Source organism: Misgurnus anguillicaudatus, chromosome 12 (genome assembly GCF_027580225.2).
Source record: "Misgurnus anguillicaudatus chromosome 12, ASM2758022v2, whole genome shotgun sequence".
NCBI lineage: Eukaryota > Metazoa > Chordata > Actinopteri > Cypriniformes > Cobitidae > Misgurnus > Misgurnus anguillicaudatus.
Genome location: NC_073348.2, coordinates 20,521,927 through 20,583,622, shown reverse-complemented (window position 1 = coordinate 20,583,622; position 61,696 = coordinate 20,521,927). Strand labels below are relative to the sequence as shown.

At 37.7% G+C, this 61,696-nt stretch overlaps 2 protein-coding genes and 1 long non-coding RNA gene across 6 annotated transcripts; 2 read left to right on the top strand and 1 right to left on the bottom strand.

Annotated features, from left to right (window-relative positions):
* Positions 1–1,004: 1,004 nt before the first annotated feature.
* Positions 1,005–23,363, bottom strand: osbp2a (oxysterol binding protein 2a). Of its 2 annotated transcripts, none has more exons than XM_055208869.2 (14): positions 23,206–23,363; positions 20,897–21,102; positions 12,922–13,172; positions 11,943–12,111; positions 10,031–10,154; positions 9,853–9,910; positions 9,574–9,702; positions 9,246–9,491; positions 8,982–9,102; positions 6,509–6,612; positions 4,412–4,507; positions 4,091–4,275; positions 3,446–3,666; positions 1,005–2,097 (listed from the first exon to the last, which is right to left on the bottom strand). In XM_055208869.2, the coding sequence occupies exons 1-14, from the start codon at positions 23,361–23,363 to the stop codon at positions 1,955–1,957; spliced, it is 2,211 nt and encodes a 736-aa protein (XP_055064844.2). In that variant the 3' UTR covers positions 1,005–1,954. The 2 variants fall into 2 exon arrangements, with proteins under 2 accessions (XP_055064844.2, XP_055064845.2); XM_055208870.2 differs by having other exon boundaries at positions 10,031–10,151.
* Positions 23,364–23,436: 73 nt separating this feature from the next.
* LOC129447210 (heat shock protein 30) lies at positions 23,437–26,971 on the top strand. The gene is made up of 2 exons (XM_055208871.2): positions 23,437–23,575; positions 24,330–26,971. The coding sequence occupies exon 2, from the start codon at positions 24,373–24,375 to the stop codon at positions 25,156–25,158; it is 786 nt and encodes a 261-aa protein (XP_055064846.2). The 5' UTR covers positions 23,437–23,575; positions 24,330–24,372; the 3' UTR covers positions 25,159–26,971.
* An 843-nt stretch (positions 26,972–27,814) lies between these two features.
* On the top strand, positions 27,815–29,783 carry LOC141369194 (uncharacterized). 3 transcript variants are annotated; one of them, XR_012372772.1, is made up of 4 exons: positions 27,815–27,906; positions 29,040–29,265; positions 29,420–29,510; positions 29,632–29,783. It is a non-coding gene; the product is annotated as an uncharacterized lncRNA (long non-coding RNA). The 3 variants fall into 3 exon arrangements; XR_012372773.1 differs by lacking the exon at positions 27,815–27,906 and adding an exon at positions 28,021–28,436; XR_012372771.1 differs by lacking the exon at positions 27,815–27,906 and having other exon boundaries at positions 28,527–29,265; positions 29,632–29,782.
* Positions 29,784–61,696: the final 31,913 nt, after the last annotated feature.

Genomic DNA, 61,696 nt, shown 5'->3' with positions numbered 1-61,696 from the left:
CACGCTGCCCCTTCACTCCGATTGGCAGTCGCATTGCTCAGAATTTGCATAAAATTTGCATAAAATAGCCTGCTTGTCTATTTTGGCCACACCTTGCTCGCGCAGCGGCGAGCTTGTCGCTGGCAAATGGCCACTCCCATTGAAAATGAATGGTAGCCTGTGGCTTTGTCTTTTGTACTAACGTGACTGGGGGGTCATGCTGCGTTTACACCAGCCGCGGTAGAGGCGGCAAAACGCGATATTCATGCGTAGTTGGACTTTGAACATTTGAGTTTACTCGCTTCATTCGCATGTGAAAGCCTTCATGGAATTCTAGTCATTCAAGACATTCACGCGGAAATTTGTGTCATGGGAGGGGCTTCTGCGACTCTGCTGAGACTCTGCTCGCTTTCTGTAATCACACAAGGTCCTGATTGGTTAATGCGGCGCGGAAATCCGCCAAAGTTCAAATTTTTTCAACTTGCACGTTTTCTGCGGCAACGGTCAATTCAGGTGGAAAGCGCGGATTGCGCCGCACGTTCCGCGCCTCAGGATGCCTAATCGCGTCTTTGCATTGATTTAACATGTAAATCCCCCACGCTTGCCGCCTCTACCACGGCTGGTGTAAACGCAGCATTAGATGGCTTCTAAATTCATCCCTGTTTGGATCCTAAGGAAGGAATGGGGCTAGGCTAAATGCTAAACATTCATGACGCGCTGTACAAAGATTAAGTGCACGCATTGAAAAAAGATAGGGATGTATTCATTCATCTAAGTTGAAGTAAGACCATTTAATATTGAAAAACGTTGGTGTTTTCCTTTAAAACAAACCCAGCATAGGTTTATTTATAACCCAACATGTGTTCTGTCCAATATTTACCCAGCATTGGGTTAAAAATAACCCAGCCGTATTTAGATTGTATCATAAAAATAATCTAGCTATAATAATAAGCTTTTTGAAAGCTCTCATATCTGATCTGATGATGTTCATAATGTTCTTAATGCCCAAAAATGAGTCTGCATCCCTTCTCACTGTGTACAGTTTATGGTCAACATTTTACATTACTGTTTCTTGCAGCATAAATTCAGGAAATCTAACAGGTAAAAGTGAAAACTAGGAAGTATTGCTACCACAAAATGCTAGCTATTGACAATAAAGCAATTAGCAAAGGTTTGCAAACACACTAAATTTAGCTTGATTTGCATAATTGTTACAAAAACTATGCAATCATGTTTTTGTACTAATGTACTACCCTGCAGATGGGTCATTAAATTGTTCATCTGCTTAAATAAATAAATATGAAATTAAATTACTGGATGTTTTTAGTTTGTTTGCAAACATTTACTTAGGACTTTATATGGACACGTTTCATTATAATGTCCATTAAGTCATAATTTGTCCCACACCCACACAATAACAGAACATAACACTTATGTACTAAATGCCTAAATGGACTGCCATAAAATAGATTATTGGATAAAAATCTGACATCTAATGATTTAGCTTGTTATTTAGTAGAAGCAACATCGATTCACTGATCTAATTTCTATCTAGGTTGCATGTGGACGATGTCTGTACTAGTGTATGTGAACTACATATGCACTTTATCTATACTTTATGTCAATGGAACAACACAGTCTTAATAAGGGATTCAATCTGCATACTTCAGAAATTGTGTGTGCTCTGTAAGACTGCAACAACGTCATTAAACAGTGAAATAATTGAACATCATACATTTGTCCTGAAACAAATGCAAACTGAGATAAATCTTCCAGCAGTCTTATGTTACATTCCTCTAGTAATGCATGTGATTGCTGTCCATCAGTCTGATTGATGTGGAATAAAGTGCCTCCATCTATTGTGCTTAAAACATTTTTTTTCTATATTCCACATTTTTCACTTGGAAGCATTGGTATGCAGCATTCCTGATACAGATCATGGGTCAGTCAGTTGTTGGAAATAATAGGAGAGGCTTTAAAAGATGGCACGGCACTGACTCCAGTCCTGTCTGTCTTTGGCCTCCCAGTATCCTCCTCTGTACATGTAAGTGCTGTCTCCTGTCTCTGAATCAGTCCTTTTCTCAAACCACAAGGGCTGATAGCTCTCCACCTCCCTGCCTGCAGAACACAAAATAAAACGGCATTTTTGATGAGCAACTTTCGTGAGTGAATACCAATGAGAGTCATTCATCTCTCATCGTCAGTGATGCCACAGTCACACTAGATTTTAAGCATGCAAATATTTATCTGACGCTACTGTGAATATGGGTGGGGAGTGGTTCGTCTATTTGTGCTTTTAGGCAACACACAGCGAGAAAGGGAGTTAAGCAGCGTGCACACCCCCAGCAACTAGCAACGGAAGAGCAACGCGTTAATTTCGTTCATTTCAGATTTCCATTAACAGTAACAGTGACTGCTGGTGACAGGAAGTGGGTGCGTCCAGCTATGTGACAAAGTTGAGTTCAATTTTATGCAAAGATAAACTACTTTTAGGAGGTCATCCGGGTGATTCTCGCGAAATAAGACTTATGAGGTGTCATGAAACATTTTGATGAAGAATGTAAATGCAAAGTAAGAGTATCAAAATAAGAAGCATACACAGTTACAAACATCTCTTCATGTACTATTTTGCACATGATTTCAAATGACATCATACAAACCAATTTAGTTGTTTTTTCCGCATTTAAGTAGGAAAATTGCATTACCGCAACGTGTCCATGATTGGATTTGGGTTCTTTAACTTGGAAATATTTATAATTTAAAAAATATTAAAAATAAAAAGCTTCAGTGCATGTTATACTATAAACATTTACAGTAAAGAAACATGTGGTATTTGGTGATCATTGGTAAATGTAGAGACAATAATGAGTATAAATGTGTCCAAGACCAATTTTCTCATCCTCCGCAACAATTTTCAATCATTGTTTAAGCCCTTAAGGAACTAACATTTTCAAAAAAACATTTGTTGGAAGGGACATAATTGACTGTGACACTCAAGATGGCTACCAAGTAAGCAGTTTTTATTTTTTCTCTCCAGATAAAAGTTAAAATTTTGTTTGTCATAGTACCTAGACAACGTTTTAGTTCTCATTACCGAAACATGAGTTTGTAAATGCATATATTTAACGTAATATCATGTTGCGGTAATGATCATTTTTTATAATGATAATCTAAAAAATTTAAATGATTCTATAAGAAATATTTTTAAATCCATTGAAAATAATGGTTATAGTAAGTTCAGACCTTAATCTTATATATGCAAAAAAAAAAATTCTGATGCTGGACACCTTCTAAATCTGGATTTTCCTGAGAACCACCCATCCGTGTTTCATTATTTACTGAGAGGAAGGTTTTTTATTTGTTTATAATTGTTACTAGGTGAACCAAAATTAGAAACACCTCCAGACTACTTTCGAGACGAGTGACGCAAAGCGACAAAATGCACGCAGCTTTATGTAAAACTCACCCTCCTGTAGTGCGAGGTTGGCCTGTGCCTCTCTCTTCCTCCTCTCTATCCTCTGTCGCTCCTCCAGACGCTGTTTCTCAGCATTAGCTTCGTCCCACAGACCCGCCTCCATCAGGCGCTGGTCGGGCCGCAGTCGGCTGTCGGTCGGGGCCACACCGTCCTCTGGCTCATTCAGTGTCAGGGCCAGAGATGAGAAGTAATGCATGTTTTCGGCATTCTCGCTGTAATCAAATTTTGCGGGAAAAACTATTTCGTATTATTACGCAGATATACAGTACTGTGCAAAAGTTTTAGGCCGCCACCACCAGCTTTGTTGTTTCAGCAAAGTTTTGATGTCCATCCATATTTATTTTTCACTCTTTTTTTATTAAGAAAACACAGGAAATATGTACACAAAATTAAAACCAAAACTAAATGTCTTCTTCAGGCATCAGTCAGTATTTAGTGTGACCTCTCTTGGCACAAAACACATCTTGAGCTTTTTTAAGGAGACTGAAGTCATGAAGTCATTCGATTAGAATTAGAAATTAGGATTTAATTTCATTTAGGTTTAAGAGATCCTGCAGTTTTCTGCTATTGACAGACAGGCAGACAGACAGACAGACAGACAGACAGACAGACAAACAGACAGACAGTGTATCTTACGGCAGAGGATATTTCTTCCACAGTAGTTTTGATGGTAACGTTTGATAGACGGTTTTCTGCTTGCCCTCAGATCCTCCACATCCATGGCTGCTCTCGATGATCTTTGCACTTTCCATTTTATCATCCCACGTTCCTGATAGGATGTAGTGGGCGGTGCCTTCGCTGTCCGTCACTACGCCCGTTACCTGGAAACAGGACAAATAGGACATACTTAAATGCTTTTGCAATTACGATTATTGTCCTACAGAGGGCAGTAGAACACAGATTTGTATTTTACGTACTGGACCATTCCTGCGTAACTGAATACAGGGTCACACTGACCTTGCGGGGAACATCCCTGGAAAAATAGCTGTATGGGGAGAATTTGAGGTGGCATGCGTCCTTGGTCCTGTGGTTGGCTATTATAATGTCTCCGGACTGCGTAAAGACAAAAGCGTTATTTACATGTGGACACTAACAGTGTATTTATGTGTAGGCATAAATATTCTCTCTGGGAGTTAAACCCACGGATCAATCCTTTACCAGTTTAGCTTTAGTAAAGATAATGCCATAATAATGACAGAGAAATGAAAACCATTTATATTAATAAAAAAAAAATCTCCATATCCATGCAGCCTGGGTTGCATAAATTTGTTTGTAGATGCAGTAAAATATATTAAATTCTGATTTTAAAGTTCTTAAAGTGATTTCTTAGTACTTTTCTCTGCATATTAACATTCAGAAAAGCACATACTAATACCTTAGTCATAATGCATGTTCAATAATGCTCAGTTTATTTCTAAACATTATTTCTAAGCACTCGTCATCATCAGTAATGTAATCAGATCCTTTTAGATTAATTGCTTTCAGACTTCCGGTATCCTCCAGAGTGGAAATGAAAAGGGCAAAAAGAGTGAAATGGAGGAGGGTGGAGACAGATGGAGAAAACCAAGTCCCGATGGTGATTTTTCTCCAACAGATGGAGTGCAGAAGATGAGTCACATCACTGTACAGTATGTGGGAGGATAAAACTCAAAGCATGACGTTCAGTGCATTATTATACAGATAGTTCCAGTCCTGAATGCTGATTGGTTGATACAGCTGTGCTAAGAAAGCCAATATAGCAACATATATGACAGGAAGCACCTCCTGACCAGATACTGTATATATTATTGTGCAGTAATTTGAACTTTAGTTTATGTCAGGCAGGTGATTACTTATTTTTCAAAGTTTTGTTTTTGTGCCTTTATAACTTTTATTGGACAAGACAGTGGGAGAATATATTGTATCATATGGGAGGATCCAGAGGATCAACAATTGGTATAGGACCACGAGTCAAGACTCAAACTTGGGTCGATGGGCAGCTTACAGGGTTCCCACACCTTAGTTAAACTTCAAATTCAAGGACCTTTCAATGACTTTCCGGGTCTAATACCCTTAAATTCAAGGACTAAATGTGGGGACACATTTCAAGTGAGAGCAAGGTTACATTGTGTTACCTTTTAAGATACATTGTTACAGTTCCCTTTTGAGGGAACTTGCGCTGTGTCACTGCGGTGACACTTTGGGGACGCCTCCAGTGCTAAGTGCGTCTGAATGTGTATATCAAATTTAACCAATGGTGAGGCTTAACGACAAAGACAGGGTGACGCGGGAAGTATATCGCTATATGAAATATTGCCAAAGACGGCGTTACAGGGACGCAGGAAGTATGGCAAGGGAGACGCAGCGCCTCGTTCCCTTCTCAGGGAACAACAGTTACATCATACGTAACCCGAGACGTTTTCATGTGTCAAACACAATTATGCAAAATAGCATTTTGGTATGAATCAACATTCGCATACAGAAGATATAAGCATTTAAAGCGAACAGTTTAGCACGTGTGCTTAAAAAGTCTAGATTTTTTTATGATATTATCCTACACTACACAGGGAATAATATGGATTTTTTTTAAACTTCTTGCATAAAATAGATTCAAGCACTTTCAATGACCTATGTATGTATATGTTCAAAAACTTCCCAGGGCCTTGAATCCCCCCCCCCCAGATTCACAAACGTTCAAGGATTTCAAGGACCCGTGGGAACCCTGAGCTTACTTGGCAATTGGCACAGACATTGGCTGACTCTTACAAATTTCTGTATATATTTTTGTGTAGTAGCCATTTTATAAAGGCAATCGGGCACTTGGTGTGCTTATTATATTGAACAGTCTCTCAAACCTTATTGCAGATTCAAACTCCAGTGGAGTCACATAGATTACTTTAATGATAAATGTGTGCTGCTTGAGTTTTGGTGTTGGACAGCATTTTAATATAAAATAATTATTTTGTGTTAAAGAAAGGAGGCCATATATAGGTGTGGGATGGTATCAGGATGAGTAAATCTTAAAAGAATTTTCTATTTTTGTAAAATTCAGTATTTATAAAACAGAGCACTTACTTGGTCAATCCACAGCTTGCCCACTATTATATTGTGCACAGTGGAGGTCACTTTACTCCACACATAGTGATTTCCACTCGAGTGGAACTTCAGGTGAATACTGCCTGCCAAGAGCAAAGAAAGCCATTATCAACCGAAACTAGAGAAATGTATGTGGATAATGAAAGACTTGAAGATTGAATACCACTAAAAATAGCTGAAAGCTGAAGGGATTTCATACACAAACATCAGTTTCAGCCTGGATAGCAGGCTTTTATGAAACAGAGGCCTATTTTTTGCAAATAGATGACTACTGGTGTACAGTGCACAACCATTGCTCTAGTTAATCAGGACCATTTCAAAAATAAAAATAAAACATTTAAGTATTCAAATCCTAGATGTTTACTAAAATCGTTTTTTTATTATCTATAAAGTATTTACTGCTTTTGGATCCGTAGATGTGGCATTGTTTTATAAGGTGGGTAACAGAGCCACCTACTGCTTAATAGCGGAAACATGGATTGCTGTAAAAACTCGTCTTTTGCAGCGAAGCGTTGTCTCTTAATTGACAGGATAACTTGTTAATGACAAGAAAAGTTAATATACGGTATATATATAAAATCATCAAGTGCGTTTACATGGACAGAATAACCGCATAACTATCAAAAATCTGCGTATTATTTAATGCGTTTACATGCAAATCAATGAACCAGCTATACATGGGATTAAGAGATTTGTCAGGTTTCTCGCAGGCAGTGATATCACCGCATATAGTACACAATAGTCGTTCAAAAAGCCGGCGGGAAATCTGTCTTAAGCTATACTGTTGAATCTCTTCTCATGTCTGCAGAACCTGTAAAGGTAAAAAATCCCAAAGTAGGATTTACCCCCATCTAGTGGTGGAATTGTATTTTGCATTTAAATGAACAGTGCTTTCTAGCGCCTCCCCTTTCCAAATGCGTGTTGCAACTACGGTAGCCGTTATGTAATTGCTGATCTCCTTATCCGTTGCAGCTGGTTCACGTGTTCTGAATGAAAACGCGTTGTGGAAACGCGTTGGTAGGCTAGTGCTTTTTGTCCCTCTCTGCTATTATAGTTTATCAACACGGCGAAACGACATGGAAGCCTTCTTGGACTTATCCGTTCAATGTAAATATAGAGAAGAAATTCTAAGCTTACAAAGAAAAGTCAGATCACTGGCAGAGGTCATTTGACACCAACGAGGACATATTTATGAATAAAGACATTGATTTTGATGAATAAAACACCTAAAATCCTACTTATTGCCCCTTTAATTTTTGCAGTTGCCAACTGCTTTAGTCCAGCGGAGACTTTTATGCGCTATTTTGCGCTTACACGCGCAAATAAACAAAACTGCAAGAAAGCCGGTTAAGGTGTTTACATGTCACGCGAAATCGGGGTAATTTGAAAAAAACGACTGTGTTGATCGTTTTTGCTTACGCCATTTATGGACTTACCCCGATAAAAGAAAACAATTTTATACGTTTACATGACCCCACACATTATCAGTTCATTAAGCATAATCGACATAAGACTGTGCATGTAAACGCACTCATTTATTGGGTACTTTCAATTGGGAGGTGGCTGTCCGGAAACCTAACCCCTAAATGTCAACCTTTTGAAAATTATATTGAAAAGATTTTTGGATTTTATTTTATTGATGTTTTCCAAAATATCTTTTACTTTTTTCAAGTTCAAAAAATATTTATTTGATATTTAATTTTTAAATCATGAAACTTTATGGAAAAGTTTATGGAAAATTGCATTTTCTTGTCACTACCGAAACATTGTATGTTTTAGTCCATTGGCTGAGACTGATTTTAACCACACCCCTACATTTTTGATCATGAAATATTCCTGTGTCCTTCTCTCTCATGTACTGTATCTATATGACAATGTCCCATCAATGTGTTCAAAAGTCTGAAATCTGTGTGTAATTTTAAGGAAGGTCACTACCAATCACGGTTTTCAGTGATCAAGAACAATGTTGGGTCTTATTACATAAAATGTAGTTTTTATATGTGTACAACTGTTCAGATTTGTGTTTGCTAACCATGTGCTGATTAGCATCTTTGAGCTAGGCATGTATCTTAAATTGTCACTACCGAAACGTGCTAAAGTTTCGGTAGTGACATCATTGTTTTGGTAGTGACAAAAGGAAGTACTTAATCCATTATTTGGAGGAAATAAACAAAATTTTAGTACATTTATGCAAAACATTAGTTTTGTAGTATCTTTTAGTATTGTTTTAGCATACAAGTTAAAATTGTGTAATGTGATGTGGTTCGATTTACTAAGTTGTTCTCACGGTGAATGGAGATTGTTACTGCATAAACGTACCCTGAGTAGAGGTACGTGAAGCAAGGTTGTAGAGTTGCATTCAAGCTATTTTAAGGCATGAAGGGCATGACTTTTAAGGGATACAATTTTACTGCAGGGGGACTTTAATGTGTGAGATGCTCTGACACCTCACCTAGCGGCATTATAGAAATGTATTTGCCACGAAATTTGCTATCGATGGTGATCTCCTGCCACAGGGTCCAGCCATGCTGTGATGTCACATGATGGGCTGCCGCTGGGGGGTGGTGACTTATCTGTGAGGGAGACCAGGCAAAAGACGAAGAGAAACATTACTAACGCACCTGACTTGAGAATCGAACCATATGGTCTTGAAGATGCTAGTACATACTCTGCTACAAGAACAATGTTTATCCCAAAAGATTGAAATGTTTCAGACCTGCTCACAAATGGAGCGATAGCCGTACTCCTCCAAGCGGTCCAGCTCGTAGGTCTCTCCCAAGAGCGGGTTGAAGGGTTTTCCCGTGCGATAGATGGTGGTGGAGTAGGATGAGACAGAGAAGGCGGCCACCAAACACATCTGCTCCAGGGAGGAGTCACAGCGAGCCGCCCGGTCCAAGAGCTCACTGTACTCCAGATCCTCCGTCAAGCGCTGTAGCATCGACAGCGGCTCGTTGAAGTTCACCTGGAAGCGGGATTCATTTAAACGCTGGGAATTTAATGGAATTCTTTTACACAATACAGCACACAGATGAGATTTGTCTTACAGGCATGGGAATCTTGGAGAGCTCCTTGCCGATACAGTTCTTCATGATGCTCCAGAGGTTTAGGGAATAGTTGGGCTTGTCTGGGATGCGACAACGTCTGCCCCTACGCAAGTATGTGCTTGAATTATCCTGCAAACACGAAAAAGTCAAGAGTACAGTAATCGTGACACATTAATTTGTGAAAGGAGGTCATACATCTGGGATGGCATCAGGATGAGTATGGTTATAAAAAGTAACCGAACTTTCTGTGTGGAAATTTTGTCTAACCAAATGACTCACATTGTCCTCCTGGCTCCAGTTACTGGATAAACTTCCACTCGTCATGCTGCTCAAGTGTCTGATACACACAAACACATGTTTGCCGTTTACTGTAAATGCACTGTACCCATATGTATACAGTATGAAGAAGATGATTACTGAACTATTAGACTGTGTTTGATGATGTGTGTATATGGACCTGTGCTTTATCTGATCGTCCGCGGGCACTGTGATGAAAGCTGGAGAATCTTCCATTGCATCAAAAAACTCTATGTCGTCATTTTCTTCACTAGATTCTCCCTCGGCCGTTCTCTCTGAATCTTCTGAAGAACAAGCACATGGACAAACTAAATCAATGATGGGTCAACATATTTACAGATCTCAGAGTTGAAACAGTACATTTAAAGGGCCCATATTATGCAAAATCCACTTTTACAAGGTGTTTGGACATTACTCATGAATTTTACACAAATCCAGATTATTTTCCTTTACAAACAATTTTAACAATTGTCTCATTTGCCATTTAGGTCAGAAACATCTGAGACTTAGTTAACACTTTAATAAAACATACCTGGGAACTCCAGTTATGAAAGAGAAATCTGTTCATGATTCAGAATCTACAGCCTAAAGATATACAATAACATTTATCAATCTGATGACACTGTTTTGTTCTTTAACTCTTTCCCTGACATCATCAATTAAGAGAAAACGCCCTCCCGCCAATGACGAGCCTTTATGGCAATCGATATTTCCACAATTATCCACTAGGTGGCGCTCTTATCCAACTTATAAACACTTAAGCATCCACTGATCCAAAAACAGTAAAAACTGCATGTTTTGATCATCGCTCTGAATCTGATATCTAACAAAAGTCCTTCACAAAAATGCAATTATCTCAGCTTTTTGAAGCAACATACCCATATTTGAGAGGTGATAAAAAGAGAACAAACGAGGATAGGATAATTTCTGGGGTCTTTTTATTGATTTGATATATTGTATGTTTATATATTTAAAGAAGAACATTTTCTGGAAGACATTAAACTTTTGTCAACATCATAAACATTTTTGTGCTGGCCGGCAACTTAAAAAAAAGAAAATGCTGGCGGGGAAAGAGTTAAGTGCTTAACTCTTTCACCGCCAGCATTTTTTTTTAAAGTTGCCAGCCAGCGCCAGCATTTTTCATGATTTTCACCAAAATTTAATGCCTTCCAGAAAATGTTCTTCTTTAAATATATAAACAAACAATATATAAAATAAAAGAACAGACCCTCTGCTTTCAGACAAAAAAACAGTTTCATCCTACCTTCAGCAGTTCTTTTATAATCAGCTTTTGAATATGAGTAGGTTTCTGCAAAAACACCACATTTTGAGCAAAAAGCAGCGATAATTCAATTTTTGTGACAGACTTTTCATAGAGATCCCATTCAGAGCGATCTTTAAAACAGACACGGACATGCAGCAGCTTGCCATAGGGCAATACTTCCGGGTTTAAAATAGCGGTGGATAATAGCGGTATTGCGGAAAGACGGAAAATCTCGTCATTGGCGGGGAAGCGTTTTCTCTTGATTGACGAGATATCTCGTCAATGGCGGGGAAAGAGTTAAGGGAGTCAAAATGTACTGTCATTGTACCGAAACTACACGCTATATAAACAATATTTGTGACAAATTTTTGTGACCTACACTGTAACAAATTCAGCATTTTTGTCAAATCAACATATATGATCTATTTTTTGTTACTTTTACTTAACAATTTAAATTAAACAAGTTCAACTTGTTTTTACAAGTTGTTTTAACAATTTAAATTAAAAAAAGTTCAACTTGTTTTTACAAGTTGTTTTAACTTCATGCTGCATTATTTTTACAGTGTACCTAAAGTAATTTTTTGTGATTTACTGTTTTTTTTTTTACATAAAATCATCCTACATAATGTAAAGAACATTTTGTAAAATATATATCTTTAATATAGACATGTCAAATGTCCTTACCCAAGTCAATATTATAGATATCAAGGTTATATTTTTACAAAATGACTCATGTCAAAGATTGAAATCAGGGTCACATATATTGAAACAATGAATCCCAGTATTTGTGTAATGTGTGTGTACTCACTGTTGTGTGTGCTGGGTGATTCTCTCCAGGCTCTTTCCAGACTGTTGTGCTGTTTGGCTAGCTGCTCAATAGTGTCCTCCAGATGGTGGCGCTGTTCCCGCTCATACTGCAGTGCACGCTGCCACCGCCGGCTATGCGCTTCCGCTAGATCCACAAAGTCCTGGCAGGCCTGATGCAAATTTTAGCAGATTTATTTATAAATTATTCTGAATGTTTGTAGGTTGTTTTTTACCTGAAGCACTGCAGCAAGCACTCTATGCTGCTTTTGCAATGTCCAAAATCTCAACTTCAAGGGATAGTTCACCCAAAAATTAAAATTCTGATGAAAACCTGTATGAGTTTCAAATGATGTAGGCAGACAGTTGATGGTACCCTTTGACTTTCATAGTAGGAAAAATTAATGGAAATCATTGGGTACTGTCAACGGTGTGCTTACAATTATTATTCAAAATATCTTCTTTTGTGTTCAACAGAATAAAGAAACTGATTACATGAATTTTCATGGTGAATTTAAGGTGAATTATCCCTTTCAGAATCGACCGATGACACGAGCTGTGGGCGGGACTATCTATAATAGCTGTTTAGCATTTGGGATGTCTATTTGGTAACAATTATTATTTTAGCAAATATTACACCCTTTACCTTTAAAGTATGTTGAGTACAGTGATTTACACATCCAAACCTAGAAAGAACATGTTACATGCTTTTAATGCTTGCATGCCTAAAGCTGCAGTCTGTTACTTTTTTGGTTAAAAATAAAATTGTCTCCTTCTTTACCCCAATTCCCATCAGTAAGCTTATAATAATGATTTATAAGTTTTTATAAGATTTATTAGTTTAATACTGTGGCAGCCGGTGACTTCTCTTCCAAGGGGCGCAAATTCAAAATATGTGTTCATTACATAATGTGAACCATGTGCAACATGCATCATGTCAAAATACGTGCCTTCTGCAAACAAACATGTAGTTAAGGACTCACATTTATCATAGCATTGGAGGTGATGCGGAAGAGAGTGGCTCGTTCGTTGACGGTCTTCAGTTTATCGGCGCAGTCAATGGTGGCACGCAGATCCTCTAGTTCACTAAGGGATCGCTGGAGGGCGGCACCATGCTTCCCTATAAGCTCATTACAGGTGCTGAGGTCATCGAGTTTACTGCCCAGATTTTTAAGTGCTCCTTGGATCAGCGCTCGGTCAGGCTGGGACAGTGGACCCTCATCACCAGAGTCATCTGTAGAAATGTGCAAAAGGGATATAAAGAGTAAGACTTTTTAAGCTCTTTGTTAGAGAACTGCATTAATAACGCGAAAAGTTGTGGGATTGATTACCAAGTAACACACATATTCATAAGAAATGTACAGCTTGCCCTGTAAGTCACTTTGGATAAAAGCATCTGCCAAATGCATCAATATACATGTTTTTGAAAGAAATAAAGCACACAGAGGGTTAAAAGTTTTGCCACATCATGAGCCATCAAATTTTCCACTTCTGAAATAGTTTGATGTACTATGAGAAAATACAACTTTCAAATTTGGTATAGGTGTCTTCTATACATATGCCAGGTTTTACTATATTCAGGGTTTCAGCAGTTAAGTCATGGACCCCTAAATAGCACAGATACAGTGCTGGTGAGGTGTGATGAGACTTCATGGTGTCCTTTTTCACATTTTTCACAGATGCTGCAGAATGAACAAAAAAATTAAGAGACGGAGACGAGAAGAGAGTGAGAAAAGGCCAATATTTAAATAAAGAGAAAGGACGATCAATGCATGATGTTACTGAAGATCCGAAGCAGATGATGGAATTAATGAGATGATGGAAGTGTGAATGAGAATCGAGGCGTGATGACTATACGCACACCGACATCCCAAACACCAGATTTCTGTGAATGAACACGGTTACCATGGAAACAAGAGCCCACTCGACTGGGAGGACGGCTATTTTTAGAAACTTTGGAGAATAGAAAAAGCAAACGGCTAATGTGTCTCGCCTTCATCTCCCCCTCGCCATCAGTCACAGGCAAAATGTCTAGTGTGTTTTTTGGGAAATGCTTAAGTGTGGGAGCCTACTGTACGCAAATGGAGACAGGCGGTTGTCTTTGGCACACTGTAAATCACAGTCCATCTGTGTATGAGTGACAGGAGATAACTACAAGGTAGAGGTGAGAGTGAATGCTCAGGTAATAGGCTTCAGTTTTTAATAACCTGCTGGCACCTCAACATGAGCAAATAATCGCATGACAGATGTGAAGGTATAACAGACCTTCACATCAGCTTTTCTGTAGCCAAGGTCATGGGTTTGAGCGTGAATTGACTGTTAATCATAGCCATATGTATATGCAAATGTAAAATAAATTTTATACAACAGTTCTACTAACAAGAACTCTTGGATAAACAATGAAAGGTTGCTGTTGAAACACATCTATCAAATTAGTGGGCGGGATCTAACTAACGTTATGCATAAACATGTTCATTAAAAACACACGTAAAACATCCTAGACTTCAGAAGATGGACTTGAGTCATATTTAGAGAGCAGAATAACAACAAATATAATGAATATAACAACTGATATTACTATGAATGGGGGGTAATTGCAAAGCAATGCTCAATATGGCCATTCTGGTGACGGAAGTCCCGCCTTCCATTTAAAAGAACCAATCATCAATCGACAAAGACTGACGATCGTCTGTAGGAGGTGCTTCACAACTTGTGCGCATGCGCAGTAGCTGAGACAACTTCAAAAAGTAGTTTTTAGCACAATTTGAGCTTAATAAACAAATATTAGGGCGCACTCACATTATCCAAACCAAACCAAACCATGCCCCAGCGCGAATGTCACCCCTCCCTACTTCCCCCATGAGCACGCACTCACACTGTACTTTTATCGATCCGAGTCCGGGCGCGCTTTCGTCATTAAGATGCGATTATTTTGAAAAAAGCAGGAAGTAAAGCTCTCACTGAACACTGGAACCCACCGTAATGATAGGTCTGTGGTTTTTTATTCGGAGTCGTTTGGTGCGCGATTACAGACAGCCCTCTCACATGTCATCATGTTGCTTAGTTGATCTGTCACGTGCGCAGGGCGGACATTCACGTAACCCCGCTGCGCGCATCAAAAGGTTTTTACGGAGGCAGATGAAGGTGAGTGGTCGCGCAACTGACGTCTTCACCTTTTGAATCGCGCTCAGGCGCGATTGCGCTCACACCACAGCCTTCCGCGCCTGAGCCCAAGTGAACCGCGCTCCGGCCCACCTCTGCAACCCGGCCGCGGCGCGATTAACCAATCCGCGCCCGGGCGCGGAACAGAGCACTCACACTAGTCAAACGAACCAGGCTTTGGGGGTCAAACGCGCCCGAGCGCGGTTTGGTTTGGATAGTGTGAGTGCGCCCTTACGGTACAGTTGATGTCAGATCTAATTGTTGGTTAGAAATACGCTCACCGGCCACTTTATTAGGTACACCTGTCGAACTGCTTGTTAACGCAAATTTCTAATCAGCCAATCACATGGCAGCAACTCAATGCATTTATGCATGTAGACATGGTCAAGAAGATCTGCTGCAGTGCAAACCGGGCGTTAGAATGGGGAAGAAAGGTGATTTATGTGACTTTGAACGTGGCATGGTTGTTGGTGCCAGACGGGCTGGTCTAAGTATTTCAGAAACTTCTGATCTACTTGGATTTTCACACACAACCATCTCAAGGGTTTACAGAGAATGATCCAAAAAAGTGAAAATATCAAGTGAGTGGCAGTTCTGTGGGCGCAAATGCCTTGTTGATGCCAGAGGTCAGAGGAGAATGGCCAGACTGGTTTAAGTTGATAGAAAGGCAACAGTAACTCAAACAACCACTCCTTACAACTGAGGTATGCAAAAGAGCATCTCTGAACGCAGAACACATCGAACCTTAAGGTTAAAGCTCCTGACAGCTTAGAACAGGAAACTTAGGCTAAAATTCGCACAGGCTCACCAAAATTGGACAACAGAAGATTGGAAAAACGTTGCCTGGTCTGAGGAGTATCAATTTCTGCTGCAACATTTGGATGGTAGGGTCAGAATTTGGCGTCAACAACATGAAAGCATGGATCCATCCTGCCTTGTATCAACGGTTCAGGCTGGTGGTGTAACAGTGTGGGGGATATTTTCCTGGCACGCTTTGGGCCTATTAGTACCAATTGAGCATTGTGTCAACGCCACAGCCTACCTGAGCATTGTTTCTGACCATGTCCAACCCTTTATGATCATAGTGTACCCATCTTCTGATGGCTCTTTCCAGCAGGATAGCGCACCATGTCATAAAGCGCGAATCATCTCAGACTGGTTTCTTGAACATGACAATGCGTTCACTGTACTCAAATGGCCTCCACAGTCACCAGATCTCAACCCAATAGAGCATCTATGGGATGTGCTGGAACGGTAGATTTGCATCATGGATGTGCAGCCGACAAATCTGCAGCAAATGCGCGTGATGCTTTCATGTCAATATCGACCTAAATCTCTGAGGAATGTTTGCAGTACCTTGTTGAATGTATGTCATGAAGGATAAAGGCAGTTCTAAAGGCAAAAGGGGGTCCAACCTGCCTTGTGGCGCGACTTCCCAAATGGGACTTTACAAGGACTGGCATCTTGGGTTTGATTCTTTTGCCTTGAGCCAGTAAGTAACCACCAAAGATATTTAATATTAACAAGATGCGTCACTGGTATTGATATGAAGGGAGGAGATTGCAATGGTCAAAATGGCCGTTCTAGTCCCTCCTCCCCGTACAAGATCCAATCAGCAACCATTAAAGAGTGAAGTCCTCTGTCTGAATTGACAGGTCTTGCTGGTTTTGTTCCTGGAGGCGTTGCAAAAGTGGCAGTGCAGTGATGTGACTTCCATAAAAAGGACTTTGGTTACCACCTAGCAACCTGTCAGTACATCCTAGCAAACGCTTAGCAATGCCTTAGCAGTCACCTTGAAAGCACTATAGGCTATAGCAACAGCATAGCATCATAATGCTTCGAAACCATAATATCTCAAGCACAAAAAATACAGATATGAGGTACACGTCAGGCTTGGTAATAAACATGGCTTGGAGACTACTTATTCTTAGCTTGTTTGCAAAATGGTAAATGCGCTCTAATTTGTAAGTAAAAGTGTCTGCTAAATGAATAAATGGCAACGTAAATGTGGACTGCACAATAAACAATGGCAGAATAAACCAAAACAAATCCACCAGCTCCACGAATATACATCCTCATTACATCCACGCTGATCCTCTAACTTCAGTATCCGCCTGCTTTATAATAATCCAAAGCGTTTAAGCCTATTTTATGCATATTATAAGACTGCAATTTTGCACTTGCAGAGAAAACAATGAGGTGAAAGTGGATTAGCAGATCTCTAGAGAGGAGAAAAAGAGCTGGCCCTCATCCAGACTGCTTAAGTCCGGTGACCCAAATACGAAACTGTTGTTCTTCTCCATATTCAGAAAACCTGAAAAGCATGTACACCTTGAAACCACAAACTACACTTCTTGTGGAGGGTAAACATAAGTGGGAGATTAGAAATTACAGTCACATTTGAAAATAAAGGGTGCAAGAAGAGAAATGGGGTTAAATGAAGCAAAAAAGAGATTCCTGCTTGAACTTAGTAGTGGGTGTAAGAGGAGAAGCACCATCGCTGGGGAACCAATCAGTGATCACCAGACCCAAACCTGCTTGTGAATGACTCATCCGTGACTAACCACACCTATACGAGCGAACATAAGAGATATAAAGTGTGTGGTTATAAAACAAATGAGGAGAGGGATATGGAATAGCAAAGACGAATTAATGAACATTAGAGATGAATAGAGGGTAGAGAAAAACGACAGAAAAAGAAAAGAAAATAACTACATGATCACTGAAGCTGAGCGACACTTAAACTCAATGTCAAATCCAATTTGGCCAATTAGTCTGCTTACAGTTTACCAGATAATCTGTTTTGCATTGAGTCCTATTGTAAATATATCACATGCTACTGTACAAGACCCTGAAGGAAACTCATTAACACATTGTAAGGTGTAAGGGCTAACAATGTGAGTTTGAGCTACATATATGAGTGATATCAAATCTTAAGACTTACACATCGACCAGTCTCTTACCAAGGGACCCAAATATCATATATAAGACGTAAAGGAATAATTCGGCCGATAATGTATATATAATCGATGGGTTAATATGTCTTCTAAATATGTTTGGGAGAGAAAACGGTTCATATTTTAAGCGTATTTAGTATAACTCTAAGCCAGGACTTTAGTCTGGGACTAAACTTGAGCCCAAGCCGCCCCTAAATGTAACTGGCTGGAGAAAGGAAGTCACACATAGAATGGCATTAAAATAAATTACAGGCTAAATTTCATTTTTGTGTGAAATGTTTCTTTAAGGGTGAGACTTGGGCCTGTATTTGACCACCTACAAAAGTTCTGAAAACCGCTCAGAACATTCCACCCGGAATTCCATGGCGACCAAATACAGTAGCAACGCACTGATATCCACACGGAATACCCTAGCGACCATATAGCAACTTACTGAAACCCACACGGAAAACCCTAGCGACCAATCCACTGAACATTTTTTGGAAAAATCATAGCAACTAACCATAACACCCAATTAAAAAGTAATATAATTTTTCCATATACATTCTGATTATAAATTGGCATACACAGTGGTATTCAAGGTATAACAATAGTGTTTCTATACAACTGACTTACAATATATGTCATATCTAATCTAAACCATAAATCCCCAGACAAATCTCTAGACAAATCCTTCAAGCACCGAATGCATCAGACTCAGGGAAGATCTGACCACATGCAAACATTTACTTATTAATAAGTCTTAATAAGTGTTTATTTATTATTATATTTATTTTTACATTACATAGGGACTGATACTGGTACAAAAATTTTTCAAAACATTTATTCTCATAATGAAGATATAAACAACACCAGCTAAGCTAAGATGATATTAAACCGTCTGTCTTGCAAAAAAATTAAATCATAGAGTACTAAATTTCACATTCATGGCACAGACGTACAAGCAGACTGTCTAAATAAATCACATGACTCTTTAAACTTATTTTTCACTGTGACCATAAGCGTTTGCAAAAAAAAATCATGCAAACATTTGTATACATAATTGTTCCTACCTTTAATTGACTGAACCTGATGAGAGATACAGATGAAAACTCTTATACGGTCTTAAAACGGTTTTATATGAAAATGTAAAGCAGTGTTTTCTTCACGTCACACTCCAAGCTCTTCTCATCTCTTTCTCTCTCCTTTTTTCACCCTCCCTCTTTTGCCTCTCATACTCTTTCTTCGTCCTGCACAGTGGGCGGAGCTAACACGCTTGACACCTCATTCAGCGGCAGATGAAATCATGCAAACAGGAAGGTGGGAGGGGCAGTATGCAAATGAATCATTTGGTGATGTACAACCATGTTGTAGACGAGAACGTACAAATATAAAAATATAAAAAGGTCATAATTCATCAAAAATAAACACTGTATAAATTATTTGTGCGATTAATATGAATAAATTTAGGCTTTTTATTTTTATTTTTTTAAAGTTAACATTTCGTTCTATAATATATTTGAGAATACATTTAAATAAGTAGTAAGATGCAAAAATCTAAGTCTAGAATTTTAACCAATCTATAGCAAATATAACAATAAACAGTACAATTTTGAGAAAATAAATGTAACCCATTTTGTGTAATTTACTGTTTTCGACATCAAATCATCCTACATAATGTAAAGAACATTTTGTGAAAATATAACCTTGATATATTTAATATTGTCCGAGTAAGGTCATGTCAAAGATTGAAATCAATGTAAAAAAATAAAACTTTGATGCTCTTAATCTTATTTTAGATTATGACACTTTAACCTGAATTAGGGTGATGAATAACTGTGTATGTATTCCCACATTTGTGTACAGACAGTCTAAAAATAGCTCTCAAAAATTAAACGACAAGGACACCATCTGGTGGTACATGGATGAAATATATCTCTGAACTATTTTAAATGAAAATAACAATGATTGAATTCACATATTAGCCTATATTAGACCAGTGGTTCCCAAACTTTTTCAGTGTGCGGCCCCCCTTGTGTACGGTGCATTCCTTCGCGGCCCCCCAAAGAAAATTTGTGACAAAAAAACTGTTCTAAAACTCAACATTTTAATAAAAAAACTTTAAATTATACAAAAGAGTAGTGCTTTTGGTTCGTAGCCTTATTTTTTCGGTTTAATTACACAGAATTCATGATAAATTAATGTATTTCATAAAATGTCATAAAACTGGGCCCCCCCTGGCACCATCTCGCGGCCCCCAGTTTGAAAACCACTGCTCTATACCATTGGTCTGCAACATGGTGCCCGTGGGCACTAGGTTGCCCGCACAGAGTCTTTGAGTTGCCCGACAAAGAAGCACATTCTACTAATAGCCTCAATTGTAATATTTATATTAGCTTGGCTTTTTTATGTATGTTAACATTTTAAACAATGATAAAACATATCAACAAGTGAAATAAAATCAACAAAAGTTTTAAGTAGACTTTATCAAAAAAGTAGCCCTCCAGATTGTATTATTCATTATTGTTGCCCTTGCTCACAAAAAAGTTTGGAGACCCCTGCTCTAGACACTGAATAACCAAACTACAAAAAATAGAAATGTCATAAACAACTGATCAAAATGCTTAAGGGCAATAAGTACCAAAGTACTTGCTCACTACTGCAACTTGCTTAATAAGGCACACTGTACAATGTAGTATGAATACACATACCATGTTGTATCCTGAACATTTTGGCAAATGCAGCAGGTAATGTTTGTATTCTAGAGTATATGTGCATACCGTGCGCATATTACATGCTACAACTATAGTAAAAGCGCTAAGGTATTATGGTGTTTGAAACATTAGAGCCTAGATCTTACCTGATTGATGCATCATTTGAGTGGCATTTGCTTTAGCCTGTTGCAAAGCAGAAACCCACCGCTGACACTCCCCCTCCGAACAGGCCTTCAAGTGATAGCTCCGCCCTCCACTCGTCAAAACAAAATGACAGGTATCGCCCACTTCTATGTGTACTGTTGCCAACGTAATCGTGCCACGACAGGTGTGTGCCATTTCTGCTTGGGTCCTGAGGGCGAATTTACATTACAGTTTTAAATATGCTTCATTTAATTCATTTTGTTCTCATTTGCTGATTGTATTATGTAATACGGGGATTGTGTTTGGCCAACGTGCTTGTTGTTTCAATCCCAATTAGCTATTGAAAAAACCACATGGGTCACGGACTACAATACAGAATGGTGTGATGCTTAAACCCCTAGACCTCAGTATTGTGATGCCTACATGCGGACAGCAATGCAATGACCGCAGGCTTTTTGAATCAAGAGTGCTGAATCAGAGCATTACTGACATCAAATCCACACGGTTGCTGTAAAAAAAGGTACTGCAGGGGCGATGTAAGTTTTAATGCGGCGTTACAGTCACACCTCAGTGCATTTTAGACCATGAATATTTTAGAAAAGATCTATAAGGTATATGAGACAATAATCATTATGTTATTAATATTTACATTGATTATAAAGAATATAGGATCTCAGGACATAATACAAGGATAAAACATGATCTAGGAGCTGGTGCACTCTTAAAACTAAAGACGTTACAAAAGGGTTCTATTCAGGGATGTCATATAGATGAAAACCAGTTTTGGTTCCCCTACTTTGAGAAAAAAAATTGTCAAAATATGTACCCCTGCTATCATTGGGACAGTACCCTTAAAGGGGACATATCATGAAAATCTGACTTTTTCCATGTTTAAGTGCTATAATTTGGTCCGCAGTGCTTCTATCAACCTAGAAAATGTGAAAAAGATCAACCCAGTAACTTAGTTTTGGTAAACCATTCTCTGCAAGCATGTGAAAAGATAGGTCATTGAAATGTGGCTCCCCTTGTGATGTCAGAAAGTGATAATACCGCCCCTTAAGGGGGTTGCTTAGCGCCGCTCTAAAAAAAAATCAAACACATTGTTTTCTACGAGTATACGCACAACGGCGCAAACAGGTGGCACCTGTCCGCGGCGCCTAGCTTCGACTCAGAAAGTTGCTCAAATCCTTTTCGCACCACTCCCATAGTTTAACATTAAATAACATCATATTTGTTCCAAATCATTAACGATTAACATTGGCTTCTAATGTATATTTAGCATTTTGAAGTAGACTCTATCTGACTACGCTCGCGCTATTTAATGTGCACTTCCGGTGTACGATACCTCCTAGTTGTCTTATGCTGCGTCCGAAACCGCCTACTTCATACTACATAGTACGCGAAAAGCAGTAGGCGAGGCGAGTAGTATGTCCGAATACATAGTATTCAAAAAACAGTATGCGGAAAGTACCCGATGTACGATGTACACTTCACTATCCCATCATGCCCTGGCAGAGGAGTTATCCAACGAAGAAGAAGAGGCATGCGGCTGTTTTCACGCTGGAATGACATGACGTGATGACGACGTATGTCACGTGATGTAGCAACATGGTGGATGTAGTACATCCATACTACCAGGATTCATACTATACAGTACCTACTGTTTTAACGGCAAGTAAGTAGATACTTCATCTTATTCAGTACCTACTGTACAGTATGCGGTTTCGAACACAGCCTTAGACGCGACGCTGAGCTACGTGTCCGGTGTGCGACCCCCTTTAATCTGCACTATCCTACCACAGCACTGCGATTTAGAGCAAAGATCAACTCGTTTGCATTTAAAAAAGACACACCCAAAAACGGCACATTTTTGCTCACACCTACAAAGTGGCAATTTTAACATGTTAGAATAAATTATCTATATAGTATTTTGAGCTGAAACTTCACATATAAACTCAATGGGGACACCAAAGATTTTTATACATCTTAAAAAAGTCTTGTGAAATGTCCCCTTTAAAAAAATCCTAAAATGTACAATTAGGTACAGATATGTAGCCTATACTTTTGGTACCAATATGTATACCTTTGAGATATTAATAAGTAACTTTAAAGTATAAGTGCTCTGTGGTACCAATATGAACTCTTTAGGTAACACTATATGGTACAGCCCAAGTGACAGCTGGATTTTGACAATTTTTAAAGAATAATTTAGTCAAAGGTTCTTAAAAGAAACATTTCTTTTCGCAAAGTCAAACATATCACGTGCAGTCAATTGTAGTAATAGTGCACATAACTGTAGTATGACAGGTACCTGTAGTATGACAGGAGGCCGTTGCTCAGGACGAACCAGCGGCGCTGGTATCCCTTGAGGTAATTGGTCCATTTAAAAAGCCATCCTTTATAAGTGTCCGGTCCGGGACTCTGCACACCTGACGGAGACGGAAGGGTTCGCGCCACCAGTTCGGTCATGTTGAACTGGTCAGACAACTGCGCAGAGAGATGTGATGCTGCGGAGAGCGCACCAGACACCTGGCATTAACCTCGCGCGTGTACCCGCGCGTGTGCGCGCCACACGTTTTAGGGAGCGAGGAGTCAAATCTGCGGTCACGGTGAAGAGTCACGGATGGAGAGGCGGCGCTTCCGAGAGCTAAGATGGAAAATTTACAGGACTGAGGGAAACGGTGAGTGTATGACGTAGATGCATAACGGACGCACATAACGCTCGAGGCTGCATGACGTAAAGAGTTTAGGGAGAATGCATAAAGGCTTGTTAAAGCGTTAAGCATGCATCCCGAGGGAAACTTATTACGCATAAAAGTAACAGATATCTATCTTAAGACATTTGGTGCTGCATAAAAATGCGGCGTTTTTTACGACTTGAAAACATACGTGTTAAAAATATTCGCTTCACTATCCACAAGATGGCGCCAAAACACATGTAAAACTGATCAGTGTATAACTGCGCCCGGTCAACTTTGAAGCTCCTGAAGGACTTCATATTTGATCTTCAATGCAGGGGCGGAGCCTGACATTGTAGACATTGAGGGCTTAACCCAAATCTAGGGGCTCCTACTGATATTTTTTCTCCATTTACGGCAGCTTTGTAAACAATTTTTTTATCTAAGTGTTCTCTGTATCATTGAAACTGTAACAAAACAAATTTTGACATTGACACTTTAACTATCCATAAATACGATGAGTATGTTTGCTGTAATCCAGTAACTAAGACAGAGAGATTGAGAAGAAAAACAACAACAGAGAAGACACTGAAAATGTTGAGCCTTCTGTATGCACACACACAAACACACTTTAGGGAAATTAAAAAGTAATTTAAATCAATCAATCAATACATTTGTTTAATGCTTTATTGCACAGAATTGCAAAACAACTTGTGTGATGTCAACAACCAATTTTAGCTTTGTTTTTTTCTAATAGAAGAGTCAGTTCAAAGTTGCCAGAAAGCAACTTGTGTGACGTCATGAGCTTGGTCGATGCTGGCACCCAGTGGATGAAGGTGGTAATACCTGGAAAGTTCATGAACTTGCTGGTGCTGATAAACAGGCAGTATAAAGCTGAGAGACTCACAGCACTCAAGTCAAACCTAAACACACAACCAGAGAGAGACACAGAGAGATTAAGAAGCAAAACAACAACAGAGAAGACACTGAAAATGTTGAGCCTGCATGGATTTCAGCCTTCCCTCCTCACTCCATTCATGAAGATTCACTGGCCAGTGTGCAGTCTGTGGCCGGAGATCAAACCTCTTTACAGACACACTGACCTACTGCAGGATATGGAGAAACTTCAGCACAAGATCTCTGAGGAGATCCAGCAAATGTCAAACTCTGAGGAGATCCAGCCGCTCACCTGTACAGTGCAGGAGAAAGATGGAGGGGGCTTTGCGTTAACACTGGACACTAAAGACTTTTCCCCAGAAGAACTGTCAGTCAAACAGGTGGGCAGGAAGCTGCAGGTGAGCGGAAAGACAGAGAAGAAGCAGGAGGATGGGAAAGACTCATACTCGTACAATATCCACGAGTTCAGACGTGTGTTTGATCTGCCTGAAGGAGTGAATCCTGAGACAGTGACCTGCTCCATGACTGATGGAAAGCTCTACATACAGGCATCAGTCAATCAGGTATCTGAAACACCTGAGAGGATGCTGCACATTCACTGCCCTCAAACTGTGAAGACAACACAGACAGAGACTGAAAAGATTCAAAACAACACCACTGAAACACACAAGACTGATCAGCAATCTTAAAAACTCTCAACAGAAGATCAACTCAACAGACTTGGACTTTGTAAGGCAATATATGAGATGAACTTTATCTTTATATAATGTCTTGTTTTGTAAAAATTATTTGTACTCTTTAATGTGTAATATTATTTAGTATTTTTTTATAGTATTTTTTCACAATATGTTATGTTTAAAATTATTATTATATATTTATTATTATTATTATTATTAAAAGCAAAACTAAGAAGTAAAAAGACTTTTTAAAAGTATTAAATAAACCTTCACACTGAAGACAATGTAGCTGACAGACAATACATTTATTCATGTTTTGAATGATTTTTCTGCGTTTCCTTCCTGTGCTTGCTATAATAAACGATTATACAGTGATATAATGTTGATATAATTCAAATTAAACAAATGGGTAATTGTTTGTTTAGGAGTAGAAAATTATAAATATACAGTTGGCAACTATCACTTCGTCAACGTTAAATTTGCTATCCAACTAAAGATGCAAAATAGTTTTAACGGTAAAATAAATGAAACTTAATTGATAGTCCATACCTAATTATTGTCCATCTAGAGTTAATGTCCTATTGCTAAAAATGCAAAGTCTGTTCCCTCTATGTTTCCTTTTAGTGTAGTGTTTTTATCACATTACGTTTGTTATTTATACATACTAAAAATTTTAACAGCTTGGCCTTGTTCTGATGGGTGGGTGGATGGGTGGTATGGAGTCTTTTCCATTGCAGCTGTTATCCACCTTATACTGCGAGGGACACCAGTGTACCATTTTGACTGGCTTTTTAAAGTTTATTATGAAATCCAAAAATGTTCTGTTTGTGAGATTGGAATCTGCCTTAGGCCTAATAATTTGATGTTTTTATTTGAGTATTTTCCAATATATCAGTATATCTTAGACTATGTCATGCCTTTCAAAAAGTGTCACTGGTTGTCCACTGCTTCAGTGTCTGATCTGTGTCGAGCGTTACCTGGCTGTGATGTACTGTAACCTTTCTGAAGTACAAACATCTCAGATAAAAAAATCTCTGAGTAAAAGTAATTTTAACACATTAAAATGGTAATGTGTTCCTATACATCCACATATACGTAAGGTTTCTGGATGTTTCACAAGTTTACTTCTATGTATAAACTTTCCCAACACTCTCCTTCATAAACTGACAAACCTAAAGTTTAGCTGGGATTTCCCATCCTGTATTTGTCCTGATACAGCTATTTTAATGCAGTGTAAGACATTTAAATGGTAACATATTCAAAAACCATTTTGCAAAAAAAGAATATGTACATTAATGATATAAATACATATTAAGTGAGTGTGGTGAAGGTTTTAACTAATGATGTTTGAGAAACTGAAACAGCAATATCTCTATCATTCATAACAGAAGACAGTAGAGCCATTTAGTTATTAATATAAAAGCCATTGGCTCATCATAAACAATGGCTCAAAAACAAATGCTAAAAGGTAAAAGATATCTAACAGACATTGTTCATTCAGGAACACATCTGATGACATCATTGAATTCAGGCTACATACTTTAAAGCTGGGTATTGCTGCAACTGGGCTATAATCAAGTTTAATGGGGTTTGTATTAAATGGCTATGTTTCTTCAGGCTTTTAAAATACATGCAAAAATTTAATCTAATTTTCCCTGATTAGGCCTACTACACATCAGACGCATAAAGACAGGAATTAAACCACTGTAGAGGCTCGAAAAGTTAACATTTTTACACATACACATACAGAAAGAGAGTCATCCACGTGTGTCAAATAAAGAAATTAAATTAGAAAACACTCAAAACAACTTACATTAAAAGCCATTCACAGCACACGCGCCCTTGACGCTTCAACCCACGTGACCACAATCAGACAGAGAGAAGCACGCGCGCCCTCTAGTGCTCAAATAATAGATTCAGATTTACGAGTGATATGCAAAAGTTTTACATTTACATCAATTAAATTATAGAAAATGTAAGAGTTTAAAGTGGTAAAAGAAAATATTTTTATTTGGTAATAAAAAATATGTATTATTTATTTTAACATGGCAATATTGTATACAATGATTTTTAAAGTACACTTAAAACAAATCTATATAGTGAATTCGTCTTTCAAACATCTGATTATGTTCAAAAAGTAAATCATCTGGTACCATAAAGCTGGTTAATGTGAAAGTAGACCAAATAATATTTTAATAGATATCAACATATCGACATTAATGACCTTTATATACACGTTGATTTATTTATGTATTAATATTAATGTTATTATATTTTATTACTAAAAGTAAAACTGTATAAAGTGGTAAAAGATTTTTAAAAAGTAATTAATAAACCTTCACACTGACGACTGATAAAAATATTAAAGTTTTAAATGATATTTTCTGAGTTTAATTCCTGCGCTTGCTATAACACGAGTCATAAGTCAACAGATAGTTACTTTTATTTAAAATAAACAAATAGGGTAGGGTAATCGTTCGTTTGGCAGCAGAAAACTATAAATATACAGTTGCTAACTATCACTTTGTCTACGTTAAATTTGTTAACCTATCCTACTCCGCAAAATTGTTTTAACGGTAAATAAATAAAACTTTACTCAAATTTTACTCAAATTCCGTCACTTGACACAGACGGGATTTTTTTTACAGACGCGATTTCTTCTTTGACCTAATATGGAATCCATGACAACCAGATGACAACACATAGAAATGAAGAAAACGGTAAACCTTAAAACACTCTGCTGAGGACAGTGCAGGACAGGTAGGGGAGGAAACATCTTAAACCTTATTAAGCATTAGAAAAAACACTCGTGTAAACGCTAACTGGTTTCTTTCATAATTATGATAATTATTTTATGTGTTTTTATTAGAGATACAGAGATGTATGTTACGCGTCGTGTAAATTGATCTGAAAAGTTTTGGAAACGAATCGCTTAAGCGTTATTTACAATGGAATACTGAAATACCTTTCAACGTCCAAAATTAATGAAAAATTCAAATTAGTTTGATCAAACAAACGTCCGCATAGATAATTATTTTCAAAACGAGCCCAAATTGTATAAGACTGTGGACTTAAGGCAATTTTTCATCCCAGGGACTCATTTAACCCTACAGAAAAATCCAGCTTAGACCAGCGTAAACTGGCAGCTGGTTTTGGCTGGTTTAAGGTGGCAGTAGCTGGTCCTAGCCTGGCAAAGCTTGCAAAACCAGCTTAAACCAAATTTTTCAGTAGGGAAGAGAAGTAGCTTTCACTGTAAATGTGGAAATGGCCCTACTTTTGAAACACCTACGGTAAGCACAGTAAACACTTTGTTTTAACATCAACTTTTGCGCTTATGATAATTAATTGACTTGCTTTTATAAATCAGAAATGATTCTGCGTCAAGTAAATGAACACAAAAGGCAGATGTAAAGGCAAAAAATAAATAAATAACAAAACACTACGATTAGATGTTGAGTCCTGCTTTGTGATGTAGTAATATCGTAATATGGTAACAGTAAACACCATTTTATGACTTTGCTTTTGCTAATATAATATCATATGTATAAACAGTATAAATAATATGTATATAAAACATGTATAGAGAGCTCTATAGTTATTTACCATGAAATATTTAAATACCTTGTTTTAAAATGTCCCAAAACTATTTTGGAACAAACCCACAAAGATATTTATTTTAAAAACAAGCCAGCCACGTCAACCCACTGTACAATACTTATGATAAAATTGTCATATTTTTGTCTTTTATTAACTTGTTTTCTTTTGTGAGTTGAATATTTTTTATAGATAGTAAAAACACTTGATGACATGTTGTTAAATGACAAACTCATGTAAATGGATTTCTGTTGTACTTCATGTCCTTTGTTTTGTCTGATTTTTTTTGCTGGACACAGATGTCAATACCAAATGCTTGTTGCAGTAGATGTCGTCTGAAAGTCTTAAGTGTCACATGGACATGCAGTATTGCCATTCATCCACTTATACAGTATGCTGAAGAATGATAGTTGAGCTCATTTAGTTTGTGTTTTAATTTAAAGGTCCATTTGGCAATTCAAATCTTCAAAAGCGGGAGGCTGATCAGAAGGGCACATCTCAAAACATGCAGCTGTACAATAAGAGGTATTATATCCATTACAGCTCTCTTTATTTCTTATCAAATCTTCAATAAATGTTAAAATGTGCTGGTGTAGACTAACTTGATGTTGTTTTTGAGCCTGAAATGCATTAACAAAAGAAATGCAATTAGATAAACTTCATTGAATGTATTTTGCAGGTTCCTCCTACATGCCCTGATCTCCACCCCTCTAACCAGATGCTGCTTCAACCCATCGCTCTACAGGCTACAGTGGGTGTCCTCGCTCAGGGTGAGTAGATTTTTTATTTCTTAGCCCCATCCTTTAAATTATATTTACATTATTATTCTTATTATTCAGTGGTCACTTAAGTGTTTATTGAGGAACTGCATCTTTGTGTCATCTGCCACAGGTTAAAATCTCTGCCCACTGGATGCTCTGTAGAAGTTACATCTCTGCATATGATTTATTCTGTGGTGAGGGTAAGAACGGTAAACTTTAAAACACTCTCTGATGAGAAACACTGCAACAAAGGTAGAAGGGGAAACATGTTTATATGAAGCATTAAGATAGATACTTGTTATAGAGGCTAACCGCTTTCGTTGATATGATAATTAATTGACATGTTTTTTTAAATTAGAATTATGCTGCGTTGTGTAAACTAGTCCAAATAAATATATTATATATTAATAATAAAAAAGCATATATAAATAAATGTTCTGAAATGTATATATGTATGTGTGTGTGTGTATATAAATATACATTAAAATTACACATAGTACACACTAATATATTATGCAAAAATCACTTTTGTACATCAATAACCCTACCAGCAGAGCCCGACCAGAAGTCTTTGACCTGCAGGGTCTCCAACCCTACCGTCCAAGCCTGACGATAAGTCTTGGGTTGGAAGTTTTGAACTTCCAGGGTCCATGACCCTACCGGCCAATCCTGACAAGAGGTGTCCCGAGCATACGTGCAAGCGGGACAAGGCCGCTTTCCGTCTTGGACTTCTAGGGAATTTGACCATACTGGCCGAGTTGGCAAGGTGTCCAGAGCATATGTGCAAACGGGACAGGGCCGTTTGCCATCCTAGAAGTCTTGGACTTCAAGGGTCTCAGACCCTACCGGCCAATCCCGACGAGAGGTGTCCAAAGCATACGCGCAAGCGGGCCAGGGCCGCTTGCCTTCCTGCAAATCTTGGACTTTTTGAACTTCAAGGGTCTCAGACCCTACCGGCCAATCCCGACAAGAAGTGTCCAGAGCATACGTGCAAGCGGGACAGGGCCGCTTTCTGTCTTGGACTTCTAGGGACTTTGACCATACTGGCCGAGTTGGCAAGGTGCCCAGAGCATATGTGCAAACGGGACAGGGCCGTTTGCCTTCCTTGAAGTCTTGGACTTCAAGGGTCTCAGACCCTACCGGCCAATCCCGACGAGAGGTGTCCAAAGCATACGCACAAATGGGACAGGGCCGTTTGCCTTCCTGCAAATCTCGGACTTCTAGGGACTTTGACCATATTGGCCGAGTTGGCAAGGTGCCCAGAGCATATGTGCAAACGGGACAGGGCCGTTTGCCATCCTAGAAGTCTTGGACTTCAAGGGTCTCAGACCCTACCGGCCAATCCCGACGAGAGGTGTCCAAAGCATACGCACAAGCGGGACAGGGCTGCTTGCCTTCCTGCAAATCTTGGACTTCTAGGGACTTTGGCCATACTGGCCGAGTTGGCAAGGTGCCCAGAGCATATGTCCAAATGGGACAGGGCTGTTTGCCATCCTAGAAGTCTTGGACTTCAAGGGTCTCAGACCCTACCGGCCAACCCCGACGAGAGGTGTCCAAAGCATTGGCACAAACAAGACAGGGCCGTTTGCCATCCTAGAAGTCTTGGACTTCAAGGGTCTCAGACCCTACCGGCCAATCCCGACGAGAGGTGTCCAAAGCATATGCGCAAGCGGGACAGTGCTGCTTGCCTTCCTGCAAATCTTGGACTTCTAGGGACTTTGACCATACTGGCCGAGTTGGCAAGATGCCCAAAGCATATGCGCAAGCTGGACAGGGCCGCTTTCCGTCTTGGACTTCTAGTGACTTTGACCATACTGGCCGAGTTGGCAAGGTGTCCAGAGCATATGTGCAAACGGGACAGGGCTGTTTGCCATCCTAGAAGTCTTGGACTTCAAGGGTCTTAGACCCTACTGGCCAATCCCGACGAGAGCTGTCCAAAGCATACGCGCAAGCGGGACAGGGCCGCTTGCCTTCCTGCAAATCTCGGACTTCTAGGGACTTTGACCATATTGGCCGAGTTGGCAAGGTGCTCAGAGCATATGTGCAAACGGGACAGGGCCGTTTGCCATCCTAGAAGTCTTGGACTTCAAGGGTCTCAGACCCTACTGGCCAATCCCGACGAGAGGTGTCCAGAGCATACGCGCAAGCGGGACAGGGCCGCTTGCCTTCCTGCATATCTTGGACTTCTAGGGACTTTGACCATACTGGCCGAGTTGGCAAGGTGCCCAGACCATATGTGCAAGCGGGACAGGGCCGTTTGCCATCCTAGAAGTCTTGGACTTCAAGGGTCTCAGACCCTACCGGCCATTCCCGACAAGAGGTGTCCAGAGCCTACGCGCAAGCCGGACAGGGCCGCTTTCTGTCTTGGACTTCTAGAGATTTTGACCAGTTGGCAAGGTGTCCAGAGCATATGTGCAAACGGGACAGGGCTGTTTGCCATCCTAGAAGTCTTGGACTTCAAGGGTCTCAGACCCTACCGGCCAATCCCGACGAGAGCTGTCCAAAGCATACGCGCAAGCGGGACAGGGCCGCTTTCCGTCTAGGACTTCTAGGGACTTTGACCATACTGGCCGAGTTGGCAAGGTGCCCAGAGCATATGTGCAAACGGGACAGGGCCGTTTGCCATCCTAGAAGTCTTGGACTTCAAGGGTCTCAGACCCTACCGGCCAATCCCGACGAGAGGTGTCCAAAGCATATGTGCAAGCGGGACAGGGCTGCTTGCCTTCCTGCAAATCTTGGACTTCTAGGGACTTTGACCATACTGGCCGAGTTGGCAAGGTGCCCAGAGCATATGTGCAAATGGGACAGGGCTGTTTGCCATCCTAGAAGTCTTGGACTTCCAGGGTCTCGGACCCTACCGGCCAATCCCGACAAGAGGTGTCCAGAGCATACGCGCAAGCAGGACAGGGCCGCTTTCCGTCTTGGACTTCTGGAAGTCTTGGACTTCCAGGGTCTCCGACCCTACTGTCCAACCCTGACGATAAGTCTTAGGCTGGAAGTTTTGAACTTCCAAGGTCTATGACCCTACTGGCTAATCCCGAAGAGAGGTGTCCAAAGCATACATGCAAGTGGGACAGGGCCGCTTGCTGTCTTGGACTTCTAGGGACTTTGACCCTACTGGCCGAGTTGGCAAGGTGTCCAGAGCATATGTGCAAACGGGACAGGGCTGTTTGCCATCCTAGAAGTTTTGTCTTCAAGGGTCTCAGACCCTACCGGCCATTCGCGACAAGAGTTGTCCAGAGCATACGCACAAACGGGACAGGGCTGTTTGCCATCCTAGAAGTCTTGGACTTCAAGGGTCTCAGACCCTACCGGCCAATCCCGACAAGAGGTGTCCAGAGCATACGCGCAAGCGGGACAGGGCCGCTTTCCGTCTAGGACTTCTAGGGACTTTTACCATATTGGCCGAGTTGGCAAGGTGCCCAGAGCATATGTGCTAACTGGACAGGGCCGTTTGCCATACTAGAAGTCTTGGACTTCAAGGGTCTCAGACCCTACTGGCCAATCCCTACGAGAGGTGTCCATAGCATACGCGCCAGCGGGACAGGGCCGCTTGCCTTCCTGTACCTCTTGGACTTCTAGGGACTTTTATTATACTGGCCGAGTTGGCAAGGTGCCCAGAGCATATGTGCAAACGGGACAGGGCTGTTTGCCATCCTGCAAGGCTTGGACTTCTAGGGTCTTGCCCTACCAGCTGAGCCCAACGAGAAGTCTTGAACTTCTAGGGTCTTTGACCATACCGGATGAGCCCGATGAGAAGTCTTGGACTTCTGGAAGTCTTGGACTTCTGGAAGTCTTGGACTTCTGGAAGTCTTGGACTTCTGGAAGTCTTGGACTGTTCTCGAAAGGGAACAATGTAAAGCTAGGCAAACACTTAACATACTAGCCTAAACCGAACTATAAACTTCACAGTAAACTAAACTTTAAATAACTAGACAATGACCATGTGCTTCCACACAAAACAAGTAACGTTGTCACGATCCTGACACAAGACTAGAAAAGCATGAATGATAGAGGCAGGATCATGACATATGGTGAAATTGTCATATTTTTGTCTTTAACTTCTTCTGTGAGTTCAATTTGTTTTACAGATAGTAAAAACATTTGATGGATTGTTGTTAGATGATCAACTCATGTAAGTAGATCTCTGTTGTTTGTCCTGCACTTTGTCTTGTCTAATTTTTCCTGACCGCAGTTGTCAATAACAAATGTTACCCTGGACCACAAATGCAGTCATAAGTCACACAGGTATATTTATAGCAATAGCCAACAATACATTGTATGAGTCAAAATTATTGATTTTTCTTGCTGAAAATCCTTAGGATATTAAGTAAAGATCATGTTTTATGAAGATATTTGTAAATTTCATACCGTACATATATTAAAACTTTATTTTTATAAGTGGATGAGGTTGCTAAGGACTTCATTTGGACAACTTTCAAGGCAATAATCTCCATATTTAGCTTTTTTTTGGCCACCCTCCGTTTCCAGATTTTCAAATAGTTGTATTTTGGCCCAATATTTTGATATTTCCTAATAAAAAACACACCAATGGAAAGCCTTTTATCAACTTTCAGATGATGATTTGTAAATCTCAATTTAAAAAATGTACCCTTATGACTGGTTTTGTGGTCCAGGGAGGTGTATTGCAGAAACTTTCTATTTTAGGTCTTAACTTAAGATATGATATGGTAAATTTGGATTTTTTGCAAATTCATATTACAGAAGCAAATCGTAATCATAGTCTGTGTATTTTATTATTGTTTTTGTTTTAGCATCAATGATGAGGCACTTCAGGAGTGGCAGGCTGCGCAGAAGGGCACATCTCATAAAATGCAGCTGGACAATAAGAGGTATGGTATCCATTACAGCTCTCTTTATTTCTTACCAAATCTAAACTAGACTAAAGCCCGGTACACACCAAAAGGTAATCGAGCTGAATTTGGGTCGATTTTCCCCCTAGGTAAAAATCTTAGGTAAAGTCCCAATCATATATATGCGGTCGAACCGATTATCTTAGATTTTGCTTTAGTGCGTGGTGTGTTAAGAACGTCTGAATCTGAATTATTATTGGATATGATCATTAATTGACATGTTTCTGTTTTTTAATTAGAAATTATGCTGCATTGTGTAAACGGATCCACAAAGCAGACGTAAACCCAAAATTAAGAAAAGGGGGACTTAAACAATATTAGGCAGGTGGTCATAATTTAAATTTGTTATCCAACTAAAGATGCAAAATAGTTTTAACGGTAAAATAAATGAAACTTAATTGATAGTCCATATTCACATCCTGATTATTGTCCATCTAGATTTAATGTGCTAAAAATGCGAAGTCTGTTCACTCTATGTTTCCTTTTAGTGTAGTGTTTTTATCACATTACGTTTGTTATTTATACATACTAAAAATTTTAACAGCTTGGCCTTGTTCTGATGGGTGGGTGGATGGGTGGTATGGAGTCTTTTCCATTGCAGTTGTTATCCACCTTATACTGCGAGGGACACCAGTGTACCATTTTGACTGGCTTTTTAAAGTTTATTATGAAATCCCAAAATTTTCTGTTTGTGAGATTGGAATCTGCCTTAGGCCTAATAATTTGATGTTTTTATTTGAGTATTTTCCAATATATCAGTATATCTCAGACTATGTCATGCCTTTCAAAAAGTGTCACTGGTTGTCCACTGCTTCAGTGTCTGATCTGTGTCGAGCGTTACCTGGCTGTGATGTACTGTAACCTTTCTGAAGTACAAACATCTCAGATAAAAAAATCTCTGAGTAAAAGTAATTTTAACACATTAAAATGGTAATGTGTTCTTATACATATACGTAAGGTTTCTGGATGTTTCACAAGTTTACTTCTATGTATAAACTTTCCCAACACTCTCCTTCATAAACTGACAAACCTAAAGTTTAGCTGTCATTTCCCATCCTGTATTTGTCCTATAACATATTCAAAAACCATTTTGCAAAAAAAGAATATGTACATTAATGATATAAATACATATTAAGTGAGTGTGGTGACGGTTTTAACTAATGATGTTTGAGAAACTGAAACAGCAATATCTCTATCATTCATAACAGAAGACAGTAGAGCCATTTAGTTATTAATATAAAAGCCATTGGCTCATCATAAACAATGGCTCAAAAACAAATGCTAAAAGGTTAAAAGATATCTAACAGACATTGTTCATTCAAGAATACATCTGATGACATCATTGAATTCAGGCTACATACTTTAAAGCTGGGTATTGCTGCAACTGGGCTCTAATCAAGTTTAATGGGGTTTGTATTAAATGGCTATGTTTCTTCAGGCTTTTAAAATACATGCAAAAATTTAATCTAATTTTCCCTGATTAGGCCTACTACACATAAGATGCATAAAGACAGGAGTTAAACCACTGTAGAGGCTCGAAAAGTTAACATTTTTACACATACACATACAGAAAGAGAGTCATCCACGTGTGTCAAATAAAGAAATTAAATTAGAAAACACGCAAAACAACTTACATTAAAAGCCATTCACAGCACACGCGCCCTTGACGCTTCAACCCACGTGACCACAATCAGACAGAGAGAAGCACGCGCGCCCTCTAGTGCTCAAATAATAGATTCAGATTTAAGAGTGATGTGCAAAAGCTTTACATTTACATCAATTAAATTATAGAAAATGTAAGAGTTTAAAGTGGTAAAAGAAAATATTTTTTATTTGGTAATAAAACATATTTATTATTTATTTTAACATGGCAATATTGTATACAATGATTTTTAAAGAACACTTAAAACAAACCTAAATAGTGAATTCGTCTTTCAAACATCTGATTATGTTTCAAAAAGTAAATCCTCTGGTACCATAAAGCTGGTTAATGTGAAAGTAGACCAAATAATATTTTAATAGATATCAACATATCGACATTAATGACCTTTATATACACGTTAATTTATTTATGTATTAATATTAAGGTTTTTATATTTTATTATTAAAAGTAAAACTGTATAAAGTGGTAAAAGATTTTTAAAAAGTAATTAATAAACCTTCACACTGACGACAATAGCTGATAGAAATATTAAAGTTTTAAATGATCTTTTCTGAGTTTAATTCCTGTGCTTGCTATAACACGAGTCATAAGTCAACAGATAGTTACTTTTATTTAAAATAAACAAATAGGGTAATTGTTCGTTTGGCAGCAGAAAACTATAATATACAGTTGGCAACTATCACTTCATCTACGTTAAATTTGTTAACCTATCCTACTCCGCAAAATTGTTTTAACGGTAAATAAAAAAAAACTTTATTCAAATTTTACTCAAATTCCGTCATGGTCACTTGACACAGACGCGATTTTTTTTTACAGACGCGATTCCTTCTATGACCTAATATGGAATCCATGACAACCAGATGACAATACATAGAAAGGAAGAGAACGGTAAACCTTAAAACACTCTGCTGAGGACAGTGCAGGACAGGTAGGGGAGGAAACATCTTAAACCTTATTAAGCATTAGAAAAAACACTCGTGTAAACGCTAACTGGTTTCGTTCATAATTATGATAATTAATTTATGTGTTTTTATTAGAGATACAGAGATGTATGTTACGCGTCGTGTAAATTGATCTGAAAAGTTTTGGAAACGAATCGCTTAAGCGTTATTTACAATGGAATACTGAAATACCTTTCAACGTCCAAAATTTAATAAAAATTCAAATTAGTTTGATCAAACAAACGTCCACATAGATAATTATTTTCAAAACGAGCCCAAATTGTATAAGACTGTGGCCTTAAGGCAATTTTTCATCCCAGGGACTCATTTAACCCTACAGAAAAATCCAGCTTAGACCAGCGTAAACTGGCAGCTGGTTTGAGCTGGTTTAAGGTGGCAGTAGCTGGTCCTAGCCTGGCAAAGCTTGCAAAACCAGCTTAAACCAAATTTTTCAGTAGGGAAGAGAAGTAGCTTTCACTGTAAATGTGGAAATGGCCCTACTTTTGAAACACCTACGGTAAGCATAGTAAACACTTTGTTTTTAACATCAACTTTTGCGCTTATGATAATTAATTGACTTGCTTTTATAAATCAGAAATGATTCTGCGTCAAGTAAATGAACACAAAAGGCAGATGTAAAGGCAAAAAATAAATAAATAACAAAACACTACGATTAGATGTTGGGTCCTGCTTTGTGATGTAGTAATATGGTAATATGGTAACAGTAAACACCATTTTATGACTTTGGTTTTGCTAATATAATATCATATGTATAAAGTATAAACAGTATAAATAATATGTATATAAAACATGTATAGAGAGCTCTATAGTTATTTACCATGAAATATTTAAATACCTTGTTTTAAAATGTCCCAAAACTATTTTGGAACAAACCCCACAAAGATATTTATTTTAAAAACAAGCCAGCCACGTCAACCCACTGTACAATACTTATGATAAAATTGTCTTTTGTCTTTTTATTAACTTGTTTTTCTTTTGTGAGTTGAATATTTTTTATAGATAGTAAAAACACTTGATGACATGTTGTTAAATGACAAACTCATGTAAATGTATTTCTGTTGTACTTCATGTCCTTTGTTTTGTCAGATTTTTTGCTGGACACAGATGTCAATAACAAATGCTTGTTGCAGTAGATGTCGTCTGAAAGTCTTAAGTGTCACATGGACATGCAGTATTGCCATCCATCCACTTATACAGTATACTAAACAATAATTGTTGAGCTCATTTGGTTTGTGTTTTAATTTAAAGGTCCATTTGGCAATTCAAATCTTCAAAAGCGGGAGGCTGATCAGGAGGGCACATCTCAAAACATGCAGCTGTACAATAAGAGGTATTATATCCATTACAGCTCTCTTTATTTCTTATCAAATCTTCAATAAATGTTAAAATGTGCTGGTGTAGACTAACTTGATGTTGTTTTTGAGCCTGAAATGCATTAACAGAAGAAATGCAATTAGATAAACTTCATTGAATGTATTTTGCAGGTTCCTCCTACATGCCCTGATCTCCACCCCTCTAACCAGATGCTGCTTCAACCCATCGCTCTACAGGCTACAGTGGGTGTCCTCGCTCAGGGTGAGTAGATTTTTTATTTCTTAGCCCCATCCTTTAAATTATATTTACATTATTATTCTTATTATTCAGTGGTCACTTAAGTGTTTATTGAGGAACTGCATCTTTGTGTCATCTGCCACAGGTTAAAATCTCTGCCCACTGGATGCTCTGTAGAAGTTACATCTCTGCATATGATTTATTCTGTGGTGAGGGTAAGAACGGTAAACTTTAAAACACTCTCTGATGAGAAACACTGCAACAAAGGTAGAAGGGGAAACATGTTTATATGAAGCATTAAGATAGATACTTGTTATAGAGGCTAACCGCTTTCGTTGATATGATAATTAATTGACATGTTTTTTTAAATTAGAATTATGCTGCGTTGTGTAAACTAGTCCAAATAAATATATTATATATTAATAATAAAAAAGCATATATAAATAAATGTTCTGAAATGTATATATGTATGTGTGTGTGTGTATATAAATATACATTAAAATTACACATAGTACACACTAATATATTATGCAAAAATCACTTTTGTACATCAATAACCCTACCAGCAGAGCCCGACCAGAAGTCTTTGACCTGCAGGGTCTCCAACCCTACCGTCCAAGCCTGACGATAAGTCTTGGGCTGGAAGTTTTGAACTTCCAGGGTCCATGACCCTACCGGCCAATCCTGACAAGAGGTGTCCCGAGCATACGTGCAAGCTGGACAAGGCCGCTTTCCGTCTTGGACTTCTAGAGACTTTGACCATACTGGCCGAGTTGGCAAGGTGTCCAGAGCATATGTGCAAACGGGACAGGGCTGTTTGCCATCCTAGAAGTCTTGGACTTCAAGGGTCTCAGACCCTACCGGCCAATCCCGACGAGAGGTGTTCAAAGCATACGCGCAAGCGGGCCAGGGCCGCTTGCCTTCCTGCAAATCTTGGACTTTTTGAACTTCCAGGGTCTCAGACCCTACCGGCCAATCCCGACAAGAGGTGTCCCGAGCATACGCGCAAGCGGGACAAGGCCGCTTTCCGTCTAGGACTTCTAGGGACTTTGACCATACTGGCCGAGTTGGCAAGGTGCCCAGAGCATATGTGCAAACGGGACAGGGTCGTTTGCCTTCCTTGAAGTCTTGGACTTCAAGGGTCTCAGACCCTACCAGCCAATCCCGACGAGAGGTGTCCAAAGCATATGCGCAAGCGGGACAGGGCTGCTTGCCTTCCTGCAAATCTTGGACTTCTAGGGACTTTGGCCATACTGGCCGAGTTGGCAAGGTGCCCAAAGCATATGTGCAAACGGGACAGGGCTGTTTGCCATCCTAGAAGTCTTGGACTTCAAGGGTCTCAGACCCTACCGGCCAATCCCGACAAGAAGTGTCCAAAGCATACGCGCAAGCGGGACAGGGCCGCTTTCCGTCTAGGACTTCTAGGGACTTTGACCATACTGGCCGAGTTGGCAAGGTGCCCAGAGCATATGTGCAAGCGGGACAGGGCTGCTTGCCTTCCTGCAAATCTTGGTCTTCTAGGGACTTTGGCCATACTGGCCGAGTTGGCAAAGTGCCCTAAGCATATGTGCAAACGGGACAGGGCCGTTTGCCATCCTAGAAGTCTTGGACTTCAAGGGTCTCAGACCCTACCGAACAATCCCGACGAGAGGTGTCCAAAGCATATGCGCAAGCGGGACAGGGCTGCTTGCCTTCCTGCAAATCTTGGACTTCTAGGGACTTTGACCATACTGGCCGAGTTGGCAAGGTGTCCAGAGCATATATGCAAACGGGACAGGGCGGTTTGCCATCCTAGAAATCTTGGACTTCAAGGGTCTTAGACCCTACTGGCCAATCCCGAAGAGAGGTGTCCAATGCATACATGCAAGTGGGACAGGGCCGCTTGCTGTCTTGGACTTCTAGGGACTTTGACCAGTTGGCAAGGTGTCCAGAGCATATGTGCAAACGGGACAGGGCTGTTTGCCATCCTAGAAGTCTTGGACTTCAAGGGTCTCAGACCCTACCGGCCAATCCCGACGAGAGGTGTCCAAAGCATATGCGCAAACGGGACAGTGCTGCTTGCCTTCCTGCAAATCTTGGACTTCTAGGGACTTTGACCATACTGGCCGAGTTGGCAAAGTGCCCAAAGCATATGCGCAAGCGGGACAGGGCCACTTTCCGTCTTGGACTTCTAGGGACTTTGACCATACTGGCCGAGTTGGCAAGGTGCCCAGAGCATATGTGCAAATGGGACAGGGCTGTTTGCCATCCTAGAAGTCTTAGACTTCGAGGGTCTTAGACCCTACTGGCCAATCCCGACGAGAGCTGTCCAAAGCATACGCGCAAGCGGGACAGGGCCGCTTGCCTTCCTGCAAATCTTGGACTTCTAGGGACTTTGATTATACTGGCCGAGTTGGCAAGGTGCCCAGAGCATATGTGCAAACGGGACAGGGCCGTTTGCCATCCTAGAAGTCATGGACTTCAAGGGTCTCAGACCCTACTGGCCAATCCCGACGAGAGGTGTCCAAAGCATACGTGCAAGCGGGACAGGGCCGCTTGCCTTCCTGCATATCTTGGACTTCTAGGGACTTTGACCATACTGGTCGAGTTGGCAAGGTGCCCAGAGCATATGTGCAAACAGGACAGGGCCGTTTGCCATCCTAGAAGTCTTGGACTTCAAGGGTCTCAGACCCTACCGGCCAATCCCGACAAGAGGTGTCCTGAGCATACGCGCAAGCAGGACAGGGCCGCTTTCTGTCTTAGACTTCTAGGGACTTTGACCATACTGGCCGAGTTGGCAAGGTGCCCAGAGCATATGTGCAAATGGGACAGGGCTGTTTGCCATCCTAGAAGTCTTAGACTTCAAGGGTCTTAGACCCTACCGGCCAATCCCGACGAGAGGTGTCCAAAGCAAACGCGCAAGCGGGACAGGGCCGCTTGCCTTCCTGCAAATCTTGGACGTCAAGAGACTTTGACCATACTGGCCGAGTTGGCAAGTTTCCTAGAGCATGTGTAAATGCGACAGGGCCGTTTGCCATCCTAGAAGTCTTGGACTTCAAGGGTCTCAGACCCTACCGGCCAATCCCGACAAGAGTTGTCCAAAGCATAAGTGCAAGCGGGACAGGGCCGCTTGCCTTCCTGCAAATCTTGGACTTCTAGGGACTTTGACCATACTGGCCGAGTTGGCAAGGTGCCCAGAGTATATTTGCAAATGGGACAGGGCCGTTTGCCATTCCTGCAAATCTTGGACTTCTGTTGTTTTTGATCCTACTGGCAGAGCCCGACAAGAAGTCTTGGACTTCTGGAAGTCTTGGACTTCCAGGGTCTCCGACCCTACTGTCCAACCCTGACGATAAGTCTTAGGCTGGAAGTTTTGAACTTCCAAGGTCTATGACCCTATCCGGCAAACCCATCAAGAGGTGTCCAGAGCATATGCGCAAGCGGGACAGGGCCGCTTGCTGTCTTGGACTTCTAGGGACTTTGACCATACTGGCCGAGTTGGCAAGGTGCCCAAAGCATATGTGCAAACGGGACAGGGCCGTTTGCCATCCTAGAAGTCTCGGACTTCAAGGGTCTCAGACCCTAACGGCCAATCCTGACGAGAGCTGTCCAAAGCATACGCACAAACGGGACAGGGCTGTTTGCCATCCTAGAAGTCTTGGACTTCAAGGGTCTCAGACCCTACCGGCCAATCCCGACAAGAGGTGTCCAGAGCATACGTGCAAGCGGGACAGGGCTGCTTTACTGGCCAAGTTGGCAAGGTGCCCAGAGCATATGTGCAAATGGGACAGGGCTGTTTGCCATCCTAGAAGTCATGGACTTCAAGGGTCTCAGACCCTACTGGCCAATCCCGACAAGAGGTGTCCAAAGCATATGCGTAAGCGGGACAGGGCCGCTTGCCTTCCTGCAAATCTTGGACTTCTGTTGTCTTTGATCCTACTGGCAGAGCCCGACAAGAAGTCTTGGACTTCTGGAAGTCTTGGACTTCAAGGGTCTCAGACCCTACTGTCCAAGCCTGACGATAAGTCTTGGGCTGGAAGTTTTGAACTTCCAAGGTCTATGACCCTATCGGGCAAACCCGACAAGAGGTGTCCTAGGGTCTTGACCCTACCAGCTGAGCCCAACAAGAAGTCTTGGACTTCCGGAAGTCTTGGACTTCTGGAAGTCTTGGACTGTTCTCGAAAGGGAACAATGTAAAGCTAGGCAAACACTTAACATACTAGCCTAAACCGAACTATAAACTTCACAGTAAACTAAACTTTAAATAACTAGACAATGACCATGTGCTTCCACACAAAACAAGTAACGTTGTCACGATCCTGACACAAGACTAGAAAAGCATGAATGATAGAGGCAGGATCGTGACATATGGTGAAATTGTCATATTTTTGTCTTTAACTTCTTCTGTGAGTTCAATTTGTTTTACAGATAGTAAAAACATTTGATGGATTGTTGTTAGATGACCGACTCATGTAAGTAGATCTCTGTTGTTTGTCCTGCACTTTGTCTTGTCTAATTTTTCCTGACCGCAGTTGTCAATAACAAATGTTACCCTGGACCACAAATGCAGTCATAAGTCACACAGGTATATTTATAGCAATAGCCAACAATACATTGTTTGTGTCAAAATTATTGATTTTTTCTTGCTGAAAATCCTTAGGATATTAAGTAAAGATCATGTTTTATGAAGATATTTGTACATTTCATACCGTTCATATATTAAAACTTTATTTTTATAAGTGGATGAAGTTGCCAAGGACTTCATTTGGCCAACTTTCAAGGCGATAATCTCCATATTTAGCTTTTTTTTGGCCACCCTCCGTTTCCAGATTTTCAAATAGTTGTATTTTGGCCCAATATTTTGATCTTTCCTAATAAAAACCATACACCAATGGAAAGCCTTTTATCAACTTTCAGATGATGATTTGTAAATCTCAATTTAAAAAATGTACCCTTATGACTGGTTTTGTGGTCCAGGGAGGTGTATTGCAGAAACTTTCTATTTTAGGTCTTAACTTAAGATATGATATGGTAAATTTGGATTTTTTGCAAATTCATATTACAGAAGCAAATCGTAATCATAGTCTGTGTATTTTATTATTGTTTTTGTTTTAGCATCAATGATGAGGCACTTGAGGAGTGGCAGGCTGCGCAGAAGGGCACATCTCATAACATGCAGCTGGACAATAAGAGGTATGGTATCCATTACAGCTCTCTTTATTTCTTACCAAATCTAAACCAGACTAAAGCCCGGTACACACCAAAAGGTAATCGGGCTGAATTTGGGTCGATTTTCCCCCTAGGTAAAAATCTTAGGTAAAGTCCCAATCATATGCGGTCGAACCGATTATCTTAGATTTTGCTTTAGTGCGTGGTGTGTTAAGAACGTCTGAATCTGAATTATAATTGAATATGATCATTAATTGACATGTTTCTGTTTTTTAATTAGAAATTATGCTGCATTGTGTAAACGGATCCACAAAGCAGACGTAAACCCAAAATTAAGAAAAGGGGGACTTAAACAATATTAGGCAGGTGGTCATAATTTAAATTTGTTATCCAACTAAAGATGCAAAATAGTTTTAACGGTAAAATAAATGAAACTTAATTGATATTCCATATTCACATCCTGATTATTGTCCATCTAGATTTAATGTGCTAAAAATGCGAAGTCTGTTCACTCTATGTTTCCTTTTAGTGTAGTGTTTTTATCACATTACGTTTGTTATTTATACATACTAAAAATTTTAACAGCTTGGCCTTGTTCTGATGGGTGGGTGGATGGGTGTATGGAGTCTTTTCCATGGCAGTTGTTATCCACCTTATACTGCGAGGGACACCAGTGTACCATTTTGACTGGCTTTTTTAAAGTTTATTATGAAATCCCAAAATGTTCTGTTTGTGAGATTGGAATCTGCCTTAGGCCTAATAATTTGATGTTTTTATTTGAGTATTTTCCAATATATCAGTATATCTCAGACTATGTCATGCCTTTCAAAAAGTGTCACTGGTTGTCTACTGCTTCAGTGTCTGATCTGTCGAGCGTTACCTAGCTGACTAATTAAATTAGAAAACAATCAAAGAACAACTTACATTAAAAGCCATTCACAGCACACGCGCCCTTGACGCTTCAACCCACGTGACCACAATCAGACAGAGAGAAGCACGCGCGCCCTCTAGTGCTCAAATAATAGATTCAGATTTACGAGTGATGTGCAAAAGTTTTACATTTACATCAATTAAATTATAGAAAATGTAAGAGTTTAAAGTGGTAAAAGAAAATATTTTTTATTTGGTAATAAAACATATTTATTATTTATTTTAACATGGCAATATTGTATACAATGATTTTTAAAGAACACTTAAAACAAACCTAAATAGTGAATTCGTCTTTCAAACATCTGCTTATGTTCAAAAAGTAAATCCTCTGGTACCATAAAGCTGGTTAATGTGAAAGTAGACCAAATAATATTTTAATAGATATCAACATATCGACATTAATGACCTTTATATACACGTTAATTTATTTATGTATTAATATTAAGGTTATTATATTTTATTATTAAAAGTAAAACTGTATAAAGTGGTAAAAGATTTTTAAAAAGTAATTAATAAACCTTCACACTGACGACAAGAGCTGATAGAAATATTAAAGTTTTAAATGATCTTTTCTGAGTTTAATTCCTGTGCTTGCTATAACACGAGTCACAAGTCAACAGATTTTTATTTAAAATAAACAAATAGGGTAGGCTAATCGTTCGTTTGGCAGCAGAAAACTATCGAGCTTTGGTCATGTATGTATCGGTGCAGCCCGGAGACTGCAAGTGGGATACGTCAGCTGTGAGATGGTTGGTTGCTGAGATACTTGTCCCGCCCCACCTACACTGTGATTGGACGGCCGCGTGAGAACTGACATTGACGAGCGGAGCTTTTCTTCCAAAGTTGAACATTTCTCAACTCTCTGCGCCGGTTTTCAGCGCGGAAAAAAACCGCTAGCTGCTGGCTTATTTGAAAAACGCTGAGCTTCCATTGAAAACAATTGAAAACATGCGCCGGCCGCGGGCGTAAAAGCGTTGGTGTGCACGCCCCCTAAATATACAGTTGGCAACTATCACTTTGTCTACGTTAAATTTGTTAACCTATCCTATACGCAAAATTGTTTTAACGGTAAATAAATAAAACTTTACTCAAATTTTACTCAAATTCCGTCATGGTCACTTGACACAGACGCGATTTTTTTACAGACGCGATTCCATCTATGACCTAATATGGAATCCATGACAACCAGATGACAACACATAGAAAGGAAGAAAACGGTAAACCTTAAAACACTCAGCTAAGGACAGTGCAGGACAGGTAGGGGAGGAAACATCTTAAACCTTATTAAGCATTAGAAAAAACACTCGTGTAAACGCTAACTGGTTTCGTTCATAATTATGATCATTAATTCATGTGTTTTTATTAGAGATACAGAGATATATGTTAATATGCGTCGTGTAAATTGACCCGAAAAGTTTTGGAAACGAATCGCTTAATTTACGTAATTTAGTGTTATTTACAATGGAATGCTGAAATGCCTTAAACGTCCAAAATTATTTTTTAAATCAAACATACAACAAACGTCGAATAGATAATTATTTTCAAAACGAGCCCAAATTGTATAAGACTGTGGCCTTAAGGCAATTTTTCATCCCAGGGACTCGTTTAACCCTACAGAAAAATCCAGCTTAGACCAGCGTGAACTGGCAGCTGGTTTTAGTTGGTTTTAGCTGGTTTAAGGTGGCAGTAGCTGGTCCTAGCCTGGCAAAGCTTGCAAAACCAGCTTAAACCAAATTTTTCAGTAGGGAAGAGAAGTAGCTTTCACTGTAAATGTGGAAATGGCCCTACTTTTGAAACACCTACGGTAAGCATAGTAAACACTTTGTTTTTAACATCAACTTTTGCGCTTATGATAATTAATTGACTTGCTTTTATAAATCAGAAATGATTCTGCGTCAAGTAAATGAACACAAAAGGCAGATGTAAAGGCAAAAAATAAATAAATAACAAAACACTACGATTAGATGTTGGGTCCTGCTTTGTGATGTAGTAATATGGTAATAATATGGTAACAGTAAACACCATTTTATGACTTTGGTTTTGCTAATATAATATCATATGTATAAACAGTATAAATAATATGTATATAAAACATGTATAGAGAAGAGAGCTCTATAGTTATTTACCATGAAACATTTAAATACCTTGTTTTAAAATGTCCCAAAACTATTTTGGAACAAACCCACAAAGATATTTATTTTAAAAACAAGCCAGCCACGTCAACCCACTGTACAATACTTATGATAAAATTGTCATATTTTTGTCTTTTTATTAACTTGTTTTCTTTTGTGAGTTGAATATTTTTTATAGATAGTAAAACACTTGATGACATGTTGTTAAATGACAAACTCATGTAAATGTATTTCTGTTGTACTTCGTGTCCTTTGTTTTGTCAGATTTTTTGCTGGACACAGATATCAATACCAAATGCTTGTTGCAGTAGATGTCGTCTGAAAGTCTTAAGTGTCACATGGACATGCAGTATTGTTATCCATCCACTTATACAGTATACTAAACAATAATTGTTGAGCTCATTTGGTTTGTGTTTTAATTTAAAGGTCCATTTGGCAATTCAAATCTTCAAAAGCGGGAGGCTGATCGGAAGGGCACATCTCAAAACATGCAGCTGTACAATAAGAGGTATTATATCCATTACAGCTCTCTTTATTTCTTATCAAATCTTCAATAAATGTTAAAATGTGCTGGTGTAGACTAACTTGATGTTGTTTTTGAGCCTGAAATGCATTAACAGAAGAAATGCAATTAGATAAACTTCATTGAATGTATTTTGCAGGTTCCTCCTACATGCCCTGATCTCCACCCCTCTAACCAGATGCTGCTTCAACCCATCGCTCTACAGGCTACAGTGGGTGTCCTCGCTCAGGGTGAGTAGACCTTTTATTTCTTAGCCCCATCCTTTAAATTATATTTACATTCTTATTCTTATTATTCAGTGGTCACTTAAGTGTTTATTGAGGAACTGCATCTTTGTGTCATCTGCCACAGGTTAAAATCTCTGCCCACTGGATGCTCTGTAGAAGTTACATCTCTGCACATGATTTATTCTGTGGTGAGGGTAAGAACGGTAAACCTTAAAACACTCTCTGATGAGAAACACTGCAACACAGGTAGAAGGGGAAACATGTTTATATGAAGCATTAAGATAGATACTTGTTATAGAGGCTAACCGCTTTCATTGATATGATAATTAATTGACATGTTTTTTTTTTATTGGAATTATGCTGCGTTGTGTAAACTAGTCCAAATATCAGAATAAAGCCAAACATTTTTAGAAAAGAAACGCTACCAAATGATTAAGTGCTAAAGCATACACAGTCAGTATGTGTGTAAATAAATAAATAATATATATCTCTTTAAACTCAGAATTCTGACTTTAAACTCAGAATTCTGACTTTAATCTCAGAATTCTGACTTTAATCTCAGAATAGGACCTTAAACTCAGAAATCTGACTTTAAACTCAGAATTCTGACTTTAATCTCAGAATTCTGACTTTAATCTCAGAATTCTGACTTTAATCTCAGAATTCTGACTTTAAACTCAGAATTCTGACATGTTTTTTTTTTATTGGAATTATGCTGCGTTGTGTAAACTAGTCCAAATATCAGAATAAAGCCAAACATTTTTAGAAAAGAAACGCTACCAAATGATTAAATACTAAAGCATACACAGTCAGTATGTGTGTAAATAAATAAATAATATATATCTCTTTAAACTCAGAATTCTGACTTTAATTTCAGAATTCTGACTTTAATCTCAGAATTCTTACTTTAAACTCAGAATTCTGACTTTAATCTCAGAATTCTGACTTTAATCTCAGAATTCTGACTTTAATCTCAGAATTCTGACTTTAATCTCAGAATTCTGACTTTAATCTCAGAATTCTGACTTTAATCTCAGAATTCTGACTTTAATCTCAGAATTCTGACTTTAATCTCAGAATTCTGACTTTAATCTCAGAATTCTGACTTTAATCTCAGAATTCTGACTTTAATCTCAGAATTCTGACTTACCACTGGATGCTCTGTAGAAGTTACATCTCTGCACATGATTTATTCTGTGGTGAGGGTAAGAATGGTAAACCTTAAAACACTCTCTGATGAGAAACACTGCAACACAGGTAGAAGGGGAAACATGTTTATATGAAGCATTAAGATAGATACTTTTTATAGAGGCTAACCGCTTTCATTGATATGATAATTAATTGACATGTTTTTTTTTATTGGAATTATGCTGCGTTGTGTAAACTAGTCCAAATATCAGAATAAAACCAAACATTTTTAGAAAAGAAACGCTACCAAATGATTAAGTACTAAAGCATACACAGTCAGTATGTGTGTAAATAAATAAATAATATATATCTCTTTAAACTCAGAATTCTGACTTTAAACTGAGAATTCTGACTTTAATCTCAGAATTCTGACTTTAATCTCAGAATAGGACCTTAAACTCAGAAATCTGACTTTAAACTCAGAATTCTGACTTTAAACTCAGAATTCTGACTTTAAACTCAGAATTCTGACTTTAATCTCAGAATTCTGACTTTAAACTCAGAATTCTGACTTTAAACTCAGAAATCTGTCTTTAATCTCAGAATTCTAACTTTATACTCAGAATTCTGACTTTAATCTCAGAATTCTGACTTTAATCTCAGAATTCTGACTTTAATCTCAGAATTCTGACTTACCACTGGATGCTCTGTAGACTGTAGAAGTTACATCTCTGCACATGATTTGTTCTGTGGTGAGGGTAAGAACGGTAAACCTTAAAACACTCTCTGATGAGAAACACTGCAACACAGGTAGAAGGGGAAACATGTTTATATGAAGCATTAAGATAGATACTTTTTATAGAGGCTAACCGCTTTCATTGATATGATAATTAATTGACATGTTTTTTTTATTGGAATTATGCTGCGTTGTGTAAACTAGTCCAAATATCAGAATAAAGCCAAACATTTTTAGAAAAGAAAAGCTACCAAATGATTTAGTACTAAAGCATACACAGTCAGTATGTGTGTAAATAAATAAATAATATATATCTCTTTAAACTCAGAATTCTGACTTTAATCTCAGAATTCTGACTTTAATCTCAGAATTCTGACTTTAAACTCAGAATTCTGACTTTAAACTCAGAATTCTGACTTTAAACTCAGAATTCTGACTTTAAACTCAGAATTCTGACTTTAAACTCAGAATTCTGACTTTAAACTCAGAATTCTGACTTACCACTGGATGCTCTGTAGACTGTAGAAGTTACATCTCTGCACATGATTTATTCTGTGGTGAGGGTAAGAATGGTAAACCTTAAAACACTCTCTGATGAGAAACACTGCAACAAAGGTAGAAGGGGAAACATGTTTATATGAAGCATTAAGATAGATACTTGTTATAGAGGCTAACCGCTTTCATTGATATGATAATTAATTGACATGTTTTTTTAAATTAGAATTATGCTGCGTTGTGTAAACTAGTCCAAATATCAGAATAAAGCCAAACATTTTTAGAAAAGAAACGCTACCAAATGATTTAGTACTAAAGCATACACAGTCAGTATGTGTGTAAATAAATAAATAATATATATCTCTTTAAACTCAGAATTCTGACTTTGAACTCAGAATTCTGACTTTGAACTCAGAATTCTGACTTTGAACTCAGAATTCTGACTTTTAACTCAGAATTCTGACTTTTAACTCAGAATTCTGACTTTACACTCAGAATTCTGACTTTACACTCAGAATTCTGACTTTAATCTCAGAATTCTGACTTTACACTCAGAATTCTGACTTTACACTCAGAATTCTGACTTTACACTCAGAATTCTGACTTTACACTCAGAATTCTGACTTTAAACTCAGAATTCTGACTTTAATCTCAGAATTCTGACTTTAAACTCAGAATAGGACCTTAAACTCAGAATTCTGACTTTAAACTCAGAATTCTGACCTTTAATTCAGAATTCTGACTTTAATTTCAGAATTCTGACTTTGATCTCAGAATTCTGACTTTGATCTCAGAATTCTGACTTTGATCTCAGAATTCTGACTTTGATCTCAGAATTCTGACTTTGATCTCAGAATTCTGACTTTAATCTCAGAATTCTGACTTTAAACTCAGAATTCTGACTTTAAACTCAGAATTCTGACTTTAAACTCAGAATTCTGACTTACAACTGGATGCTCTGTAGAAGTTACATCTCTGCACATGATTTATTCTGTGGTGAGGGTAAGAATGGTAAACCTTAAAACACTCTCTGATGAGAAACACTGCAACAAAGGTAGAAGGGGAAACATGTTTATATGAAGCATTAAGATAGATACTTGTTATAGAGGCTAACCGCTTTCATTGATATGATAATTCATTGACATGTTTTTTTAAATTAGAATTATGCTGCGTTGTGTAAACTAGTCCAAATATCAGAATAAAGCCAAACATTTTTAGAAAAGAAAAGCTACCAAATGATTTAGTACTAAAGCATACACAGTCAGTATGTGTGTAAATAAATAAATAATATATATCTCTTTAAACTCAGAATTCTGACTTTAAACTCAGAATTCTGACTTTGAACTCAGAATTCTGACTTTGAACTCAGAATTCTGACTTTGAACTCAGAATTCTGACTCTACACTCAGAATTCTGACTTTACACTCAGAATTCTGACTTTACACTCAGAATTCTGACTTTACACTCAGAATTCTGACTTTACACTCAGAATTCTGACTTTACACTCAGAACTCTGACTTTAAACTCAGAATAGGACCTTAAACTCAGAACTCTGACTTTAAACTCAGAACTCTCACCTTAAACTCAGAACTCTGACCTTAAACTCAGAATTCTGACCTTAAACTCAGAATTCTGACCTTAAACTCAGAATTCTGACTTTAATCTCAGAATTCTGACTTTAAACTCAGAATTCTGACTTTAATCTCAGAATTCTGACTTTAAACTCAGAATTCTGACTTTAACCACAGAATTCTGACTTTAACCACAGAATTCTGACATGTTTTTTTTTTTTTGAATTATGCTGCAATGTGTAAACTAGTCCAAATATCAGAATAAAGCCAAACATTTTTAGAAAAGAAACGCTACCAAATGATTAAGTACTAAAGCATACACAGTCAGTATGTGTGTAAATAAATAAATAATATATATCTCTTTAAACTCAGAATTCTGACTTAAAAGTCAGAATTCTGACTTTAAACTCAGAATTCTGACTTTAATTTCAGAATTCTGACTTTAATCTCAGAATTCTGACTTTAATCTCAGAATTCTGACTTTAAACTCAGAATTCTGACTTTAAACTCAGAATTCTGACTTTAAACTCAGAATTCTGACTTACCACTGGATGCTCTGTAGACTGTAGAAGTTACATCTCTGCACATGATTTATTCTGTGGTGAGGGTAAGAATGGTAAACCTTAAAACACTCTCTGATGAGAAACACTGCAACAAAAGTAGAAGGGGAAACATGTTTATATGAAGCATTAAGATAGATACTTGTTATAGAGGCTAACCGCTTTCATTGATATGATAATTAATTGACATGTTTTTTTAAATTAGAATTATGCTGCGTTGTGTAAACTAGTCCAAATATCAGAATAAAGCCAAACATTTTTAGAAAAGAAACGCTACCAAATGATTTAGTACTAAAGCATACACAGTCAGTATGTGTGTAAATAAATAAATAATATATATCTCTTTAAACTCAGAATTCTGACTTTGAACTCAGAATTCTGACTTTAAACTCAGAATTCTGACTTTAATCTCAGAATTCTGACTTTAATCTCAGAATTCTGACTTTAATCTCAGAATTCTGACTTTACACTCAGAATTCTGACTTTACACTCAGAATTCTGACTTTAATCTCAGAATTCTGACTTTAATCTCAGAATTCTGACTTTAATCTCAGAATTCTGACTTTAATCTCAGAATAGGACCTTAAACTCAGAATAGGACCTTAAACTCAGAATTCTGACTTTAAACTCAGAATTCTGACTTTAAACTCAGAATTCTGACTTTAAACTCAGAATTCTGACTTTGATCTCAGAATTCTGACTTTGATCTCAGAATTTTGACTTTGATCTCAGAATTCTGACTTTGATCTCAGAATTCTGACTTTGATCTCAGAATTCTGACTTTGATCTCAGAATTCTGACTTTGATCTCAGAATTCTGACTTTGATCTCAGAATTCTGACTTTGATCTCAGAATTCTGACTTTGATCTCAGAATTCTGACTTTGATCTCAGAATTCTGACTTTAATCTCAGAATTCTGACTTTAATCTCAGAATTCTGACTTGAATTCTGACTTTAAACTCAGAATTCTGACTTTAAACTCAGAATTCTGACTTTAAACTCAGAATTCTGACTTACCACTGGATGCTCTGTAGACTGTAGAAGTTACATCTCTGCACATGATTTATTCTGTGGTGAGGATAAGAACGGTAAACCTTAAAACACTCTCTGATGAGAAACACTGCAACAAAGGTAGAAGGGGAAACATGTTTATATGAAGCATTAAGATAGATACTTGTTATAGAGGCTAACCGCTTTCATTGATATGATAATTAATTGACATGTTTTTTTAAATTAGAATTATGCTGCGTTGTGTAAACTAGTCCAAATATCAGAATAAAGCCAAACATATTTTTCAGAAAAGAAACGCTACCAAATGATTTAGTACTAAAGCATACACAGTCAGTATGTGTGTAAATAAATAAATAATATATATCTCTTTAAACTCAGAATTCTGACTTTAAACTCAGAATTCTGACTTTGCACTCAGAATTCTGACTTTACACTCAGAATTCTGACTTTACACTCAGAATTCTGACTTTACACTCAGAATTCTGACTTTACACTCAGAATTCTGACTTTACACTCAGAATTCTGACTTTACACTCAGAATTCTGACTTTACACTCAGAATTCTGACTTTACACTCAGAATTCTGACTTTACACTCAGAATTCTGACTTTACACTCAGAATTCTGACTTTACACTCAGAACTCTGACTTTACACTCAGAATAGGACCTTAAACTCAGAATTCTGACTTTAAACTCAGAATTCTGACCTTAAACTCAGAATTCTGACCTTAAACTCAGAATTCTGACTTTAAACTCAGAATTCTGACTTTATACTCAGAATTCTGACTTTACACTCAGAATTCTGACTTTACACTCAGAATTCTGACTTTACACTCAGAATTCTGACTTTACACTCAGAATTCTGACTTTACACTCAGAATTCTGACTTTGATCTCAGAATTCTGACTTTGATCTCAGAATTCTGACTTTAAACTCAGAATTCTGACTTTAAACTCAGAATTCTGACTTACCACTGGATGCTCTGTAGAAGTTACATCTCTGCACATGATTTATTCTGTGGTGAGGGTAAGAACGGTAAACCTTAAAACACTCTCTGATGAGAAACACTGCAACACAGGTAGAAGGGGAAACATGTTTATATGAAGCATTAAGATAGATACTTGTTATAGAGGCTAACCGCTTTCATTGATATGATAATTAATTGACATGTTTTTTTAAATTAGAATTATGCTGCGTTGTGTAAACTAGTCCAAATATCAGAATAAAGCCAAACATTTTTAGAAAAGAAACGCTACCAAATGATATGGTACTAAAGCATACACAGTCAGTATGTGTGTAAATAAATAAATAATATATATCTCTTTAAACTCAGAATTCTGACTTTGCACTCAGAATTCTGACTTTGCACTCAGAATTCTGACTTTGAACTCATGCAGAATTCTGACTTTAATCTCAGAATTCTGACTTTAATCTCAGAATTCTGACTTTAATCTCAGAATTCTGACTTTAATCTCAGAATTCTGACTTTAATCTCAGAATTCTGACGTTAATCACAGAATTCTGACTTTAAACTCAGAATAGGACCTTAAACTCGGAATTCTGACTTTAATTTCAGGATTCTGACTTTAATTTCAGGATTCTGACTTTAATCTCAGAATTCTTACTTTAAACTCAGAATTCTGACATGTTTTTTTTAAATTAGAATAATGCTGCGTTGTGTAAACTAGTCCAAATATCAGAATAAAGCCAAACATTTTTAGAAAAGAAACGCTACCAAATGATTAAGTACTAAAGCATACACAGTCAGTATGTGTGTAAATAAATAAATAATATATATCTCTTTAAACTGAGAATTCTGACTTTGAACTCAGAATTCTGACTTTAAACTCAGAATTCTGACTTTAAACTCAGAATTCAGAATTCTGACATGTTTTTTTTTATTGGAATTATGCTGCGTTGTGTAAACTAGTCCAAATATCAGAATAAAGCCAAACATTTTTAGAAAAGAAAAGCTACCAAATGATTTAGTACTAAAGCATACACAGTCAGTATGTGTGTAAATAAATAAATAATATATATCTCTTTAAACTCAGAATTCTGACTTTGAACTCAGAATTCTGACTTTGAACTCAGAATTCTGACTTTGAACTCAGAACTCTGACTTTAAACTCAGAACTCTGACTTTAAACTCAGAACTCTGACTTTAATCTCAGAATTCTGACTTTAAACTCAGAATTCTGACTTTAAACTCAGAATTCTGACTTTAAACTCAGAATTCTGACTTTAAACTCAGAATTCTGACTTTAAACTCAGAATTCTGACTTTAATCTCAGAATTCTGACTTTAAACTCAGAATTCTGACTTACCACTGGATGCTCTGTAGACTGTAGAAGTTACATCTCTGCACATGATTTATTCTGTGGTGAGGGTAAGAATGGTAAACCTTAAAACACTCTCTGATGAGAAACACTGCAACAAAGGTAGAAGGGGAAACATGTTTATATGAAGCATTAAGATAGATACTTGTTATAGAGGCTAACCGCTTTCATTGATATGATAATTAATTGACATGTTTTTTTAAATTAGAATTATGCTGCGTTGTGTAAACTAGTCCAAATATCAGAATAAAGCCAAACATTTTTAGAAAAGAAACGCTACCAAATGATTTAGTACTAAAGCATACACAGTCAGTATGTGTGTAAATAAATAAATAATATATATCTCTTTAAACTCAGAATTCTGACTTTAAACTCAGAATTCTGACTTTAAACTCAGAATTCTGACTTTACACTCAGAATTCTGACTTTACACTCAGAATTCTGACTTTAAACTCAGAATTCTGACTTTAATCTCAGAATTCTGACTTTAATCTCAGAATTCTGACTTTAATCTCAGAATTCTGACTTTAATCTCAGAATTCTGACTTTAATCTCAGAATAGGACCTTAAACTCAGAATTCTGACATTAACTCGGAATTCTGACTTTAATTTCAGGATTCTGACTTTAATCTCAGAATTCTGACTTTAAACTCAGAAAAGGACCTTAAACTCATAATTCTGACTTTAAACTCAGAATTCTGACTTTAAACTCAGAATTCTGACCTTAAACTCAGAATTCTGACCTTAAACTCAGAATTCTGACTTTAATTTCAGAATTCTGACTTTAATCTCAGAATTCTGACTTTAAACTCAGAATTCTGACATGTTTTTTTTTTAATTGGAATTATGCTGCGTTGTGTAAACTAGTCCAAATATCAGAATAAAGCCAAACATTTTTAGAAAAGAAACCCTACCAAATGATTAAGTACTAAAGCATACACAGTCAGTATGTGTGTAAATAAATAAATAATATATATCTCTTTAAACTCAGAATTCTGACTTTAAACTCAGAATTCTGACTTTAAACTCAGAAATCTGACTTTAAACTCAGAATTCTGACTTTAATCTCAGAATTCTGACTTTAAACTCAGAATTCTGACTTTAAACTCAGAATTCTGACTTTAAACTCAGAATTCTGACTTACCACTGGATGCTCTGTAGACTGTAGAAGTTACATCTCTGCACATGATTTATTCTGTGGTGAGGGTAAGAATGGTAAACCTTAAAACACTCTCTGATGAGAAACACTGCAACAAAGGTAGAAGGGGAAACATGTTTATATGAAGCATTAAGATAGATACTTGTTATAGAGGCTAACCGCTTTCATTGATATGATAATTCATTGACATGTTTTTTTAAATTAGAATTATGCTGCGTTGTGTAAACTAGTCCAAATATCAGAATAAAGCCAAACATTTTTAGAAAAGAAACGCTACCAAATGATTTAGTACTAAAGCATACACAGTCAGTATGTGTGTAAATAAATAAATAATATATATCTCTTTAAAATCAGAATTCTGACTTTACACTCAGAATTCTGACTTTACACTCAGAATTCTGACTTTACACTCAGAATTCTGACTTTACACTCAGAATTCTGACTTTACACTCAGAATTCTGACTTTGATCTCAGAATTCTGACTTTAATCTCAGAATTCTGACTTTAATCTCAGAATTCTGACTTTAAACTCAGAATTCTGACTTACCACTGGATGCTCTGTAGAAGTTACATCTCTGCACATGATTTATTCTGTGGTGAGGGTAAGAACGGTAAACCTTAAAACACTCTCTGATGAGAAACACTGCAACACAGGTAGAAGGGGAAACATGTTTATATGAAGCATTAAGATAGATATTAGTTACAGAGGCTAACCGCTTTCATTGATATGATAATTAATTGACATTTTTTTTTAAATTAGAATTATGCTGCGTTGTGTAAACTAGTCCAAATATCAGAATAAAGCCAAACATTTTTAGAAAAGAAAAGCTACCAAATGATTTAGTACTAAAGCATACACAGTCAGTATGTGTGTAAATAAATAAATAATATATATCTCTTTAAACTCAGAATTCTGACTTTGAACTCAGAATTCTGACTTTAAACTCAGAATTCTGACTTTGAACTCAGAATTCTGACTTTAAACTCAGAATTCTGACTTTAAACTCAGAATTCTGACTTTAAACTCAGAATTCTGACCTTAAACTCAGAATTCTGACTTTAAACTCAGAATTCTGACTTTAATCTCAGAATTCTGACTTTAAACTCAGAATTCTGACTTTAATCTCAGAATTCTGACTTTAAACTCAGAATTCTGACATGTTTTTTTTTTTAATTGGAATTATGCTGCGTTGTGTAAACTAGTCCAAATATCAGAATAAAGCCAAACATTTTTAGAAAAGAAACCCAACCAAATGATTAAGTACTAAAGCATACACAGTCAGTATGTGTGTAAATAAATAAATAATATATATCTCTTTAAACTCAGAATTCTGACTTTAAACTCAGAATTCTGACTTTAAACTCAGAAATCTGTCTTTAATCTCAGAATTCTGACTTTAATCTCAGAATTCTGACTTTAAACTCAGAATTCTGACTTTAAACTCAGAATTCTGACTTACCACTGGATGCTCTGTAGACTGTAGAAGTTACATCTCTGCACATGATTTATTCTGTGGTGAGGATAAGAACGGTAAACCTTAAAACACTCTCTGATGAGAAACACTGCAACAAAGGTAGAAGGGGAAACATGTTTATATGAAGCATTAAGATAGATACTTGTTATAGAGGCTAACCGCTTTCATTGATATGATAATTAATTGACATGTTTTTTTAAATTAGAATTATGCTGCGTTGTGTAAACTAGTCCAAATATCAGAATAAAGCCAAACATATTTTTCAGAAAAGAAACGCTACCAAATGATTTAGTACTAAAGCATACACAGTCAGTATGTGTGTAAATAAATAAATAATATATATCTCTTTAAACTCAGAATTCTGACTTTGCACTCAGAATTCTGACTTTGCACTCAGAATTCTGACTTTACACTCAGAATTCTGACTTTACACTCAGAATTCTGACTTTACACCCAGAATTCTGACTTTACACTCAGAATTCTGACTTTACACTCAGAATTCTGACTTTACACCCAGAATTCTGACTTTGCACTCAGAATTCTGACTTTACACTCAGAATTCTGACTTTACACTCAGAACTCTGACTTTAAACTCAGAATTCTGACCTTAAACTCAGAATTCTGACCTTAAACTCAGAATTCTGACCTTAAACTCAGAATTCTGACTTTAAACTCAGAATTCTGACCTTAAACTCAGAATTCTGACCTTAAACTCAGAATTCTGACTTTAAACTCAGAATTCTGACTTTAATCTCAGAATTCTGACTTTAATCTCAGAATTCTGACTTTAAACTCAGAATTCTGACTTTAAACTTAGAATTCTGACTTTAAACTCAGAATTCTGACTTTAATCTCAGAATTCTGACTTTAATCTCAGAATTCTGACTTTAAACTCAGAATTCTGACTTTAAACTCAGAATTCTGACTTTAAACTCAGAATTCTGACTTTAAACTCAGAATTCTGACTTTAAACTCAGAATTCTGACTTACCACTGGATGCTCTGTAGACTGTAGAAGTTACATCTCTGCACATGATTTATTCTGTGGTGAGGGTAAGAATGGTAAACCTTAAAACACTCTCTGATGAGAAACACTGCAACAAAGGTAGAAGGGGAAACATGTTTATATGAAGCATTAAGATAGATACTTGTTATAAAGGCTAACCGCTTTCATTGATATGACAATTCATTGACATGTTTTTTTAAATTAGAATTATGCTGCGTTGTGTAAACTACTCCAAATATCAGAATAAAGCCAAACATTTTTAGAAAAGAAAAGCTACCAAATGATTTAGTACTAAAGCATACACAGGCAGTATGTGTGTAAATAAATAAATAATATATATCTCTTTGAACTCAGAATTCTGACTTTGAACTCAGAATTCTGACTTTGAACTCAGAATTCTGACTTTGAACTCAGAATTCTGACTTTGAACTCAGAATTCTGACTTTGAACTCAGAAATCTGACTTTAAACTCAGAAATCTGACTTTAAACTCAGAATTCTGACTTTAAACTCAGAATTCTGACTTTAAACTCAGAATTCTGACTTTAAACTCAGAATTCTGACTTTAAACTCAGAATTCTGACTTTAAACTCAGAATTCTGACTTTAAACTCAGAATTCTGACTTACCACTGGATGCTCTGTAGACTGTAGAAGTTACATCTCTGCACATGATTTATTCTGTGGTGAGGGTAAGAATGGTAAACCTTAAAACACTCTCTGATGAGAAACACTGCAACAAAGGTAGAAGGGGAAACATGTTTATATGAAGCATTAAGATAGATACTTGTTATAGAGGCTAACCGCTTTCATTGATATGACAATTCATTGACATGTTTTTTTAAATTAGAATTATGCTGCGTTGTGTAAACTAGTCCAAATATCAGAATAAAGCCAAACATTTTTAGAAAAGAAACGCTACCAAATGATTTAGTACTAAAGCATACACAGTCAGTATGTGTGTAAATAAATAAATAATATATATCTCTTTAAACTCAGAATTCTGACTTTAAACTCAGAATTCTGACTTTGAACTCAGAATTCTGACTTTGAACTCAGAATTCTGACTTTGAACTCAGAATTCTGACTTTGAACTCAGAATTCTGACTTTGAACTCAGAATTCTGACTTTAATTTCAGAATTCTGACTTTTAACTCAGAATTCTGACTTTTAACTCAGAATTCTGACTTTAAACTCAGAATTCTGACTTTAAACTCAGAATTCTGACTTTAAACTCAGAATTCTGACTTTAAACTCAGAATTCTGACTTTAAACTCAGAATTCTGACTTTACACTCAGAATTCTGACTTTACACTCAGAATTCTGAGTTCAAAATCAGAATTCTGAGTTTAAAGTCAGAATTCTGAGTTTAATCTCAGAATTCTGACTTTAAACTCAGAATAGGACCTTAAACTCAGAATTCTGACTTTAAACTCAGAATTCTGACTTTAAACTCAGAATTCTGACCTTAAACTCAGAATTCTGACCTTAAACTCAGAATTCTGACCTTAAACTCAGAATCCTGACTTTAATCTCAGAATTCTGACTTTACACTCAGAATTCTGACTTTGATCTCAGAATTCTGGCTTTGATCTCGGAGTTCTGGCTTTGATCTCGGAATTCTGACTTTGATCTCAGAGTTCTGACTTCCAACTCAGAATTCAGAATTCTGACTTTGATCTCAGAGTTCTGACTTTAAACTCAGAATTCTGACTTTAAACTCAGAATTCTGACTTTAAACTCAGAATTCTGACTTACCACTGGATGCTCTGTAGAAGTTACATCTCTGCACATGATTTATTCTGTGGTGAGGGTAAGAACGGTAAACCTTAAAACACTCTCTGATGAGAAACACTGCAACACAGGTAGAAGGGGAAACATGTTTATATGAAGCATTAAGATAGATACTTGTTATAGAGGCTAACCGCTTTCATTGATATGATAATTAATTGACATGTTTTTTTAAATTAGAATTATGCTGCGTTGTGTAAACTAGTCCAAATATCAGAATAAAGCCAAACATTTTTAGAAAAGAAAAGCTACCAAATGATTTAGTACTAAAGCATACACAGTCAGTATGTGTGTAAATAAATAAATAATATATATCTCTTTAAACTCAGAATTCTGACTTTGCACTCAGAATTCTGACTTTGCACTCAGAATTCTGACTTTGAACTCATGCAGAATTCTGACTTTAATCTCAGAATTCTGACTTTAATCTCAGAATTCTGACTTTAATCTCAGAATTCTGACTTTAATCTCAGAATTCTGACTTTAAACTCAGAATTCTGACTTTAATCTCAGAATTCTGACTTTAATCTCAGAATTCTGACTTTAAACTCAGAATTCTGACTTAATCACAGAATTCTGACTTTAAACTCAGAATAGGACCTTAAACTCGGAATTCTGACTTTAATTTCAGGATTCTGACTTTAATTTCAGAATTCTGACTTTAATCTCAGAATTCTGACTTTAAACTCAGAATTCTGACATGTTTTTTTTTAAATTGGAATTATGCTGCGTTGTGTAAACTAGTCCAAATATCAGAATAAAGCCAAACATTTTTAGAAAAGAAACGCTACCAAATGATTAAGTACTAAAGCATACACAGTCAGTATGTGTGTAAATAAATAAATAATATATATCTCTTTAAACTCAGAATTCTGACTTTGAACTCAGAATTCTGACTTTAAACTCAGAATTCTGACTT

Bases quoted from the DNA above. Each gene is read 5' to 3' on its own strand.
- osbp2a (XM_055208869.2), bottom strand. From the start codon at position 23,363: ATGACCGAACTGGTGGCGCGAACCCTTCCGTCTCCGTCAGGTGTGCAG. The intron at 9,911-10,030 runs GTCCATATACAC...TGTGTGTATCAG, and splicing joins GACGATCAGATAAAGCACAG to ACACTTGAGCAGCATGACGA. The intron at 3,667-4,090 runs GTAAGATACACT...ATTTGATTACAG, and splicing joins TGGAAGAAATATCCTCTGCC to CGAGAATGCCGAAAACATGC.
- LOC129447210 (XM_055208871.2), top strand. From the start codon at position 24,373: ATGAGCTTGGTCGATGCTGGCACCCAGTGGATGAAGGTGGTAATACCT.